Here is a 72089-nt window from a genome sequence, read left to right on the forward strand (position 1 = left end):
TGAACATATTTTATCGGTGTGTAAAATCCGAGAGTCAAATAAAGCAAAGGTTGCCAAAGGCAGTGATGCTGGCACAGAACAAGACAACACAGAGGAAGGGATAAAAAGACTGCTGGCTATGATCCATTTTTCTGGTTGCTTTTTACTGGCAACAGCCTTGGGGCAGTAGGAACTTGGTGTTTGATCATTCCACATTATCTCAAGCACTAGTTTAAAACTCGGTCGAACGTCTATGCAACAGATTGATAGACAAGATCACGGAGAAAAAAAGTACAGAAATGGGCAAGTACTAATTAAAACTTGCATAAGAACATCGTGATTTGATTTTTGTTCAAGAATGTGATGAGAGTTGTTTCTGGAGTGTTTTATATTCCTTTAATAATTAAACGTCTAAAGAAGTCAAATTCAGCAACATATCACTTTTAATTCTTAAAACAGGGAACTGGGGTGTTGACGATTCATACATCACTGTAAGACAACGGTAATTAACAATGAGTTTTACTTGTCACCAACTGGTGTTAGAAAAAGACAAAAACAATGCAAGCGTTCAAAAACAACAGTTGCAATTCATTGGTCCAACTGAGACATTTTGTCACCTTCTATTGTTACTTTGAGCTGTGATGTATGAGCAGACCATTTAATGGTACTTCCTCCAACGATCGTGCTCTGCAATACAAGGGCGTGGTTATATATCTGTACTCAATTTTCTATTGCAAGAATAGGTCGATTTTTTTCACTTCGTCTCTGGTGCAACAAAAAGAGCCAAACAATTAATGGAGCAGCACGATTGTGTTTGGAATTTGCAGATGACGCTGGCTGTCTTGTATCCAGATGTAAGTATTTTGGGGTGGGGGGAAAACAGTCTGCCATTTAAAAATAAATAAATTTAGAGTACACAATTCATTTTTCCCAATTAAGGGGCAATTTAGCATGGCCAATCCACCTACCATGCACATCTTTGGGTTGTGGGGTTAAAACCCAAGCAAACACGGGGAGAATGTGCAAACTCCACACGGACAGTGACCCAGAGCTGGAATTGAACCTGGGACCTCGGCGCCATGAGGCAGCAGAGCTAACCACTGCATCACCATGCTGCCCCAGTCTGCCATTTAAAATCTGGCCTCTGAAACAGAAATCAGGTTCGAAAAGATCTACTGAGGGAACGTTTGTTGGCACCAAATTGGATGTGATTAAACTAAATTCTGCCACCCTATACGACCTCCACATCTCCCCAACACCCCCACCCCCCGCCTGCCCCCCAGCCAATAGCGGCTGTGAATGTTCTTATAGTTCATTAAAGTTCTAAAGAGTTTAAAAAAATTAAAAAAAATTTTATTGGGGTTGTCACAAAATATCAACAACAGAATGAAAAAGGAACCCAATAGAATTAAATACAGGACGAAGTAAAACAACCCTCGTGCCCCCCCCCCCCACACCGTACATAAATAATAAATTAACACCCCGAATTAACACAAAGCAAACATAGCAAATATACACATCCCCTCAGATACCCAGGGTAAATAAGCAGAAATAAAATAGACCCCCCCCCCCCCACCCACCCCCGCGCCCTGGTTGCTGCTGCTGCTGACCATTGTCTACCGTTCTGCCAGGAAGTCCAAGAACGGTTGCCACCGCCTAAAGAACCCTTGTACCGATCCCCTTAAGGCAAATTTCACCCTCTCAAATTTAATAAACCCCGCCATATCGTTGATCCAGGATTCCACGCTTGGGGGGCCTCGCATCCCTCCACTGAAGAAGAATCCTTCGCCGGGCTACCAGGGACGCAAAGGCCAGAATACCGGCCTCTTTTTCCTCCCGCACTCCCGGCTCCCCTGCAACGCCAAATATTGCGAGCCCCCAGCCCAGCTTGACCCTGGATCCGACCACCCCCGACACCGTCCTCGCTATGCCCTTCCAAAATTCCTCCAGCGCTGGGCATGCCCAGAACATATGGGTGTGATTTGCTGGGCTCCCTGAGCACCTAACACGCCTGTCCTCACCCCCAAAGAACCGGCTCATCCTTGTCCCGGTCATGTGTGTCCTGTGCAGCACCTTAAACTGTATGAGGCTGAGCCTCGCGCACGAAGAGGAAGAGTTCACCCTCCCTAGGGCATTTGCCCACATCCCCTCTTCGATCTCCTCTCCCAACTCCTCCTCCCACTTACCTTTCAACTCCACCACCGAGGCCTCCTCCTCCTCCTGCATCACCTGGTAAGTTTCCGAGACCTTCCCCACTCCAACCCACCCCACCCCCCCGAGAGCACCCCGACCTGTGTGTGGCAGCAGCCGCAGGAATTCCACCACTTACCACATGGCAAACGCCCTTACCTGTAAATATCTAAAGGTGTTCCCCGGGGGGAGCCCATACTTCTCCTCCAGCTCACCCAGGCTCGCGAACAGGTCCCCCAACCTTCTTATCCCTGCCCTGTGCCACCCCGAAAACCCTCCGTCTATTCTCCCTGGGACAAACCGGTGGTTCCCCCGTAGTACCCACAGATGTTGGGCAGTGCCAGCACCCCCCCACCCCCACTCTGCTCCAGGAACACCCTTCTCACCCTCTGAGTCCCTCGCGCCTACACAAACCCCGTTATGCTCCTGTTGACTCGCCTAAAGGCCTTCGGGATAAACATGGGGAGGCACTGGAACAGGAACAAAAACCTTGGGAGCACCGTCATCTTAACTGACTGCACCCTACCCGCCAGGGATAGCGGCAGCGCGCCCCACCTCTTGAACTTCTCCTCCATTTGCTCCACCAGCCTCGTGTAATTAAGTCTGTGCAGGGCCCCCCAGCTCCTGGCCACCTGGACCCCCAAATACCTGAAGCTCCTCTCCGGCTTTTTAGTGGGAGCTCGCCAATCCCCCTCTCCTGGTCCCCTGGGTGAACCACGAACAACTCTCTTTTCCCCATGTTGAGCTTGTACCCTGAGAAATCCCCGAACTCCCTGAGGATCCTCATTACCTCCGGCATTCCCCCACCGGGTCCGCCACATATAGCAGCAAGTCATCCGCATAGAGCGACACCCTATGCTCCTCCCCACCCCGTACCAACCCTCTCCAGTTCTTCGACTCCCTCAGTGCCATAGCCAGGGGTTCAATCGCCAGTGCGAAGAGCAGGGGGGACAGGGGACACCCCTGCCTCATCCCTCGATGCAACCGAAAGTACTCAGACCTCCTCTTGTTTGTGGCCACACTCGCCATCCTGACCTTGTACAACAGCCTAACCCACCTAACAAGCCCCTCCCCAAACCCGAACCTCTTCAGCACCTCCCACAAGTACCCCCACTCTACCCTATCGAAGGCCTTCTCAGCGTCCATCGCCACCACTATCTCCGCCTCCCCCTCCCTCGCCGGCATCATAATAACGTTCAGGAGCCTCCGCACATTCGCGTTCAACTGCCTCCCCTTCACGAACCCCGTCTGGTCTTCATGGATCACCTGTAAGACCCACATTGCAGGGGATCCATGTCCCGCTTCAGGATCAAGGAGATCAGTGCCCGGGACATCGTCGGGGGTAAAGCCACCCCCACCCTTGCCTCATTAAAGGTCCTAACTAACAGCGGGCCCAACAGGTCCACATATTTCTTGTAGAATTCGACCGGGAAACCATCCGGCCCCGGTGCCTTCCCCGCCTGCATGCTCCCTATCCCTTTGGCCAGCTCCTCCAGCCCAATCGGGGCCCCCAATCCCGCCCCCAGTCCCTCCACCACCTTCGGAAACCTCAATTGGTCCAGAAAGCGGCCCATCCCTCCCTCCTCCAGTGGGGGCTCGGACCGATACAATTCCTCATAAAAGTCCCTGAAGACCCCATTGATGCCAACCCCACTCTGCACCACAATCCCTCCCCTATCCTTAACTCCCCCGATCTCCCTCGCTGCGTCCCGCTTCCGACGCTGATGCGCCAGCATCCGACTTGCCTTTTCCCCATACTCGGAAATTGCCCCCTGGGCGCCTCCACTGCACCTCCGCCTTCCTGGTGGTTAACAGGTCGAATTTGGCCTGGAGGCTACGCCTCTTCCTCAACAGGCCCTCCTCAGGTACCTCCGCATACCTCCTGTCTACCCTCACCATCTCCCCCACCAGCCTCTCCCGCTCCCTCTGCTCTCTCCTCGTGGGCCCTAATGGAGATCAGCTCTCCCCTAACCACCGCCTTCAGCGCCTCCCATACCATCCCCACTTGGACCTCCCCGTTATCGTAGGCCTCCAGGTATCTCTCTATACTTCCTCGGACCCGCTCACTCACCTCCTCGTCCGCCAACAGCCCCACCTCCAAGTGCCACAACAGGCGCTGGTCCCTCTCCTCCCCCAGCTCTAGGTCTACCCAATGCGGGGCGTGATCCGAAATGGCTATCGCCGAGTACTCAGTATCCTCTACTCTCGCTATCAGCGCCCTACTCATAATAAAAAAGTCGATCCGGGAATAAGCCTTATGGACATGCGAGAAGAATGAAAATTCCCTAGCCCCCGGCCTTGCAAATCTCCAAGGGTCCACCCCTCCCATCTGGTCCATAAACCACCTTAGCCGCCGCCGGCTTCCTACCTGTCCTAGACCTGGAGCGATCCAGTGCCGGATCCAACACCGTGTTAAAGTCGCCCCCCCCATTATCAGGCCCCCCACTTCCAAGTCCGGGATCCGACGCAACATGCGCCGCATAAAACCCGCATCGTCCCAGTTCGGGGCGTACACATTGACCAGCACCACCCTCTCCCCTTGCAGCTTACCACTTACCGTTACGTACCTGCCGCCATTGTCTGTCACAATGCTCGACGCCTCAAACGACACCCTCATTCCCACCAAGATCGCCACCCCCCCCCATTTTTGGCATCCAGCCCCGAATGAAACACCTGACCTACCCACCCCTTCCTCAATCTTACCTGGTCTACCACCTTCAGGTGTGTCTCCTGGAGCATGACCACGTCCCCCCTCAGCAGCGCGAACACCCGGGCCCGCTTGACCGGCCCGTTCAGTCCCCTTACATTCCAGGCTATCAGCCGGATCAGGGGGCTACCCGCCCCCCTTCCCCGCCGACTAGCCATATCATCTCCTTGGCCAGCCACGCGCCCGCACCCCACTCCTGGCCCGTTCCCCACGGCGGCAGACCCCCGTCCCAACCCCCTCTACTCGCTCCAGCTCCCCCTTGACCATAGCAGCAGGAACCCGGTTCCCCCCCACCCACCTCCCCACCTAGGACCCCTCCGAGCTGCTTTACTCCCCCCATTGCACTCCCGCAAGTCAGCTGACTCCTGCTGACCTTGGCTACTCCCGCCTCTCCTTCGACCCCTCCCATTGTGGGACATACCCTCCTCCTCCATTACCCATCAGCAGGCTCTCCGCCTCCCCCTTCCATCCCAAGCGCGGGAAACAACCCTCGCTTCCCCGCCCCGGCCCCGCCCCCTCCAGCGTGGGAGAAAGCCCGCGCTTTCCACCTGCCCGGCCCTGCCACCTCTGACGCCACTCCTTTTATCGGCCCAGTCCCCTCACCCCCGACTCGGGCCTCACCCTCCCCCATGGGGCCCCATTCCCCCCTACCGGCCATCCACCCCTACTCCATTTACTTACCCCCCTCCACGAGCTCACCTGACAGACCCAACCAAAACAGTGCCCAACCCACCCTAACCGAACCAAAAAGAAATAAGAGCAAAGAACCTCCCCTCAAAGTGTAACATCCCGACCACCCATCCCGACCCTCAGTTTGTGTCCAGCTTCTCGGCCTGGACAAAGGCCCAGGCCTCCTCTGGAGACTCAAAATAATGGTGCCGGTCCTTGTAGGTGACCCACAGTCGCGCCGGCTGCAGCATGCAAACTTCACCCCCTTCCTGTGCAGCACCGCCTTCGCCCGATTGTACCCGGCCCTCTTCTTCGCCATCTCCGCACTCCAGTCCTGGTATATTCGAACCTCCGCATTCTCCCACCTGCTGCTCCTCTCTTTCTTGGCCCACCTGAGCACGCACTCCCGATCAGCGAACCGATGAAACCGCACCAGCACAGCCTGCGGCGGCCCGTTAGCCTTGGGCCTCCTCGCCAGCACTCAATGGGCCCCTTCCAGCTCTAGGGGCCCATGGAAGGACCCCGCTCCCATCAGCAAGTTTAACATGGTGACCACATAGGCCCCCACGTCCGACCCCTCCGGGAGGCCCAGAATCCGCAAATTCTTCCGCCTCGACCTATTCTCCATCTCCTCGAACTGTTCCTGCCATTTCTTGTGGAGCGCCTCGTGCACCTCCACCTTTACCGCAAGGCCTAAGATCTCTTCCTCGTTGTCGGAGATCTTTTGTCGGACCTCGCGGATCGCCACCCCCTGGGCCGTCTGGGTCTCCGGCAGCTTGTTGATAAAAGCCTTCATCGGCTCCGGCAGGTCCGCTTTGATCTCCCTGAAGCAGCGCTGGATAGCCTCCTGCAGCTCCTGTGCCCACTGCATCCACGCTGCCTGGTCCCCGCCCACTGCCATTTTGCTCTCCTTCCCTCGCACCTTCTTTGGCTTCATCACCACCTTTTTAGTCGCCCCGCTCCTGGTCCAAGCCGTACACTGTAGGGGGAACTATTGCAATCTCCTTCCCACACCAGGAAACGTCGTAAAAATGCCGTTGGGGGCCCTGAAAAGAGCCCAAAAGTCCGTTTTTAGCGGGAGCTGCCGAATGTGCGACTTAGCTCCGCATAGCTGCAACCGAAGTCCTAGCCGCAACTGGAAGTCCAAAAGTTCCAAAGGGTTGATGGGTGGAATTCTCCGCCCCCCCCCGCCGGGTCGGAGAATCGGCAGGGGGCGGCGTGAATACCGCCCCCGCTGGCTGCCGAATTCTCTGGCGCCAGAGATTTGGCGGGGACGGGAATCGCGTCACGCCGGTCGGCGGCCGCTAGCAGCGGCCCCCCCCCCCGGCGATTCTCCGGCCCGCAATGGGCCGAGTGATCGCCGCTTTTTTTGCCGGTCCCGCCGGCCTAAATTAGAGTAGGTACTTATCGGCGGGACCTGGCGGCGCGGGCGGCCTCTGGGGTTCTCCGTGGGGCGCGGGGGGATCTGGCCCCGGTAGTTGCCCCCACGGTGGCCTGGCCCGCGATCGGGTCCCACCGATCCGCGGGCGGGCCTGTACCGTGGGGGCATTCTATTCCTCCGCGTCGGCTGGTGTGGTCCTCTGCCATGGCCGATGCGGAGATGATCCCCCCAGCGCATGCGCTGGGATGACGGCAGCACACGCTGGCGCTCCCGCGCATGCGGCAACTCGCACCGGCCGGCGGAGACCCTTCGGCGCTGGTTGGCGTGGCGCCAAGCCCCTTCCCCGCCGACCAGCGGGGCGCAAACCACTCAGGCGCCGACCTAGCCCCTGAAGGTGCGGAGGATTCCGCATCTTTGGGGTGGCCCGACGCCGGAGTGGTTCACGCCACTCCTCGCCGCCGGGACCCCCCGCCCCGCCGGGTAGGGGAGAATCCCGCCCGATATTCTCAACTGAATTAAAATTAGAATCGAATCAAATTTCATTTGAAAAACAAAAGGAAAACCAAAATTTGGAATAAAATTCAAGATGAATAAAATGGTGCAATTGTATTCCATATGAACAATGAGTAGGCCATTCAGCCCCTCGGGCCTGCATAAGATTATGACTGATCTGATCGTAACCTCAAATCTGCATCTCACCTACCACTCCCGTGCTTATCAAGAATCTATCCACCATGGAAGCATTTCAAGCTGGGTCCCTGCTTCCGTGTTCCCATTTATCATCATCCCTCTCATGCCGCACCTTCACTACCCTGTTAGCAATGAGCTAGAGAACACTTTGCTGCACATCAGTGGGGTGATGAACAGCCAAGGCTATGATATCATTCATCCTGTTCCAGGTGTATTGATATGTGTGCAAGACATTGTTGTGTTGGATGCTGCAAGCAGTTGGCCACTTTGTCCGTGAATTAAGACATCATCGTAAAGGTCTGTGACATTATGCTACTTAACCCTGAGCGGGACTCCTCCAATCTCTCTGCAAGCATTCACAGTGCAGCTGGAATGCCTGTCTGTACATTGCACAATCTCTTCATCGAGAGTCCCAAAGTAGATGGACATCCAGCTGAGGAGCTTGAATTGTCCTGCAGCTTCCAGCGCAGACTCTCTTCTGCTGATCCTCTCTCCACTATGTTGCTCACTTATAATATGCGAGTCCCCAAGTGAAAATCCATTGCTTGTGTGAATATCTGAGCTGGTGCATGGTCTATATGAGTGCTGTAATGATGCATCGAAAGAAAGCAAGTTCCTCTGAAGGGTTATCACCGTCTTCCCGTACCATCTTCTGCAGGACACTTGGTGGTCCTGTGGTGGATTAAAGACATGAATTAGAACTGTCACGGTAAGAATGTTTTAAGTTATTTGTATTCACAAGGATATTCACTCGTGCCTGACATCAAGTCCCTACTGAAGTCCAATCTGAGGCGTTCAACACGATGACCCTGACCTCGACAAGCAATCTAGGTACGACCTCCACAAAGCCATCAGGGTAGCCAAGAGATAATACCAGATTAAGCTAGAGTCACAGACTAACGGCACGGACACTTGTTGGTCATGGCAAGGCTTAAACAATATAATGGGCTACAAAGTAAAGCCGAGTAGAATCTCTGGCAACAGAGCACCCCACCCTGATCAACTCAATGCATTCTTCTTTTTATTAAAAAATTTTTTTGGAATAAATTTAGAGTACCCAATTATTTTTTTCCAATTAAGGGGCTATTTAGCGTGGCCAATCCACCTAAAACGCACATCTTTGGATTGTGGGGGATGAAACCCACGCAGATATTGGGAGAATGTGCAAACTCCACATGGACAGTGACTCAGGGCCGGGTCCACAGAGCCATAGACAGCAGTGCTAACCACTGCGCCACCGTGCTGCCCAAACTCAATGCATTCTATGTTCGTTTCCAACAGGAAGCCAACAAACCGCTGTCAATTGCCCCAAGAGCCTTGCATACACCCATACCTACCGTCACAGCCTCAGAAGTCAGATCGGCCTTCTTGAAAGTGAACCCACGGAAAGCAATGGGTCCTGACAGAATCCCTGGTCGTGCACTCAGATCCTGCATGGACCAACTGGCGGGTGTGTTCGTGGACATCTTCAACCTCTGTCTACTCCGTTCCAAGGTTCCCACCTGCTTCAGGAAGTCCACTATAATACTGGGGTGAAAGAAGAACGAGGCAACGTGCCTCAATGACTACCGTTCGGTGGCCTTGACATCTATCATTATGAAGTGCTTCGAGAGGTTCATTATGAGACACGTCAACTCCATACTTCCAAACTGCCTTGATCCACTGCAATTTGCGTACTGCCACAACCGGTCCACAGCAGATGCTATCTCCCTGGCCCTTCACTCATTCCTCTAGCATCTCGACAAAAAAGACTCCTACGTCAGACTCCTAATCATTGAATACAGCTCCGCCTTCAGAATCCCAGCCAAGCTCATATCCAAACTCCAAAACCTAGAACTTGGTTCCTCCCTCTGCAACCGGATCCTTAACTTCCTGACCCATAGACAACAATCAGCAAGGATAAACAGCTCTGCAAGGCTGCGTACTTAGCACGCTACTATACTCCTGATACACGACTATGTGGCAAAATTCTGCTCCAACTCCATCTACAAGTTTGCTGATGACACGACCGTAGTGGGTCGGATCTCAAACACCGATGTGTCAGAGTACAGGATGGAGATAGAGAACCTAATGGCACGGTGCACAGACAACAATCTCTCCCTCAATATCAGCAAAACTAAGGAGCTGGTCATCGACTTCAGGAAACAAAGTGTTGTACACGCCCCTGCCTGCATCAATGGTGCTGTGGTGGAAATGGTTGACACTTTCAAATTTAAAAAATAAATAAATTTAGAGTACCCAATTATTTTTATCCAATTAAGGGGCAATTATGCATGGACAATCCACCTACTTTGCACATCTTTTGGGTTGTGGGGGTGAGACCCACGCAGACACGGGATAAATGTGCAAACTCCAAAGGACAGTGACCCTGGCTGGAATCAAACCTGCCGAGGCAGCAGTTACAACCACTGCGCCATCGTGTTGCCCTGTCAGCTTCAAAATCCTAGGTGTACACATCATCAATAGTCTGCCCTGGTCCACCCACGTTGATGCTATGACCAAGAAAGCACAACAGCACCCATACTTCCTCAGGAAACTAAGGAAATTCGGCATGTCCACATTGACTCTCACCAACTTTTACAGATGCACCATAGAAAGCATCCTGTCTGGCTGCATCACTGCTCGGCTCAAGACCGTAAGAAACTACAAGGAGTCGTGAACACAGCCCAAGCCATCACGCAAACACGCCTCCTATCCATTGACTCTGTCTACACTTCTCGCTGTCTTTGGAAAGCAAACTGTATAATCAAAGACCCCTCCCATCTGGGTTATTCTCCCCCAACTTCTTCTATCGACTAGAAGATACAAAAGTCTGTGAACATGCAACAACAGATTCAAAAACAGCTTTTTCCCTGCTGTTACCAGACTCCTGAATGACCCTCTTATGGGCTGAACTGATCTCTCTACACAGAGAATCATAGAATTTACAGTGCAGGAGGCCATTCGCCCATCGGGTCTGCACTGGCCCTTGGAAAGGGCACCCTACTTAAGCCCACATCTCCACCCTATCCCTATAACCCAGTAACCCCACCTAACCTTTTTGGACCCGAAGGGCAATTTAGCCTGGCCAATCCACCTAACCTGCACATCTTTGGAATATGGGAGGAAACCGGAGCACTCGGAGGAAACCCACACAGACATGGGGAGAACGTGCAGAGTCCGCACAGATAGTGACCCAAGCCGGGAATCGAACTTGGGACCCTGGAGCTGTGAAGCAATAGTGCTAACCACTGTGCTGCCCATATCTTCTCTACTGTTGCAGCACTATTCTCTGTATGCTTCACCCGATGTCTATGTTTTGCGTATTATTTATCGTATGTCCAATGATTTTCATGTATGGAACTATCTGCCTGGACTGTATACAAAATAATACTTTTCATTGTTCCTCGGTACACGTGACAGTAAATCTAAATCAAGTTAACCAGACTGAGGGCTGTTTGCTGTGGGGCTGTCTAATATTCAACTATGTCATCCTCTCCGATGGCCATGTGAACCAAAACTCCACTGATGACCAGCGTCTCCTCTTCTGCAGCTGTCAGTTGAGAAATAGCTGGAGGACCCATCTATGGTTCTTTCTGCTTCACCCCCATGTTCTCTGCTTGTTTCTCTTGCAAGGAGGGATTGACGAGACCTATAAGTGAGAGGCATGACACTGCACAAAGATGAGGATGAACGGCAGTAGTAGTTGGACAAGTGGGGAGGTGGGGATGTCAGAAAGTGCATCGACAGAGAGAGATGGAAGCTGATTTGGTATGAGGAGTGATATACTGGAGTGGGCTTGAAAAGGCAGAGTGAGAGTGTTGGAGTGATATGCACATCTTGATGTAGGTGAATATGCTACTGTACTCACCTTTCCTGACCTACTTAGGTCATTAAACTGCTTTCACCATGAATCCACTGATGGCACAACGCTCCTGTTGCTGACTTCATGAAAAACCTCCAATTATCCCTTCCTTTTACCAGCACGTCTCCCATCAATGGGGAAGAGATACTCCCAGGGGATCCTTGCACCCCCCCAGCATCAAGTCCAGGGAGACACCACTAAATTGAATGTGCGTCCTCCAATCTACCAATTCCAAAATTGCTCAAATTGCATGTTTGGAGTGTCCTGTTAAAAACTGGAGTTGAAATCAACTCGTAGGTTGTTATCCCGCCGGCTCACACTAATTTGTCAGGAAATAATATGCTAATCCAGTCATTTAGTTAAAAAAAACCACTGACAGCCATGATGCACAAACCTATAGGTTTCCCACATGCTACTGGGCCCCTCTGTTCCCAGTACATTGGCAACTTCAAATCCAGCCCTTAGTTCCCAGATATGCTGTACTTCATTATTTCTCAACAAAGTGTTAATTTATTGTTTCCATTTGCAAAATATGTTCCAAATGTCAGGCTTTATGAGTTAAAAAAAATAAATTTAGAGTATCCGATTATTTTATTCCAATTAAGGGGCAATTTTGTGTGGCCAATCTACCTAACCTGCACACCGTTGGATTGTGGGGGTGAAACCCATGCAGACGTGGGGAGAATGTGCAAACTCCACACAACGAGTGACCCGGGGCGGGGTTCGAACCCGGTTCCTCAGCGCTGTAGGCAGCAGTGCGAACCACTGCGCTGCCGTGCCGCCTAGCTTTATGCAAATAAAATAGGTTTGTGCAAATAAAAAGTAATACATTATTTGAAAAATAAACACCGGGAGAAAATTAATCCCCAAAACTCTTTTGCTAACTTAAACTCACAATGAAAATAGTCTAAAGTTAGTAGGGTTTCTCCTTGGATTATAAACTAAACTCCAGGTCGAAAGGTAAGTCTAAGATGACAATTAAAATCATTTCTACGAAGGCAGCACGGTGGCGCAGTGGTTAGCATTGATGCCTCACGCACCTAGTTCCCAGGTTTGATCCCGGCTCTGGGTCACTCTCCGTGTGGAGTTTACACATTCTCCCTGTGTTTGCGTGGGTTTCGCCCCCACAACCCAAAGATGTGCACAGTAGGTGGCTTGGCCACTCTAAATTGCCCCTTAATTGGAAAAATGAATTGGGTACACTAAATTTTTTTTTTTTTAAATGTCTACAACAAATTTTTCAGTTGATTGTGTGCAGCAATCTTCATTCACAAGCTGTTGCACCAGAATTTAATGATATCAAGATCTGGCAGTGGAGAAAATTGTCTCTGATGATCAAAAGACAAGTGACTGAGATCTCTTATTTTATAACACTGTGATTTATAACACAAACTCAGTGAAATACAAGCAGGTTAAATACAATTCAAGCCTGGATGAGTCTGTTCAGGTTTACTTACTAATGTGGCTGAATCCCCAAATGTAGCTGATGATAACATAGCCCATCAGGAACATTGAAACTCCACCAATGCCGCCTTTCTTCACATCGATATACTTCTTGTAGTATGAATCATGGCCTGCATGACAGAATACAGCAGAATAGAGTGGAACATCTGCTAAAGGGAAGCTTTACTCAAATACTAATCTATTCTATACCATGAATGTTCAGTGACAGAGTGCTAATGTGTACAATTAAATGACCTGAATCACACTTACATCTGCAGATAGCATGAAAGATAGATTTTGGAGATAGGAGTCGACGTGTAGCCCAGTTAGGAACCTCTGCTAACTTCAAATCCAGCAGGCTCCTCTCGATAAGTGGCACTACAAGACAATCAAAAATTGCTCAATAGGTATACGTAACGCCAAATGACAAGGTGGAAAAGTGAAGGAACACAGGCATAGTAAAATACTTCACCTGAGAGATCACTTTGGCTTACACAACGTGTTTTCGCCACAGACCTAAATAGATTTATTACAGTGCAGACCTGAACCAATAATGGATAATTTCTGAATACTAATCATTCTGTACTGACCTCAAGTTTAATTCTGCCTGAAACTAAGAAAGATCTGTCCCAACAGGCTAATGATAAGAACGCATTTTTGTTACTGGAGACGAGTTTGCAGGTTTGATTCCCCTATCTTTCTTACTCTACTGTTTTAAAAAAAAATGTTTTTATTCAAATTTTTTACATATGTTCAACAACCCCCCCCCTTTACAGAAAAAAGAAAAACAAAGAACACATAAACACATAAATAAACATCTTACAACTACATCACGAATTCCCCCAATATACAAACCCCCATTAAGCAATAATAAACACAGTAGTAAATACAAAGTACCCCCCCCGGGTTGCTGCTGCTGCTGACCACCTCCTAACACTCCGCTAGAAAGTCTAGGAACGGTTGCCACCGCCTGAAGAACCCTTGCACATACCCTCTCAAGGCAAATTTTACCCTTTCCAATTTAATGAATCCTGCCATGTCGCTGACCTAGGCTTCCACGCTTGGGGGCCTCGCATCTTTCCACTGTAGCAAAATCCTCCGCCGGGCTACCAGGGACGCAAAGGCCAGAATACCGGCCTCTTTCGCCTCCTCCACTCGCAGCTCGTCCGATACCCCAAATAGTGCCCCAGCTCGGCTAAACCCAGGTGTTCACCACCCGAGACACCGTCCTCGCAACGCTCCTCCAGAACCCATCCAGCACCGGGCACGCCCAGAACATATGGGCGTGATTTGCTGGGCTCCCCGAGCACCTCCCACACCTGCCTTCCACCCCAAAGAACCTGCTCAGCCTTGCCCCTGTCATAAGCGTTCTGTGAAGAACCTTAAATTTTATCAGGCTAAGCCTGGCGTAAGAGGAGGAAGAATTAACCCTACCCAGGGCATCCGCTCACGTATCCTCGTCTATTTCCTCCCCAAGCTCCTCCTCCAATTTACCCTTTAGCTCCTCCACCGAAGTCTCTTCCTCCTCCTGCATCTCCTGGTAGATCTCCAAGACCTTGCCTTCTCCAACCCACACCCCCGAGAGCACCCTATCCTGGATCCTACGTACTGGAAGCAGCGGGAACTCCCTCACCTGCCGTCGTACAAACGCCCTTACCTGCATGTACCTGAAGGCATTTCCGGGGGAAGCCCAAATTTTTCCTCCAGCGCCCCAAGGCTCGCAAACATCCCATCTATAAATAGGTCCCCCATCCTTCTAATTCCTGCCCTGTGCCAGCTCAGGAACCCTCCATCCATTCTCCCCAGGACGAACCGATGGTTCTCTCGGATCGGGGACCAAACCGAAGCCTCTACCTCACCCCTGTGGCATCTCCACTGCCCCAAATTTTCAAAGTCGCCGCCACCACCGGATACGTGGTGTACCTAGTCGGCGGGAGCGGCAGCGGTGCTGTCACCAGCGCTCCCAGACTCGTGCCCACACAGGACGCCATCTCCAGCCTCTTCCACGCCGCCCCCCTCCCCCTCCATTACCCACTTGTGTATCATCGCCACATTGGCAGCCCAGTAGTACCCACACAGATTAGGCAATGCTACCCCTCCTCTGTCCCTACTCCATTCCAGAAACACCCTTCTCACCCTTGGGGTCTTTTTCGCCCACACGAATCCCATGATGCCCCTGCTGACCCGCTTAAAAAAGGCCTTAGGGATCAGGATGGGGAGGCACTGGAATACAAAAAGGAACTTCGGGAGCACCGTCATTTTCACCGACTGCACCCTACCCGCCAGGGAGAGTGGCAGCATATCCCATCTTTTAAACTCCTCCTCCATCTGCTCCACCAGTCGAGTCAAGTTGAGCTTGTGTAGGGCCCCCCAGATCCTGGCCATCTGGATCCCCAGGTACCGAAAACTCCTTTCCACCCTCTTCAATGGAAGCTCGTCTATCCCCCTTCCCTGGTCCCCTGGGTGTACCACGAAGAGCTCACTCTTCCCCACGTTGAGCTTCTACCCGGAAAAGTCCCCAAACTCCGTGAGGATCCGCATCACCTCCGGCATCCCCCCCACTGGGTCCGCCACATACAGTAACAGGTCATCGGCATACAACGATACCCGGTGTTCCTCCCCCCCACGGACCAGCCTCCTCCAGTTCCTGGACTCCCTCAAAGCCATAGCCAAAGGCTCAATTGCCAATGCAAATAGCAAGGGGGATAGGGGGCACCCCTGCCTCGTCCCCCGGTACAGCCAAAAGTATTCCGACCTCCTCCGAATCGTGGCCACACTCGTCACCGGGGCTTCGTAAAGTAGCCTAACCCAACTAATGAACCCCTCCCCGAACCCAAACCTCCTCAACAATTCCTAAAGGTACCCCCACTCCACCCTATCAAAGGTCTTCTCCGCGTCCATCGCCGCCACGATCTCCACCTCCCCCTCCACTGTAGGCATCATGATTACGTTAAGGAGCCTCCGCATATTGGTATTCAGCTGCCTTCCCTTCACAAAACCCGTCTGGTCCCCGGGACACACACCTCAATTCTGGTAGCCAACACCTTCGCCAAGAGCTTTGCGTCCACGTTGAGGAGCGAGATTGGCCCATACGACCCACACAGTAATGGGTCCTTGTCCCGCTTCAAGATCAGCGAGATCAGCGCCCTGGACATCGTCAGAGGTAGGGCCCCCCCCTCCCTCACCTCATTGAAAGTCCTCACAAGTAGAGGGCCCAGCAGGTCCATGTACTTCCGGTAAAATCCCACCGGGAACCCATCTGGCCCCGGTGCCTTCCCCGCCTGCATACTCCCCAGCCCCTTAGTCAGCTCCTCCAGCCCTACCGGTGCCCCAAGCCCAGCCATCTGCTCCTCCTCCACCCTCGGGAACCTCAGCCGATCCAAAAATCAACGCATCCCCCCCTCCTCCGTCGGGAGCTCAGACCTATACAGACCCTCATAAAAGTCTCTAAATACCCCATTTATTCCCACCGCACTCCGCACCGTGTTCTCCCCTTTATCCCTAACTCCCCCAATCTCCCTTGCTGCCTCCCGCTTCCGAAGCTGGTGTGCCAACATCCGGCTAGCCTTCTCCCCGTACTCATACACCGCCCCTTGCACTTTCCTCCATTGCAACTCTGCCTTCTTGGTGGTCAACAGTTCGAACACGGCCTGGAGGCTTCGTCGCTCCTTGAGTAGTCCCTCCTCGGGGACCGCTGCATACCTCCTATCTACCCTTAAAATCTCCCCCACCAACCTCTCCCTCTCTCTCCTCTCCTTCCTCTCCTTGTGGGCCCTAGTGGAGATTAGCTGTCCCCGAATCACCGCCTTCAGCGCCTCCCAGACCACCCCCACCTGCACCTCCCCATTATCGTTAGCCTCTAGATAGCTTTCAATGCACCCCCGGATCCGCCCGCTCACCTCCTCATCCGCCAGCAAGCCCACATCCAGGCGCCACAGTGGGCGCTGGTCCCTCTCCTCCCCTAGCACCAGCTCCACCCAATGCGGGGCATGGTCTGAGATGGCTATGGCCGAATACTCCGTGTCCTCCACCCTCGGGATGAGTGCCCTGCTCATAACGAGGAAGTCTATCCGGGAGTAGGCTTAATGGACGTGGGAAAAAAAGGAAAATTCCCTGGCCCCCCGGCCTGACAAACCTCCATGGGTCCACTCCTCCCAACTAGTCCATAAACCCCCTCAGCACCTCAGCCGCTGCCGGCCTCTTACCCGTCCTAGACCTGGAGCGGTCCAATGCTGGATCCAGTACCGTGTTAAAGGTCCCCCCCCCCCCCCCGCATTATCAAGCTCCCTGCCTCCAGGTCTAGGATCCGGCCCAACATGCGCCGCATAAATCCGGCATCGTCCCAATTCGGGGCATGTACATTCACTAATACCACCCGCACCCCCTGCAGCTTACCACTCACCATCACATACCTACCTCCATTGTCTGCCACGCTATTCAGCGCCTCACACGACACCCGCTTCCCCACCAAAATCGCCACCCCTCGATTCTTTGCATCCAACCCCGAGTGGAAAACCTGCCCTACCCACCCCTTTCTCAGCCTAACCTGATCTGTCACTCTCAAATGCGTCTCCTAGAGCATAACCACATCTGCCTTCAGTCCCTTCAGGTGCGCGAACAAACGGGCACTCTTGACCGGCCCGTTCAGGCCTCTCACATTCCAAGTTATCAGTTGGATCAGGGGGCTTCCCGCCCCCCCACCTCCTCTCCAACACCGCCCTTCCCCCCGGCCCCACCTCCTTCCTTCCCTAGCGCGGGAAAAAGCCCGCGCTTTCCATCCAACCGGCCCCGCCCTCTCTGGCGCAGCTCCCTTTTGCGGCCTAATCCCAGCTCCCCCACCTCGGGCCTCCCATCTCCCCTCCCCCCAACTGGGCCCCGTCTTTCCAACCACCGACGCCCACACTCTCACAAAACCCCCACTTTGAACCATTTCACCCTACCCCACCCAGCACCCAAGGAAACAGTACAGAACATCCCCCAACACCCCCCCAAGCACAGTAACCACAGTAACCCCCCCGCGACATCCCCTCACAACAGACCCTCAGACCGTGTCCAACTTTTCGGCCGGATAAAGGTCCACACCTCGTCCGGCATCTCAAAGTAATGGTGCCAGTCCTTAAACGTGACCCACAGTCGCGCCGGCTGCAGCATCCCAAATTTCACCCGTTTCCGATGCAGAACCGCCTTGGCCCGATTGTACCCGGCCCTCTTCCTGGCCACCTCCACGCTCCAGTCCTGGTATATACGGACCTCTGCATTCTCCCACCTGCTGCTCTGCTCCTTTTTTGCCCATCTTAGGACACACTCCCTGTCCACCAAGCGGTGGAACCGCACCAATCCCGCCCGCGACGGCTCGTTAGACTTGGGCCTCCTCGCCAGGACTCAGTGGGCACCATCCAGCTCTAGGGGCCTCAGGAAGGCACCCGCGCCCACCAACGTGTTCAGCATCGTGACCACGTATGCTCCAGCATCCGACCCCTCCACTCCCTCCGGGAGACCCAGAATCCGCAGGTTCTTCCTCCTCGACCGATTCTCCATGTCCTCGAACTTCTCCTGCATTTCTTATGCAGCACCTCGTGCGCCTCTACCTTCACCGCCAGGCCCAAGATCTCGTCTTCATTCTCCGAGACCTTCTGCTGCACCTCCCGGATCGCCGCCCTTTGGGCCTTATGGGTCTCGACCAGCTTGTCGATTGAAGCCTTCATAGGCTCCAGCAGCTTTGCTTTCAATTCTGTGAAGCAGCGCTTGAGAAACTCCTGCTGCTCTTGCGACCACTGCGCCCACGCTGCCTGGTCTCCACCCGCCGCCATCTTGGTTTTCCTCCCTTGCACTTTTCGCTGCACCAAAATCACTTTTTCACCGCTCCACTCCTGGTCCAATCCATACAGTGCCGGGGAAATCGTACTGTCACCTTCCCACACTGGGAACCGTCGAACAAATGCCGCTGGGGCCCCTAAAAAGTGCCCACAAAGTCCTTTTCTGGCGGGAGCTACCGAACGTGCGACTTAGCTCAGCATAGCCGCAACTGGAAGTCGCTTACTCTACTGTTAGGGAAAAAGGAAAAAATATCAGCCAAACTTTGGCGAACTATCCAGTGGTAACTGATGGAGAATGAATACAATGTGGTTGAGATTAGGAGTAGGATTGGCTGGTTAACGTCTGCTGACAACACCTCACTGTCAGGTTCACAAATGGAAAAATTATGTTTTTTTGGGGTGCTAGATCATTAAGTAGCTTTAGGCCAATTCCAATTCTAATTCTCTTCCCGCACCTATGGGACTATACCCTACATAAATTAGTATTTGCAGGAGAATGCTGAAACAGAAACAAAAGCTTTAATCATTTTCAGTGTTCAACTGCATTAGAGTAATTGAGTCAATAATGTCTAAAGTCGAGGTTTACAGTCTCAAACTGAATATTGATTAACTGGTAAAATAGTACTAGATTGTTCATGTTTATTAGAAATAAAGTTTGCCCATGAAAGTGAGGGATGTCAATGCGAGCGAGAGGGATAATTATCCTTTTTTTAAAAAACTAAAATGTCAGCACTCCTAGATCAAGGACAGCATGGAACCCAAGGGAAGAATGGCTACTGCATTGTATGTTTGTCCCTGACCATAACACCACCACCACTTATTGCATAACTGTACAAAATGCGATGAGTTGCAGTTGTGTAATCTAATGGCCTTGGAGGAATAATCTGTCTTTCACAGTGAAGCTGTGTACAACAAAAGCTCTCTGGCTCTATGCTTGGAGCTATATCCATCGTTCAGATAAATCATTAAACTGAGGCCTGTCTGTCCCTCTCAGGGGGCCATAAAACATTCCATGGCATCATTTGAAAACGGCAAGAGAGTTATCCTTGGTGTCATGGCTGATTATTATATCTCAACCGGCATCACTAGACAGTTTACCACATTACTGTTTATGGAAGCCTTTTGTGTGCAAAATAGTGGGCAGCACGGTTTCCTCCGGGTGCTCCGGTTTCCTCACACAGTCCAAAGATGTGCAGGTTAGGTGGATTGGCTATGCTAAAGTGCCCTTAGTGCCCCCCCCCGCAAAAAAAAAGGTTAGGTGGGGTTACTGGGATAGAGTGGAAGTGTGGGGTTAAATAGGGTGCTCTTTCCAAGAGCCGGTGCAGACTTGATGGGCCGAATGGCCTCCTTCTGCATTGTAAATTCTATGGAATCTATGGATGCTGTGTTTCCTACATTACAATATAGCGATGATACTTAAGAAGCACTTGATTGTCTGCAATAGGCTTTGGCATGTACTGAGATTGTGAAAGGTGCAACATGAATGCAATTTCGAGATAGAAGATATCACTGTTTATCAGCTTCAGTCATTTCCATCTGTGTCAGTAATGTTCTGCCTTTGTGGTTTTTAAAAATTCTGTCAAAAACATGTTGAGAAAAAATTGGTTGCTGTAAATTCTATTCCAGTTTGATTAAGTCAAACTAGATATTGTTCTCTTTTCTCCAGAAGGTCGCGCCAACTCTATTATTTCATTTTTCAATACACAAAAATCTCTCCAACAAAGCACTATCTCTGGAACAATAGGGCACTCTTCTGGTGATAGGAAGATATTCAGTTCCCTTTAACTAGCAGCTTGGATCTATATAGTGCTCTCCCAATTCTGGAAGTTATCACAGAGTGCTTTGCAATAAGGAGGGAAATGATATAATGGACACCAAGCACAGCAAAAAGAGATAGAAATGGAATGAAAGGCCACTGACATAGAACATAGAACATTACAGCGCAGTACAGGCCCTTCGGCCCTCGATGTTGCGCCGACCTGTGAAACCACTTTAAAGCCCATCTACACTATTCCCTTATCGTCCATATGTCTATCCAATGACCATTTGAATACCCTTAGTGTTGGCGAGTCCACTACTGTTGCAGGCAGGGCATTCCACACCCTTACTACTCTCTGAGTAAAGAACCTACCTCTGACATCTGTCTTATATCTATCTCCCCTCAATTTAAAGCTATGTCCCCTCGTGCTAGACATCCCCATCTGAGAAAAAAGGCTCTCACTGTCCACCCTATCCAATCCTCTGATCATCTTGTATGCCTCAATTAAGTCACCTCTTAACCTTCTTCTCTCTAACGAAAACAGCCTCAAGTCCCTCAGCCTTTCCTCATAAGATCTTCCCTCCATACCAGGCAGCATTCTGGTAAATCTCCTCTGCACCCTTTCCAATGCTTCCACATCCTTCCTATAATGCGGCGACCAGAATTGCACGCAATACTCCAAATACGGCCAGAGTTTTGTACAGCTGCAACATGACCTCATGGCTCCGAAACTCAATCCCTCTACCAATAAAAGCTAACACACCGTACGCCTTAACAACCCTCACAACCTGAGTGGCAACTTTCAGGATCTATGTACATGGACACCAAGATCTCTCTGCTCATCCACACTGCCAAGAATCTTACCATTAGCCCAGTACTCTGTCTTCCTGTTATTCCTTCCAAAATGAATCACCTCACACTTTTCTGCATTAAACTCCATTTGCCACCTCTCAGCCCAGCGCTGCAGCTTATCTATGTCCCTCTGCAACTTGTAACACCCTTCCGCACTGTCCACAATTCCACCGACTTTAGTGGCATCTGCAAATTTACTCACCCATCCTTCAACGCCCTCCTCCAGGTCATTTATAAAAATGACAAACAACATGTTTACAGAGGAGAGATTGAGGAATTTTATGATAGCGGGCATGAAAGGGGATTAGTTGGAGAATTTCAGATGAAAGGAACGTGGTGGATGAACAAGTGACCAATGACGATGGAGTGGTTTGAGAGCGGAGAAGCAAGTGAATAGTACATACAGGGTCATAAAGGAGGAGGAAGCCACTGAGGTTGGGTAGGGAAAGTTTGAAATCAGCATCCTTGGACTCATAGAACCATTGGAACTTGAGCTGGTAAGTCACATGTGTGAGTCTCAGTTGGGTGGGGAGGTGGCCTGTTGCAAGTTGGTTGAGTTGGAATACTTTTGGAGGTGTAGCACAGGGAAGTGTTGGAGATGTCAGGCCTTGATGTGCTAAAGCCATTGAGTAGGTCCCAGGTGAGTTTTCTTTGCTGACAATCAGTTGGTAAAGTTTTGGATGATCCAGGTCTCGGAATAAAACAGTCAATTAGAAATTATGTATAGTTCAATGGAAGAGAGAGCAAGATGGAGCAGGATTAGATCAACATATGAAAGGTGATTCAGCTGCTTGGAAGAATGGGAAGTAGGATGTAGCCAAACAAGAGCAGAGGGTCAAGGATAGACTAGTGAAGGAGAACCCAAAGAGAACCGCTTGGGCAGAGGGAAAGCTAGTCCTCAAGGAGAAATAATGCCATCATTTTAGATTACATAAAACAGAATTACCCTCATCCTATCACAAATAGAAATTAAACATATATTAGGTCATAAACAATTTGGTCCTTTGTAATTCAATTTTATAAATTCTTCCAATGTGTATATGCTAAGGATCGATAAATTCATGGGATCAATTGAACTTTAATCATTTTCATCCCTTTTTTAATGATAATGAGAATAGATTGTAAGCAATGAGGTTTCACAAAAAAATACAATGCAATGGATACTCGTTTGCAGCAACCAAACCGACTATCAAGTGGTTTGTAATCATTGTGTGAACACTTAACGTGAGTTTACTGGATTTAATAGGAGTCCGAAATCTAGATGCAGGTGAGGGCACGAATGGTTTTGGCTGAGGCACTACTCTACAATTTAGAACAAGTTGCTATTCAGTGATCCATGAGGAAAGAGCATATTGATGAGAAGAGGGTGAATATAGGAACAAGAGTAGGCCATTCAGCCCCTCTAGCCTGTCCCACCATTTATTGAGGTCATAACTCTGTGGCCTAACTCCATAAAACTGCCTTTGGCCCATAATATCTTTGCTGAACAAAAATCTATCTCGGATTTCAATTTTTATTTATTTATTTATTTAATTAACTTAAAGTGGCCAATTGTTTTTTTTCCAATTAAGTAACGATTTACCTTGGCCAATCCACCTAGTCTGCACATCTTTGGGTTGGGGGGGTCAGACCCACGCAGACATTGCTCGGATTTAGATTTAACACCTGTTCTAGCTCAAAGGCAAAACCATCTACGAACGAATAGCCACTAACACTCTGGTTAATGTTTAGCTGTTTAGCACAGCTGTTTAGCACAGGGCTAAATCGCTGGCTTTGAAAGCAGACCAAGGCAGGCCAGCAGCACGGTTCGATTCCCGTAACAGCCTCCCCGAACAGGTGCTGGAATGTGGCGACTAGGGGATTTTCACAGTAACTTCATTTGAAGCCTACTTGTGACAATAAGCGATTTTCATTTCAGTTCAAATGAAGGGTGGGAATTAAGGTATAAATATCAGAGGGATTGTTGGTGCTCATGGAACAGTAAGAACTGATGGCATCACAAACGTAGGTGAGAAAATTGGTAGGAACTGTTTGTTTCTGCAGGCTTTCGACGAAAGTAAGAAATTGAAAAAGAATTCAGGTTCTCCAAGAAACAATGCATCCTCCTGGTGAATTTTCTGAAAGAACTCTGGAAATCATTTTCAAACTGCTGCGCGCCATTCAGATCCAATGCAGAAACAAGGGTGGCAGCCGATACCAAGACAAAGAAAGATTCATGGGATAGGATTGACCCAAAAGAAGGGAAATAAAAGTGAATGGACTGGGTGTCTGCGTGCCATGTGCAATCATTGCACCATGTTGTCGAGAGTTATTTACTACCTGTTCTTGTTTATGTTTCAGAATTATTGAATTTTTCCTTTGTGAACTGACAGCCACATTGCTAACATAAAATATTGGACATCGAAATAAAGCGGAGTAGGTTTGCGTCCTGTCGATGGTACACTATAACATCACAGACATATATATCTATATATATAATTTCTCAGGCACACTGGGCGGAATTCTCCCCCCCCCCCCACCCGGACGCCACGCGGGTCCCGTCACGCCGCCCCGATTCTCCCACCCCCCCCAAACTGGCGTGGCACGAATCACGGCTGGCCGCTGGGAGAATCACCGCTTGCCGTTGGTAATGGGCAAGCAGCGATTCTCCGGCCCGGATGGGCCGGTCGCCCTGTCCAACACGACGGGTTCCCCCCGGCGCCGTCCACACCTGGTCGCTGCCGGCGGGAATAGCGCGGGAACACTGGGCGGCCTGTGGGGGGGGGTGAGGGGGGTTCCTGCACCGGGGGGGGGGGGGGGGGGGGCGCTCAAAAGGGGTCTGGCCCGTGATCGGTGCCCACCGATTGGCGGGCCGGCCTCTCTGAAGGAGGACCTCCTTTCCTCCGCTGTCCCGCAAGATCCATCCGACATCTTCTTGCGGGGCGGCCGCGGGGAGGACGGCAACCGCACGCTGGTCGCGTCATTTACGCGGCACCGCTTTTACGCGGCGCCAAGACCCGGCGCGCGTAAATGACACGGCGCCGCTCCTAGCCCCCCGGGGGCGGGAGAATAGGGGGCTGGGATCGGCCTCCGACACCGGAGTGAAACACTCCGGTTTTCACTCCAGCGTCGGGACTTAGTCTCCCGATGGGAGAATTGCGCCCACTTTCTCTACTGTCCCTTGCCTTTTGTACACACACAGGCAAATTGACTATCTCGTTTCATTAGATTACTCAATGATTGAGGGTACAATATACATAAAAACACTGGTGACGATCTGGGAACATGAATTGATTATAACCTCAAAATTAGCCTTTTTCGTGCTGTTAAAATTGAAGAAAAACTTTCATTTATTTTGAGTTTCTCAGAAATATCTCAAATGTTTCACACACAATGAATTACATGGAAGGCAATGATTCTTGTTATGTAGGGAAATATAGCTTTCATTTTGTGTGCAGCATGATGCCACAATAGCAAAGAGATGAATGACCAAGGCATCCATTTTTGGCGCTGTCCCACTCAGTACTGCATTGGTGTGTCAAATCCATTTATCATGTACGTGGCTATACTGTTTCCAATTTGTTGAAGAGTTTCATTGTATTTTTTCATTTGCTTGTGTGCGAGTAGCTGATGATATACTACTGATGATGTAGGGGCTGGTTTAGCACAGGGCAAAATCACTGGCTTTGAAAGCAGACCAAGGCAGGCCAGCAGCACGGTTCAATTCCTGTACCAGCCTCCCCAAACAGGTGCCGGAATGTGGCGACTAGGGGCTTTTCACAGTAACTTCATTTGAAGCCTACTTATGACAATACACAATTTTCATTTTCATGTCAACAAGAGACAAACAGCGTTTGAACAGGTTTATCAAGGAAATCAAACATCAGCTATTATTGTCTTGCCTGTAGTAAATTTCAGAAAATGGTGGAAATGTTTCAGTTAAGCTCTGCAATGTGCTCCAATATTTGTTTTAAGCCAGATAGGACAGAATCCACAATAAACTAGCAGATTTGTAGCATGTAGGCAAGATTTTAACACAGAAATTGTTGGAGCGTTTGTCAGGGTGATTTTCAAGTTCATTTACAGGTAGTGGCAGCCTGCACCTCAGGGATGCTCCATTCGCTTTGAGGGCAGCCTGGGAGGCAATGCAGGGAGCTCGACCGCGACAAACACAAGTCTGGTTGGTGTCAATTACTGCAGACTTATTCATGATTGGCTGCTTCCTTGCGCAAAGAGAACTTGCAGGCCGTTAGCCAGAGGCATCAAACTCAGATACTTTTTGACATAAATAAATTGCATGTTATCATCATCTATTGCAACAATAAGCTGGATAAAATCGATTCCGCCTATACATTCGCACTTCTTTGAAAGCATGAGTAGCCACCAACAAGAGATTAATTGATAATCCACCACATTAAGCTGTGCTGAGTTCCTGATTTCAACTGTACTGTCCAGAGTTGGTCACAGAGTTTAGGAAGTTCCAGGGTACTTACCCTCATGGGATTGCTTCTTGGCTTTTTGCCTAAGATCCAGTGTAGTGTTATATTTTGAATGGGGAGTCCTGATTTTTCTCATTAGTTGGGTGGCTTTGGTCTAACACCAATAGCAGCAGAAGAGTCAATCATGTAAACACAGTGATTACTGAGCCAGAGGGACACTGTCAAGCTGAATGACCTCCTTTTGTTTTTGAACCATTCTGTGATTCCGTCAGAATGTCTGGAACATGGGGTGTAATGATATGCCAGCATACCTCATCTGCTCTGGGAAGCCGGGAGCAGCAAAATCATAGATTAGTTTGAAGAAGCTGTGACTGTTATCCTTGGAGCAAATAAGATTGAAGGAAGATTTGATAGAGTTGGATAAAATCATCCTTGGCATGGATCAGTGCGCTGTATGAGTCTGAGAGCTGGACCCTCAATAAGACTGAGGAGAAGAGGGTTACAGCTTTTGAAAAGTAGCTCCAGTGAAAGGTCCTTCGAATCGGCCGGACAGAGCGAAGACACCAGTGAATTTGTCCATTGAAACATTGAGAATCTGAGCATCTCCTGTGCTTTTACCTGAAGTGAAGAAGTGGAAATGGAGAAAGTCTGACCACTGGAAAAGGTGGGATGAGAGTCTGGTGTTGGCGACAATAGAAGGTGAAACATCAGGAAAGAACAGGCCAAGCTGGAGAAGGACTGGATAGGTGCACAACAACAGAAACAAGGCAGAGGGAGGAATGAGAGTTATCTACAGAATTGCAGTGAACAGAGGGATCTACCGTCCCTCATGGACTATGGCTATTTATGGCTGGTACAAGATTACACCAGATTTGGATAAGGCAGACAAAGCTGTTCCCATTAACTGATGGTACAAGGACTATGGGACATAGATTTAAGATTTTGGGCAAGAGATCAAGGAAAGAGGCGAGGAAGAATTATTTTAGCCAATGAGTGGTAATGACCTGGAACTTGCTACATACGAGGATGGTGTAAGTGGAGACAATCAAGATTTCTAAAGGAAATTGAATGGACTCTTGATGGAAATAAACTTGCACGACTACGAGGATAAAATGGGGGAGTTAGACTGACTGAATTGCTGAAAAGAGAGCAGGCATGGACTTGCTGGGAAGAATGGCTCCTTCTATGCTGTAATGATGAACACTCTTATGGAGGACAAAGGGAAAAGCCAGCACTATGGACCTCCCAAACTTTTCTCCTCACACAACACTGCTGCTGTCACCCTGGTGGAACTACACTCCTGTGAAAGACAGGAGTGGTCATTCACCCAGGAGTTAGTTCAGTAGTTCATATAGACCATAGGTATCTATTTTTATTCTTTCATGGGGTTTGGTAAAGCAAGCATTTGAAAAGATAGTAGTGGGTGGGCCACCATCTTAAACAATTGCAGTACATCTGGTTTAGGTACACCCACAATGCTGTTCGGAAAGGGGTTCCATAATTTTGAATCAGTGACAGTGAAAGAACAGCAATATATTTCCAATTCAAGATGGTGCGCGGCTTGGAGGAGAATTTGTTGTTGTGGTATCCAGGAACAGACCAAAGGATTGGGACCAGAATAAATGACCATTTTGATAGGACTTTGGATGGTGGACGTGTCAGCAGAGATGACAACAAAATGGATGTCACTTCCAAGCTCCTAACTGAAACAGTAAAAGGTGTCAAGTTGTGCGAGGTCTCCAACATTCCTGCAGATCTAGTGCTACCTTTTTGAGACCCTAGGAAGTCCTCTTTGAGAATTGCTTCTCTCAATTGTTTGTAAAAACCTGGTCATCAGGTGCAGTGTATTCTCAGTCGCTGTACATGGCAAGGTCTGGCCCATGCCTCAGTCCTATACCGTGACAATCACAGCCTCCATTTTAACTGGAGATTGAAAATCAACCGTATTTGTAGGGACACGATATTCAAGCCTTTATCTGAAGGGAAAACATATGCAACATTGGCTTCATCCTGATCGCCACATTTATGTCCACCTGCATTGAGCTCTGCATAGAACCTTGGTTAACATCAGTGTCACTACGTGCTACGCTCCATCTGTCGTGTTCTGAAAGATGGATCTGGCCATGTCCCCAGTTGGGACTGCACCATATTCAGGATGAAGGCAATGTTGCATATGTTTTCCCTCTTTTATCTGAAGGTTTGAATATCGTGTCCCTACAAATACGGTCGATTTTCAATCTCCAGTTAAAATGGAGGCTGTGATTGTCACGGTGTAGGACTGAGGCATGGGCCAGACCTTGCCATGTACAGCGACTGAGAATACACTGCACCTGATGACCAGGTTTTTACAAACAATTGAGAAGGAGCATTTCTCAAAGAGGACTTCCTAGTAGAAAAGTGTTGTGCATAAAAACACCTTTGACCACATTTCAAAGAGGCAGTGCTCTCAACAAGACATCTTCAAAACCCTACACAGAAGGAAATGGTGGAACCTATCAGATGGTCCCATGAGTAGACTATTAAAGTCATTTAGTGGAATGTTTCATCATAAGAACTTTTAACCAAGCACTTGAATTCTAGTGTGAAGGGGACCCCCACATCAGATCCTTTATGCAGACCCAGAGTAGCGCAGTGGTTAGCACTGCTGTCTCACAGCGCCGAGGACCCACGTCGATCAGCCCCGGTCACTGTGTGCGTGGAGTTTGCACATTTTCCCTGTGTCAGGATTGGTCTCACCCCCACAACCCAAAGATGTGCAGGGTAGGTGGATTGGTCACTCTAAATTGCCCCTTAAACTGAAAAATTTAAAAGAAAATTACTATGCAGACCAAGAGTCTCAGTGCCTTCACACAGTGTTCTTTAGATGGCTGAAGTAGGGTAGAGTTCATTTGCAAAGAATGCTTGGAAAGAGGTGCGATAGTTTTTTGTCGAGGTTCATCATCAGCAGCTCTGCAATACAGGACTCTATGCTTGATGTCCTGTTCTCAAGGGTACGCACCAAGACAAACATCAACTGGCACCGGAAGGCTATCAACTTGGTGGATGATATTTTTTGGTCTGCTCAAAACCTATTCTAATGCAAGAAGCTATCCATAACTGAGATTTGCAGGTTAACATATTCCAAGGTCCAGGACTATGTGCTGAGCGATGCATTGAAGCTCATGGCAGCCGCCACAAAGGCTCAATGAAGAAAGGCCATATTCCCATACCAGCCTCCCTGAACAGGCACCGGAATGTGGCGACTAGGGGCTTTTCACAGTGTGGTGGTATGTAATAGGGGTCATGTGGGACCTGTGAAGCCGAGATGCTATTGGCTGACAGATCCCGGGTCCTGGTTGGATCTGCCGACTTCTGGCTCTGCCCTGAAGGCGGAGTATAAGAACCCGAGCTTCTCCCCGCAGCTTCATTCTGTTGCTGAGCTGCTGGGGACAAGCATCGCTTAATAAAGCCTGGATCGACTTCTTCACTTCTCGTCTCTCGTAAGTCATTGTGCACAACAATTTATTAAGCGAGCTTAAAAGACTATGGAGCTCCGGATCGCCCCAGAATGCCTGCGGATCAGCCCCCACGCAGCGAACTCGGCAGCAGTATTCAAACACTGGCAAGCATGCTTTGAAGGCTACCTCCGAACGGCCCCCGGCCGGATCACAGAAGACCAGAAAATGCAGGTCCTGCATTCGAGGGTAAGCCCGGAAATTTACCCTCTCATAGAGGATTTCACGACGGCGCTCGCATTGCTGAAGGGCATCTACGTTCGGCCCGTTAACCAGGTCTACGCGCGCCACCAACTCGCGACGAGACGGCAAAGTCCCGGAGAATCGCTAGAGGAATTCTACGCCGCGCTGCTAATTTTGGGACGAGGCTGCAGCTGCCCGCCGGTGAATGCGATCGAACACACGGACCTGCTAATTCGTGATGCATTTATGGTAGGTATGAACTCTCCCCAAATCCGCCAAAGACTTTTGGAAAGGGAGTCGCTAGGACTCTCAGAGGCACGGGCCCTTGCAGCCTCCCTTGATGTGGCCTCGCAAAACGCCCGCGCCTACGGCCCCGACCGCGCGGCAGCCCCTTGGGCTCCGTGGACCCCCGTTGCGATAAACTACCCCCCCCCCTCGCAAGCTTGTGCGGTTAAAGCGCCAGACCATCCCAGGGGGGGCCCGCTGCTATTTCTGCGGACAAGCGAAACACCCCCGACAGCACTGCCCGGCCCGCGCAGCTATTTGTAAAAGCTGCGGCAAAAAGGGCCATTACGCGGCAGTATGCCGGTCCCGGGGGGTCGCCGCAATTCCCGGAGAAGAACGAGCCCAGCACATCCCAAACACCCCCCAACCCCCACAGCGCCCCATGTGCGACCCGCGGGCGCCGTCATTTTGGGTCCCGGGCACCACAAGGGGAGGATGGGCGCCGCCATCTTGTGACCCCCCAGCCACATGCGATTCATGGGGGCGGCCATTTTGTCCAGCCCCGACCACGTGCGATCCATGGGGGCGGCCATTTTGTCCACCCCCCGGCCGCGTGCGATTCATGGACACCACCATCTTGGTTGACAACAAAGGACCCCAGCATCGACGGCTCCACGGGGTCCGAAGAAGACGCCGCGACACTACTACCATGACTGGCTTCGTTGACACTGGATCAATCGCGGCCCCTGACGCTCCAGACGACGACAACAACGGTGCTGGTCAACGGATACGAGGCGCCATGCCTGATCGACTCCGGGAGCACTGAAAGTTTTATTCACCCAGACACGGTAAGACGCTGTTTTCTGACCATCCATCCAAGCACGCAAAAGATTTCCCTAGCTGCAGGATCCCATTCCGTAGAGATCAAAGGGTTCTGCATCGCAAACCTAACGGTGCAAGGGAGGGAGTTTAAGAACTATAGGTTCTACGTCCTTCCCCAACTCTGCGCGCCCACATTACTGGGATTAGATTTCCAGTGTAACCTGCAGAGCCTAACATTCCAATTCGGCGGCCCAATACCCCCACTCACTATCTGCGGCCTCGCAACTCTCAAGGTTGAACCGCCGTCCTTGTTTGCAAACCTCATCCCGGATTGCAAACCCGTCGCCACAAGGAGCAGACGGCACAGCACCCAGGACCGGATATTTATTCGGTCTGAAGTCCAGCGGTTGCTGAAGGGAGGCATAATCCAGGCCAGCAATAGTCCCTGGAGAGCCCAGGTGGTAGTAATAAAGACCGGGGAGAAGCAAAGAATGGTCGTAGACTATAGTCAGACCATCAACAGGTACACGCAGCTAGATGCGTACCCTCTCCCCCGCATATCCGACATGGTCAATCGGATTGCCCAGTATAAGGTCTTTTCCACCGTGGACCTCAAGTCCGCCTAACACCAGCTCCCCATCCGCCCAGGTGACCGCAAGCACACCGCCTTCGAGGCAGACGGGCGTCCATACCACTTCCTAAGGGTCCCATTTGGCGTCACGAACGGGGTCTCGGTCTTCCAACGGGAGATGGACCGAATGGTTGACCAGCACGGGTTGCAGGCCACGTTCCCGTATCTCGACAACGTAACCATCTGCGGCCACGATCAGCAGGACCATGACGCCAACCTCCAAACGTTCCTCCAGACCGCTAACGCCCTGAACCTCACATATAACGAGGAAAAATGTGTTTTTAGCACAAACCGTTTGGCCATCCTGGGATACGTAGTGCGCAATGGAGTAATAGGCCCCGAGCCCGAACGCATGCGCCCCCTTATGGAATTCCCCCTCCCCCACTGCTCCAAATCCCTGAAATGTTGCCTGGGTTTCTTTTCATATTACGCCCAGTGGGTCCCCCAGTACGCAGATAAGGCCCGCCCGCTAATACAGTCCACTACCTTCCCCCTGTCGACAGAGGCTCGCCAGGCCTTCAGCCGCATCAAAGCGGATATCGCAAAGGCCACGATGCGCGTCATCGACGAGTCCCTCCCCTTCCAGGTCGAGAGCGACGCATCCGACGTAGCTCTGGCGGCCACCCTTAACCAAGCGGGCAGACCCGCGGCCTTTTTCTCCCGGACCCTCCACGCCTCAGAAATCCGCCACTCCTCAGTGGAAAAGGAAGCCCAAGCCATAGTGGAAGCTGTGCGACATTGGAGACATTACCTGGCCGGCAGGAGATTCACTCTCCTCACCGACCAACGGTCGGTAGCCTTCAAGTTCGATAATGCACAGCGGGGCAAAATTAAGAATGACAAGATCCTAAGGTGGAGGATCGAGCTCTCCACCTTCAACTATGAGATCTTGTATCGTCCCGGAAAGCTGAACGAGCCGTCCGATGCCCTATCCCGCGGCACATGTGCCAACGCACAAATAGACCGCCTCCAAGCCCTCCACGAGGACCTCTGCCACCCGGGGGTCACTTGATTCTACCATTTCGTAAAGTCCCACAACATCCCCTACTCTGTGGAGGAGGTCCGTACAGTCACCAGGAACTGCCACATCTGCGCAGAGTGCAAACCGCACTTTTACAGGCCGGATAGAGCGCACCTGATCAAGGCTTCCCGCCCCTTTGAACGCCTCAGTTTGGATTTCAAAGGGCCCCTCCCCTCCACCGACCGCAACGCATACTTCTTGAACATGGTGGACGAGTACTCTCGTTTCCCCTTCGCCATCCCCTGCCCCGACATGACAGCGGCCAGTCATTAAAGCCCTTGGCACCATAGTCACACTGTTCGGTTGCCCCGCGTATATCCATAGCGACAGGGGGTCCTCCTTCATGAGTGACGAGCTGCGCCAGTTCCTGCTCAGCAAGGGCATAGCCTCGAGCAGGACGACCAGCTACAACCCCCGGGGGAACGGGCAAGTAGAGAGGGAGAACGGCATGGTCTGGAAAACCGTCCTACTGGCCCTACGGTCCAGGGATCTCCCAGTTTCCTGGTGGCAGGAGGTCCTCCCGGACGCTCTCCACTCCATCCGGTCGCTGCTGTGTACCACCACTAACCAAACTCCTCATGAGCGCCTCCTTGTCTTCCCCAGGAAGTCCTCCTCCGGAACGTCGCTGCCAACCTGGCTGGCAGCCCCAGGACCCACCCATCTTGCTCCGGAAACATGTGCGGGCGCACAAATCGGACCCGTTGGTCGAGAGGGTTCACCTTCTCCACGCGAACCCGCAGTACGCCTACGTGGCGTACCCCGACGGCCGACAGGACACGGTCTCCCTGCGGGACCTGGCGCCCACCGGAAACACACACACACCAAACGCTCCTGACACCGATCATCCCCTCCCTGCCACCGCCCCCTTCCCGGGGGTATCGGTCCTCCTCCCGTGCCCGCCCAGGAGTAAAACAGGAACAAACAGCGAAATGCTCCCGGAGACGACAACGCCCGAGCAAGCACCTGCACCACCACCGGGGCTGAGGCGATCGACGAGGAAGACCAGACCGCCCGCTCGACTCGGGGAATCCGCGTGACACCAAGAATGTTGTTGTACCAAAAAAAACTTTTTTTGCTCATATTGTAAATAGTTCTCACAAACATGTACATAGCCCAGTGTAGGGCTAAAGCTGTAGTAACACTGTCCGAAATTTGTTCCAGGGCCAGCCTTGTAAACCCCTACCACCATGCGAACCACCACCCCGCCGGGTTCCTTTTTAACAAGGGGTGAATGTGGTGGTATGTATTATGGGTCATGTGCGACCTGTGAAGCCGAGATGCTATTGACTGACAGATCCCGGGTCCTGGTTGGATCTGCCGACTTCTGGCTCCGCCCTGAAGGCGGAGTATAAGAACCCGAGCTCTTCCCCGCAGCTTCATTCTGTTGCTGAGCTGCTGGGGACAAGCATCGCTTAATAAAGCCTGGATCGACTTCTTCACTTCTCGTCTGTCATTGTGCGCTACACACAGTAACTTCATTTGAAGCCTACTTGTGACAATAAGCGATTTTCATTTCATATTTCTAAGGTTCTCTCATTGAACCGAGCCCCTGGAACCAGTGTAAACCCTCTTGGGCTATGTATATCAGGAAATGTTCAATGTAAGAATTATCAATTTGGAAGGCAGATGCTATGTTTCGCTCAATTGCAAGTGGATTTGAGGTCTTGGTGCAAATGCAGAGCTTTGCTGAAACCACACCTGGAGTACTCTGTTCAATTTCGATCTCCATACTTGAGAGGAAGGATAAATTCTCCCCCCAACGCAGGTTGTCAATGCTCAGTTGTTGAATAAATTCAAAGCTGAAATTGGTAAATTTTTGGGGACCAATGATATGGATGGAGATCGAGCAGGAAAGTGAGAGGTGAGGCAGCCATGATCTTACTCAAATGGTGGATCAGGCTAAAGGGGCTTTATGGCCAAGTTCATACCATGTGGAATGCTTATCAATGTGGAATGTAAATGTAATCTGCAACTCGTGTGGCATGAAACAGGCTGGAGCGGCATTGCACCTTTTTGAGCCAAATCTTAATTGCACAGTGCTGTACTTTTGACAGTTAGAAATCAGGAGATTGCTGGGAAGAAAATGGCCACTCATCTCAAAGGGAAGGAAACGTTTTCAAACCACGCCCCAAATAAAAGGGTAGTGACGAACAGCACTGATAACTCCCGCTGTTTTCTGCTCTGGGTTTATTTATCTGCAGCTCAAGGGATGGTCTCCAGGAGCCATGTAAGACTGGTGTCCATGGCAACCAGCAGCTGAGCAAAGGCACTACCTCATTTACAGCGAACATGATGAGATTCCCGCCCCATCTACCGCGACCACAAACTCCCTTTTGTCGCTGATTTCAAAATTAATTAACGAGCAGTTAATAAATTCCCTTCACGATATCCTTCTGACCTTTTCCTTTACCCATGGTTGTCCCGCTAGCCCGCGAAGTAGCATGGGAGTGAGGTCACGAGGCGACGGGACGAGCAAGAGCATCATGGGATTGAGGCTAACTGGCCCCGGGAGAGCAGTGCCTCGGGATTGAGGTCGGCTGGCCGCCTGAAAGCAGTGCCTCTTGGGATTGAACTCAACTGGATGAATAAAAACTCAAACAAATGCTTAAAGGCAGAGATTAATTCTCATATTTAAAAAAAAAACATGTTCAATGCTGCAATTAAAAAAAAATTTTCATCATCAGCCTGCATGTGACTGCTATTTTCCATTTCCATTTAAAAAAATTTAGAGTGCCCAATTATTTTTTTTCCAATTATGGGGCAATTTAGCATGGTCAATCCACTGGTCATCCACCTAACCTGCACATCTTTTGGGTTATGGGGGTGAAACCCACGCAGACACGGGGAGAATGTGCGCACGCCACATGGACAGTTACCCGGGCCGGGATCGAGCCTGGGTCCTCATTGCCGTAGGCAGCAGTGCTAACCACTGTGCCGCCCACTATTTTCCATTTCCAGCAATCATTCAGTGAGACTGACAATTCCTGCCAACTGTGTTTTCTGGCCTCCACACACACTAAGGTGATTTGAAACAACCCAAACTCACCACTTGCACCCTGCAGCAGTCAGGCCAGGGTTGTCAATCCTTCAGGATTGTCCAGGAGTCTGCATAGAAATGAATGATTAATCTCCTGGGGACTCTTGTCAACGACCCAGGATCAACCATGGGATCAGTGGGGAAAAAGTGCTTGCTTTTCTTCCATTTTCTTTGAACAATTTTGTTTGTTGCAAAAAAAAGTATTGGAGACAGTGAAAAAGGCTGTTCAAGTTGGCATTGTGGGTGGTGATTGGAGGTTATACAATGGCACGTCCAGAAATACATTAGCCAGAGTTGCCAATCCCAGGTTAGGTAGAAGAGAATTTTATCGCATTGGTCAGACCTAGTTTTTGAGGCTTGGTCCAGCTCTTCCCTTTAATTCTAATACCATTACTGAATATTATATTGTCTTTTTTTTTCTTTTTTAAATTTCGAGTATCCAATTACTTTTTTCCAATCAAGAGGCAATTTAACATGCCCAATATTCCTACCCTACACATCTTTGGATTGTGGGGGGTGAGACCCGCGCAGACACGGGGAGAATGTGCAAACTCCCACGGGACCTGGGATCGAACCCGGGTCCTCGGTGCCCCTGAATTTTATATTTTCATGGATCAATCTCTCTTGCTTACAGAGGAGCCAAGAACAAAACATGGTTGTCAGGTCATTTGGGGTTAGGGGCCAGGGTGCACACATAGTATTATGCAATCTGCTCTTACAATGAAGGTTAATTGGTCCCTGAGAGGGTTGAGTAAATTGGGCCGATGCGTAGCATTTAGATGAACACTTGAAATGCCACAGCACACAAGGCTATGGACCAATGCTGGAAAATGGGACTAGAAGAGATAAGTGTTTGATGGCCAGTGGCGACATGATGGGCCAATGGGCCTCTTTTTCTGCTGTAAAACTATGACTGAAACATACTCAACTCTGAAGGGGTTGCTATGACACCCTGGGTTAGTGAGTGGTCGATTCCAGCCCCAGAGGCCCCTGCACAAGTAAATTAACCAATAATTTGTATAAAAACTCCCAAAATCTTTGGCCCTTGGCTGTCCAATAATTTACAGTCACCAGGGTTGTAAGTTGAAACACAATTACTGTTTATTTATAACAGAGATAAAGATGAAATGTGCAGTGATTACAACAGAATTTTGGCAAGATCACCTACTACCCCCCTTTAGCTGTCCCATCCTCAACCCACACACACACACAAGACAAACAAACGCAGAGGGTGGAAAGGGGTAAAAATAGTCAGGATTAAGGTCAAAAGGAAAAGAGTCCTGGCTTTCAATATTGAATTGTTTGCCGCAGGCTTTCCTCCCAGCACGCTGAGTGATCGAAGCCACTGTGGTAGTCACCACTGTTGTATTATCTTGTATATACTGCACTGCATACGAGGGTATTATGGTAAGGCCCCTGTACTACAGGTACGGGGGTAGATCCCTGCATGCTGGCTCTGCCCAGTAGGCGGAGTATAAATGTGTGTGCTCCCCGAACGGCAGCCATTTCAGCAGCAGCTATAGGAGGCCACACATCTCTGTGTAATAAAGCCTCGATTACTCTCTACTCTCGTCTCGTAATTGATAGTGCATCATGCACTATCAATTACGACGAGACAAGGGTAGAGAGTAATCGAGGCATTATTACACAGCTGTGTGGCCTCCTATAGCTGCTGCCGAAATGGCTGCCGTTCGGAGAGCACACACATTTGTACTCCGTCTACTGGGCGGAGCCAGCAGGCAGGAATCTACCCCCGTACCTGTAGTACAGGGGCCTTACCATAATACCCTCATATGCAGTGCAGTATATACAATATAATACAACAGTGGTGACTACCACATTCACCCCTTTTAAAAATGAATCCAGCGGGGGGGGGGGGGGGGGGTGGTGGAAAACTATTTACATACAGGTTGTCATTAAAATTTCAGAGAAGGTTACAAATTTAGACGGTCGGGCGCCTTGATCCGTCGTTGAGAGCGCCGCAGTGCTGGTGGCGAGTCAGGCGTCGGCTCGGTCGTCGGTGACTCCGGGAGCGTGTCGACATCCTCTTCATCCCCGGGTGGTACCAAGGGGAGGACGGATTGTCCTGGAGCGGGGGCTGTGGTGGGGTGCGCTGGGAAAGGGAGGGTGGTGCCGGGGCAGAGGGGGAGGTGTGTGGGGACCCAACTGGTGCCAGGTCCCTGACGGAGATTGTGTCTTGGCGGCCGTAGGGGTATGCTACGTAGGCGGACTGCGGGTTTGCGTGGAGTAGCTGTACCCTCTCAACCAATGGGTCCGCCTTGTGGAGCCGCACGTGCTTGTGGAAGAGAACGGGTCCTAGAGCTTCCAGCTACGTTGGGAGCGAAACCCCGGAGGTGGACTTCCTGGGGAAGGCAAAGAGACGTTCATGGGGAGTCTCTTTAGTCGCAGTGCAGAAGAGCGACCGAATGGAGTGAAGGGCGTCGGGGAGGACCTCCTGCCAGCGGGAGGTCGGGAGATTTCAGGACCGTAGGGCCAGCTGAACGGCCTTCCAGACAGTCCCATTCTCCCGCTCCACCTGCCCGTTTCCCCGGGGGTTGTAGCTGGTCGTCCTGCTCGAGGCAATGCCCTGTTGAGCAGGTACTGACGCAGCTCATCGCTCATAAATGAAGATCCCCGGACTTCCGGGTGTGGCGATGACCAGCTGAGTCGCACGTTTCGGCAGCTCCCGGTGGAACGGACTTTTGGGCTCTTAATAAGAGCCCCAACGGCAATTTTAACGGCTAAAAGTACTGTGCGGTGAACCAGAAGGGAATCCCCCCTGGATACGGATGAAAAAAGGAGAGGAAGGTGGCCGGATTGCGGTGGATCCTTTAGAGCAGCGGCAAGGAAGGCAAGCAAAAACCAAGATGGCGTCGGAAGGTGGCAGTTTAATTTGGGGCCCTGAACAACACGAGTTTTTGAAACGCTGCGTGGAAGAACTCAAAAAGGAAATGAAGAAGGAGCTGTTGGCCCCGATATTACAGGCGAACGAAGGGCTAAAGGAGGAGCAAAAGACCCAGGAGCGAGAGCTTCGGGTCGTGAAGGCAAAGGCTGCCGAGAATGAGGACGACATACAGGGCCTGGTGGTGAAGACGGAGATGCACGAGGCACACCATAAATGATGTGTGGAAAGGCTGGAGGCGCTGGAGAACAACGCGAGGAGGAACAACCTAAGGATTCTTGGTCTTCCTGAAGGTGCGGAGGGAGCGGGCGTCGGGGCATATGTGAGCACGATGCTGCACTCGTTAATGGGAGCGGAGGCCCCGGCGGGTCCGCTGGAGGTGGAGGGAGCATACCGAGTGATGGCGCGAGGACCAAGAGCAGGAGAAATTCCTAGAGCCATAGTGGTGAGATTCCTCCATTTTAAGGACGAAGAGATGGTCCTTAGATGGGCAAAGAAAACTCGGAGCAGTAAGTGGGAGAACGCGGTGATCCGCGTATACCAAGACTGGAGTGCGGAGGTGGCGAGAAGGAGGGCGAGCTTTAATCGGGCCAAGGCGGTGCTTCACAAAAAGAAGATAAAATTCGGAATGCTGCAACCGGCAAGACTGTGGGTCACATATCAAGGGAGGCACCACTACTTTGAGACGGCGGATGAGGCGTGGACTTTTATCGTGGAAGAAAAATTGGAATGAGCGGGTTATTTAAAAAAAAGAACGTTTGAAACAAAGTGGTGGGGCGAGTATGGGGGGCGAAGAGGGGGTAAAAAGGGGGGAAAGAGGAGTTTTATGTTATTAATCCTGCGATGTGGTAACTTTTCTCTCTTCCACAGGAGGTGGTGGGGGGAGAAAAGGAGGTGGAGGAGATGGGGCGTTGACCATTGGGGGCGGGGCCAAGGGGGAAGCGCGGGCTCGGTTCCCGCGCTATGATAATCATGGCGGGAATAGGGAAGCAGGAAGGAGGGGGCGTCACACGGTGCGAGCCGAGGTCACGGGGGGAAGCCGAGGTCGGCCAGAGTTTGCTGACTTCTGGGAGCAACATGGGGGGTGTAACTACGCTAGTGGGGGATCTAGCGGGGGGGGGTGGGAGGGGGGAACTATTGGGCTGCTGCTGCTGGGGAGAGGGGGGAGCTGGTATGGGGTGGGATGGGCGGGGGGGCACCGCCTGGGGGGGACACAGCTGCGTGGGAACCGGGTGAGGAGCTGGAAAAAGGGGATGGCTAATCGACAAGTGGGGGGGGGGGGGGGGGGGTAAAAAGCCCCCCAACCCGGCTGATCACGTGGAACGTGAGAGGGCTGAACGGGCCGATAAAGAGGGCACGGGTACTCGCACACCTTAAGAAACTTAAGGCAGACGTGGTTATGTTACAGGAAACGCACTTGAAACTGATAGACCAGGTGAGACTACGCAAAGGTTGGGTGAGGCAGGTGTTCCATTCGGGGCTAGATGCGAAAAACAGGGGGGTGGCTATATTAGTGGGGAAGTGGGTAATGTTTGAGGCAAAGATTATAGTGGCGGATAGCGGGGACAGATACGTGATGGTGAGTGGCAAACTACAGGGGGAGACGGTGGTTTTGGTAAACGTATATGCCCCGAACTGGGATGATGCCAATTTTATGAGGCGTATGCTAGGACACATCCCGGACCTAGAGGTGGGAAAGTTGGTAATGGGGGGAGATTTCAATACGGTGTTGGAACCAGGGCTGGACAGGTCGAGGTCCAGGACTGGAAGGAGGCCGGCAGCAGCCAAGGTGCTTAAAGATTTTATGGAGCAGATGGGAGGAGTAGACCCGTGGAGATTTAGCAGACCTAGGAGTAAGGAGTTTTCGTTTTTCTCCTATGTCCACAAAGTCTATTCGCGAATAGACTTTTTTGTTTTGGGAAGGGCGTTGATCCCGAAGGTGAGGGGAACGGAGTATACGGCTATAGCCATTTCAGATCACGCTCCACATTGGGTGGACTTGGAGATAGGGGAGGAAACAGAAGGGCGCCCACCCTGGAGAATGGACATGGGACTAATGGCAGATGAGGGGGTGTGTCTAAGGGTGAGGGGGTGCATTGAAATGTACTTGGAACTCAATGATAATGGGGAGGTCCAGGTGGGAGTGGTCTGGGAGGCGCTGAAGGCAGTGGTTAGAGGGGAGCTGATATCAATAAGGGCACATAAAGGAAAGCAGGAGAGTAGGGAACGGGAGCGGTTGCTGCAAGAACTTCTGAGGGTGGACAGGCAATATGCGGAGGCACCGGAGGAGGGACTGTACAGGGAAAGGCAAAGGCTACACGTAGAATTTGACCTGCTGACAACGGGTACTGCAGAGGCACAGTGGAGGAAGGCACAGGGTGTACAGTACGAATATGGGGAGAAGGCGAGCAGGTTGCTGGCCCACCAATTGAGGAAAAGGGGAGCAGCGAGGGAAATAGGGGGAGTGAGGGATGAGGAAGGAGAGATGGAGCGGGGAGCGGAGAGAGTGAATGGAGTGTTCAAGGAATTTTATAAAAAATTATACGAAGCTCAACCCCCGGATGGGAGGGAGAGAATGATGGGCTTTCTGGACCGGCTGGAATTTCCCAAGGTGGAGGAGCAGGAAAGGGTGGGACTGGGAGCACAGATTGAAATAGAGGAAGTAGTGAAAGGAATTAGGAGCATGCAGGCGGGGAAGGCTCCGGGACCGGATGGATTCCCAGTTGAATTTTACAGGAAATATGTGGACTTGCTCGCCCCGCTACTGATAAGGACCTTTAATGAGGCAAAGGAAAGGGGACAGCTGCCCCCGACTATGTCTAAGGCAACGATATCGCTTCTCCTAAAGAAGGAAAAGGACCCGCTGCAATGCGGGTCCTCTCGACCTATTTCCCTCCTAAATGTAGACGCTAAGATTCTGGCCAAGGTAATGGCAATGAGGATAGAGGATTGTGTCCCGAGGGTGGTCCATGAGGACCAAACTGGGTTTGTGAAGGGGAGACAGCTGAATACGAATATACGGAGGCTGCTAGGGGTAATGATGATGCCCCCACCAGAGGGGGAAGCGGAGAAAGTGGTGGCGATGGATGCCGAGAAAGCATTTGATAGAGTGGAGTGGGATTACCTGTGGGAGGTGCTGAGGAGATTTGGTTTTGGAGATGAATATGTTGGATGGGTGCAGCTGTTGTATAGGGCCCCAGTGGCGAGTGTGGTCACGAATGGACGGGGATCTGCATACTTTCGACTCCATAGAGGGACAAGGCAGGGATGCCCTCTGTCCCCATTATTGTTTGCACTGGCGATTGAGCCCCTGGCAATAGCATTGAGGGGTTCCAAGAAGTGGAGGGGAGTACTTAGAGGAGGAGAAGAACACCGGGTATCTCTGTATGCGGATGATTTGTTGTTATATGTAGCGGACCCGGCGGAGGGGATGCCAGAGATAATGCGGACACTTCGGGAGTTTGGAGAATTCTCAGGATATAAACTGAACATGGGGAAAAGTGAGTTGTTTGTGGTGCATCCAGGGGAGCAGAGCAGAGAAATAGAGGACTTTCCGCTGAGGAAGGTAACAAGGGACTTTCGTTACTTGGGGATCCAGATAGCCAAGAATTGGGGTACATTGCATAGGTTAAATTTAACGCGATTGGTGGAACAAATGGAGGAGGACTTCAAGAGATGGGACATGGTATCCCTGTCACTGGCAGGGAGGGTGCAGGCGGTTAAGATGGTGGTCCTCCCGAGATTTCTCTTTGTGTTTCAGTGCCTCCCGGTGGTGATCACGAAGGCTTTTTTCAATAGGATCGAAAAGAGTATCATCAGTTTTGTGTGGGCCGGGAAGACCCCGAGAGTGAGGAAGGGATTCTTACAGCGTAGTAGGGATAGGGGGGGACTGGCACTACCGAGCCTAAGTGAGTACTACTGGGCCGCCAATATCTCAATGGTGAGTAAGTGGATGGGAGAAGAGGAGGGAGCGGCGTGGAAGAGATTGGAGAGGGCGTCCTGTAGGGGGACTAGCCTACAAGCTATGGTGACGGCCCCATTGCCGTTCTCACCGAAGAAATACACCACAAGCCCGGTGGTGGTGGCGACTTTGAAAATTTGGGGACAGTGGAGACGGCATAGGGGAAAGATGGGAGCCTTGGTGGGGTCCCCGATAAGAAATAACCATAGATTTGCCCCGGGGAGAATGGATGGGGGATTTGGAATATGGCAAAGAGCAGGAGTAACGCAACTGAAAGATCTGTTTGTGGATGGGAAGTTCGCAAGTCTGGGAGCGCTGACCGAGAAATATGGGTTGCCCCAAGGGAATGCATTCCGGTATATGCAACTGAGGGCTTTTGCGAGGCAACAGGTGAGGGAATTCCCGCAGCTCCCGACGAATGAGGTGCAGGACAGAGTGATCTCAAAGACATGGGTGGGGGACGGTAAGGTGTCAGATATATATAGGGAAATGAGGGACGAGGGGGAGATTATGGTAGATGAGCTGAAAGGGAAATGGGAAGAAGAGCTGGGGGAGGAGATTGAGGAGGGGCTGTGGGCGGATGCCCTAAGTAGGGTAAACTCATCGTCCTCGTGTGCCAGGCTAAGCCTGATTCAACTTAAGGTGTTACACAGGGCGCATATGACTGGAGCACGGCTCAGTAAATTTTTTGGGGTAGAGGATAGGTGTGCGAGATGCTCAAGAAGCCCAGTGAATTACACCCACATGTTCTGGTCATGTCCGGCACTACAGGGGTTCTGGGTGGGGGTGACAAAGGTGCTTTCGAAAGTAGTGGGGGTCCAGGTCGAACCAAGCTGGGGGTTTGCGATATTTGGGGTTGCACAAGAGCCGGGAGTACAGGAGGCGAGAGAGGCCGATGTTTTGGCCTTTGCGTCCCTAGTAGCCCGGCGCAGGATACTGTTGATGTGGAAGGAAGCCAAGCCCCCGGGTGTGGAGACCTGGATAAATGACATGGCAGGGTTTATAAAGCTGGAACGGATTAAGTTCGTCCTAAGGGGATCGGCTCAAGGGTTCACCAGGCGGTGGCAACCGTTCGTCGAATACCTCACAGAAAGATAGAGGGAATGGAAAAGAAGAAGGTAGCAGCAGCGGCCCAGGGGGGGACGGGGGGAGGGGGGGGGGGGGGAGGAACCAGAAGGACTCTCAGGGTTGTTAATATATATGTATAATATGTATAGGTCGTTGCTATAAATAATTGTATATTGGACTGTTAAATCATATTTTTGGAGAGTGTTTATCTGAGACAAGGCAGTTGCCATTTAGTTTTAGTTTTCGTTTTTGTTATATATTATTTATTCTTTGTTTATAAAACAGGTCATTGTTATTTATACGGTTATATTATTGTGTAAAGGATACACAATGTACTGTGATGGTTGACCAAAAATTTGTTTGCACACAGCACAGACCTGGCAGTCCCTGGTGACAGCCCTGACTTCCTCGATGGAGTACGGCAGATTGCGGGCCTTAATGAAGTGATAAAAGCGGGTGACCCCTGAGTGACAGAGATCGTCGTGCAGGATCCGGAGTCGGTCCACTTGTGCGCTGGCACATGTACCTCGGGACAGGGCATCGGGGGCTCGTTGAGCTTACCGGGACGATACAAAATCTCGTAATTAAAGGTGGAGAGCTCGACCCTCCACCGCAAGATCTTATCATTTTTGATCTTACCCCGCTGTGTGTTGTTAAACATGAAGTCAACTGACCATTGGTCTGTGAGGAGAGTGAATCTCCTGCCGGCCAGGTAATGCCTCCAGTGGCCGTCAGTGGGAAACCGGTGAAGTGGTTGAGTGGACCTTGTCCGCATAGTTAGGGACCCACTGGGCGTAGTACGAAAAGAACCCCAGGCATCGTTTGAGGGCCTTGGGGCAGTGGGGAAGGAGGAGATCCATGAGGGGGCGCATGCGATCGGGGTCGGGCCGTAGAATTCAGTAGCCGAGGATGGCTAATCGGTTCGTGCTGAACACACACTTTTCCTTGTTGTAGGTTAGGTTGAGGAGTTTGGCGGTGTGGAGAAATTTGGAAAGGTTAGCGTTGTGGTCCTGCAGGTCGTGGTCGCAGGTGGTGATGTTATCCAGGTACGGGAAAGTGGCCCGAAGTCTGTACTGGTCCACCATTTGGTCCATCTCCCGTTGGAAGACCGAGACCCCGTTAGTGACGCCGAAGGGAACCCTAAGGAAATGGTAAAGGCGGCCGTCTGCTTCAAACGCGGTGCACGGGCGGTCCGCCTTGCGAATGGGGAGCTGGTGGTAGGCAGATTTCAGGTCCACTGTCGAGAAGACCTGATACTGTGCAATCTGATTGACCATATCAGATATGCGTGGAAGGGGGTACGCGTCGAGCTGCCTGTACCGATTGATGGTCTGACTGTAGTCAACGACCATCCTGTTTTTCTCCCCCGTTTTCACCACTGCCACTTGGGCTCTCCAGGGGCTGTTGCTGGCCTCGATGATACCTTCCCGCAGCAGCCGCTGGACTTCAGACCTGATGAAGGTCCTGTCCTGGGCGCTGTACTGTCTGCTCCTGGGTTTGCAATCCGGGGTGAGGTTTGCAACCAGAGAAGGTGGGTCGACCTTAATGGTCATGAGGCCGCAAATGGTGAGGGGTGGTAGGGGCCCGCCAAATTTCAGGGTTAGGCTCTGGAGGTTGCACTGGAAGTCCAGGCCGAGCAGCAAGGCAGCGCAGAGGTTGGGGAGGACATAGAGCCAGAAGCCGCTGAACTCTACGCCCTGGATGGTGAGATCCATCTTTGTAAAATCTCTGTGTAATAAATTGATGCACCATCAATTACGACGAGATGAGAGTAGAATGTAATCGAGGCTTTATTACACAGAGATGTGTGGCCTCCTACAGCTGCTGCCGAAATGGCTGCAGTTCGGGGAGCACATACATTTATACTCCGCCTACTGGGTGGAGCCAGCAGGCAGGGATCTACCCCCGTACCTGTAGTACAGGGGCCTTACCGTAATACCCTCATATGCAGTGCAGTATATACAATATTATACAACAGTGATGACTACCACAGTGCATCAATTTATTACACAGAGATTTTACAAAGATGGATCTCCGCATCAAGCCGGATCACATGCAGCTGCATCCTCAAGCAGACAACGCCAAAAAGGACTTCGCACATTGGCTAGCTTGCTTTGAAGCATACATCGGATCTGCGACAGACCCAATCCCAGAAGCACAGAAGCTCCAGATTGTGTACACGCGGCTGAGCTCCAATGTCTTTCCCTCATCCAGGACGCACCTACCAACGCAGAGGCCATGGCGTTACTGAAGGAGAACTACGCTCAGCAGACCAACAAGATCTACGCCAGGCACCACCTGTCCACGCGGCACCAACTTCCCGGTGAGTCTGTGGAAGATTTCTGGTGTGCCCTGCTCGCCCTGGTGAGAGACTGTGATTGTCAGGCCGTTTCGGCCGCTGAACATTCAAACCTGCTAATGAGAGACGCGTTCATTACTGGCATAGGGCCGGCCTACATCCACCAGCGCCTCTTAGAAGGGGCTACGCTTGACCTCGCAGCGACCAAGAAACAAGCGATCTCGCTCACAGTCGCCTCACGCAACATACAGGCGTATGCCCCTGACTGCACGGCCCACGCCTCCTGGGTATCGTAGACCCCACCAGCGGCCACCCCATTGTGGACCCCATCAGCAACCACCCCCAGCCAACCCCATGCCTGCGCCGCGCGGCAGCCAACCAACCCCGGGGGACCCAAGTGCTACTTCTGCAGACAGACAAAACACCCTCGGCAGCGCTGCCCGTTGTGGAGCGCGCTCTGCAAGGCCTGCGGCAAGAAAGGACATTTCGCTGCAGTATGCCAGGCCCACTGTTATTGAAAATATGGAAAGATCTGTCATTTGAAACATGGAAGTCTGGCAATATCTGGTCTGAGAGAAACATGAGAGAATACAGGGAAATATCCCACAAAGGGTTAACAGCAGCTGCAATGAGCAGGATTGTAAAATGCAGATATCCTTGGTCAAGCAGGCTTAGCAAACACACAAGATTTTGAATGAAGCCAAAAACAATGGCTCACACTTTCATTGAAAGTAACTATCTTAGTAAGCAGCTGGAAAGGAAAGGATGAGGTTCAGTTGAATTTGGTGTCAATTCTAAGTGTGAAATGTTGCTAATACCAGGTAAATTAAAGAAAACTGGAGACTATCAGTCTACGAGAAACATAATTTAAAGCTAAAATCAAAGTCACAATTATGAGCTGAGGACACAATTGGAAAATAAAACTATAGAAATGACAGGAACCAAACCAAAATTCACACCTCTTGAAACTAAAGCATTTTTGAATATCACAAAGGACACAATGTAATCAGATCTATGAGATGAGGTTATGTCAAAATGAATACTTAGTTGGACTAGAAGGCTTAGAATCAAAGTGAAATAAGTTACTTTACAATAAAGTCATAAAAACGTAATAACTGTTAGAAAGAGAAAATAAACCTAGAGACCAGAGCAGGAACTACCGGAACCAGAACTCAGAGGGAGAGAGAAAGAAGCAGAGAAGGAACAAGCAGCTCAGTCAGATTACAGTCAGCTCGGCCATGGGAAAGATAAGTCATAGCAGCCGAGCTAAAACAGCTAATACATCTAAGGAAGACTAGATTTTAAAGAGTAGGCAGAGTCAGCTCAGAGATAGCCAGCTCTCACAGCTCAGTACATGTGAAAGATACGATGCAGCAACCAAGCTCATCAGTGAATACATCTAAAGAAGACCAGGTTTTAAAAAGAAGATTGATTGTCAAGTTGGGCCTGAAGGTCCCTTGAACCAACCAGAAGGATCCAGAAGCAAGATCTTTTCCCTTTCTGTAAAGAATGTATTTGCAGCTTTAAAAGAAAAAATATAATAATAAAATAACTTAATTTAACCTGAAACAGTGGTTATTCCAAAGTCTACTTTACTTACTTAGCAATGCGGGACCCAGGATCGATGCTACTAAGTGGTAAGTAGATGAAATCTTCGATGAAGGCATGGGTTATACCGGGGGATAACTTGAAAACATAGTTTGACCTGAATAGCACCCACTGAAGCCTGCATCGGAGTCGGGGAGTGAGAAACCTGTTCACCATTTAGAATGTCGGCCCTTTTTGGTATAGGGGGACTTCTAAGAATAGTGGTGAGTTTTCAAAAACATGGCGCCCAACGTTTAATTAAAACCATGTTGCTTTATTTTCTACATGGCTCCTGACGTGGTAACACCGTGTTAATTACGCCCAGCCAGTTGTTTTGATTTCTCCATGGCATCCAGCGTGGAGGCCTAGAATATTAGAAGTTTCTAGGCAAAGCGAGGCTAGCATATTAGAAGTTTCTAGTTGAGCAGAATGGGGGCTAGAATATTAGAAGTTTCTAGTTCCCAAGAAACGGTTGGAATATTAGAAGTTTCTAACCGGCACAGAAGGCTAGAATATGAGAAGTTTCTGGTCTATGTGTGAGTCAGACTTTACCTGCCGAGTTTAGTCTGGAAAGTCATGTGTGATTGACTTTTGTAAGGATATTCTGTGGATCGAGGGGACTGAAACTCAGGTTGGGTGTGAAAATCAGTAGACTAGAAGATACTGACCCTGAGAAAAAGTCTGCAAGACATCTTGGTGACAGCACTAAAAATCTTGCATCCATTACTGGTAAAAGGAGGCCAAAAAATAAATCATCCTTAGAGTAAGGCAGATTGTGAGGAGACATCCTAGAGAAATGGTGATGCCTAGAATCTTTAGAGACCAATAACCAATCAACCCTTAACTAAAACGGGAAGATAGTGCCTTAGTTAGCCTTGGATAGGGCCCAGAAAGGGTACTTATCCTTAATTTCAGGTTGCAACTGAAAGGGACAACCAGGAACAGAACTTAGAATTCTGAAAAATGGCAATTAGAATAATCCTCTTGCTCTGAAACACGGTCAAGAGAGTTGAAGCAATGGAACAAGAGTGGAAGAAATTAACAGAGGCAAAAAACTCCTGCATAAGTGAGACTTATCAGCACGGAGGGGGTCTCGATATTTGTTAAAAGTAACTAAAACCCTACAGAATAGAGGTCCAAGATCTCAGTGGATAAATGTGTGTGTGTTTAATAAGGATTTGTGAAATCCTACAAAGTAGAGATCCAAGATCTGAGTGGATGAATGAGCGTGTGTATGTTTAATAAGGAGTTGTGAATTTCCTTTGGTGTTTGTATTTTTAAAACATGTTGTATTTTGCAAAACCGAGTTTCACATAAATTACAAGTTGTAAATGGTAGGTAGAAATGTGATCAGTATTATGAGGTAAATCAGTATGTTCAGAGCTAAATTTGTCTCAGAATAAACAGATAAAGAGTTTGTACTGGGCAGCAGTCAGCTGCTTGCAGGCTTTGAAACTGAGCATTGAAATTGACACTGCATAGCTCCGCAGGGTCCTAGTGCCCGACGATCGCAGAAAGTCACTAGCAGAATGTTAAATACATTGAAGATGGAGCTTTAGAGAATAAAGATATTGGACCAACAGTTAAATTAAGAGAATTATTTGCAGTATAAGGAAATGAGAATCTGATGGCAGGAAAAGATTTGATAAAAATAGATGCAGGTAGTAAAATTAAGATATCAAAACCAATTGATAACACAGAGGAAGTGTGGGTGAAGCTACTAACTAAGGCTGAAATGAAATGAAATGAAAATGAAAATTGCTTATGGTCACAAGTAGGCTTCAATGAAGTTATTGTGAAAAGCCCCTAGTTGCCACATTCCGGCGCCTGTTTGGGGAGGCTGTTACGGGAAAATGCAGGGAAAATAATCAGTGAAGCTGTAAAATGTAAAGGTAAGATCGTTCAGAATTTGAGTAAACATACAGTTGAATTAGAGAAGCATGGTGTCTGGAGCAAAAAAAATTGTATCACAATTAAAACACATGACCCAATTGGTGGGAAGACAGTGAATTAAAACCCGTTAGCAGCATTGATTGGACAGGTGATAAAGTTAAAATGTCATGTTTGGAACTTCCCTTCATAAAAATCCGGTCGTAATCAAAATAAAGTAATTAAAGTAAATGCAGTAGCAATATCAGGAATGTATCAGGATTAGGTTTCGACCAGATTGGATCACTGAGTGAGCAAAAGAGGATGAGTTTGCGATTCTTCGAATCTCACTCAGGGGTGTAATGACAGAAGGAGGAGACTTAACAGGCTTTAATTGTATGAAGGACATAAAGGATAAGGAAAATACACCAGTTCAAAAAGAAAAAGGAAAGAAATGGTGGCAAAAGAAATCCGGAAGTCCTGGAGAGGGCACTTCTGGAGTTTCCAAACGAAGATAGAAAGTACAAATTAAAGAATAGGGCCCTCTCCACCCTTGACCTGTTCATTTGATTTTTCAGATGGAAAAAAATAAATAACAGACAAACCAGTTCACAAGAAGGAAGAGAACTGCACTCCAGAGAAGAATGTTTTAGACAGGATTGGGGGGAAACTAATGATACAATTGGCTACATATTTGAGGAAATTGAATGACAGAGCCCGGAGGAAAACTTTAGGGGTTAGAAACAAATCAAAATATCAAATTATTACTGAACTGTGAAACCTCCAGTCAGACATCTCTAACTGGACATCAGCTGATGGATGATCTGCAGTCTCCACGGGGTATGTACTACGTGGTGGAGTTATTAAGGGTCTCGGCAGACAGCAGCGACTGACGAGGAACCCCAATATGATAAATGACAATAGCTTAAGAATTTTTGTAGCTTGATGCCACGGCGGGAAAATTATTACCAATGCAGCAAACAATATTGCATTGAAGAGCTGTAATAGTTATTAAAGAAGCAATGTCATGTAAATTGGGAGGCACTGTTATGTATGTATGATAATGGGGGTATGTGTGCCGTTCGAGAACTTGATCAGCATTTCTAAACTTGTGAATGTTTTAATAGAGGGGGAATAGTTGTAGTTTAGTGTGTTTTCTTGATTTAACTACATAGAACATCACAAATAATATTGATGTTTGCACGCCATATTTAGTATATAATGACTATTGGTCCCAAAGCCACGAAGAGATGTGTCGATATTGTACTTTATTTTTAGTATTGGAATTGTGATAACAGTTGCACATATGTGAAGTTGTAACACACGGTCTATTTGGGTGGTTAGGTGATGAGCAATGTGTTAAGATAAGACTTAATTTTTTTTAAAAACTGTGTATTTAACAATAGGGAGAATTTATTTCGAAAAAGACAAGTGATAGTTCGATGTGGTTTTGCAAATACTGTTGGCATATTATATTGCAAATGCTGTAATGGAAAATATACACTTCCATGTTGTAATGGAAATGATGACAGACGAAAGGGATTTGAAGGAAATTTGTCAGAAAGATATTCTCTCATGTACACCAGGGGCTGGCAGACATACATGTTTCAGGACAATGTTAAACATTAAGGTGGGGAAGTCAGGGATAGAAGCAGGATCGATTGAACCTTTTAAATTAATGAAGCAAGGGGATCAGTGGGTTGTACATGATATCATAATTTACCATTCCGATGAGAAACGGTAAGCAATTTGGATGACAGAAAAATGGGACACTTAACAGCCAGTGATGGACAAAATACATTTTTAGTTACTGGTGGACTGAGTTGTGTGCTGTTTCTAAGGGACATGAGGAAGCTTCTACAGTGCTGCTACCCCAAGGAAGTAAAATGCTTTGGAGGTAGTGGAATACATGGATATAGCTATCATGTTACCTTCCTGAGCGGCTGCAGCAATGGTTCACGGTAATTGGACTTGAGGAAAGAACGAAAAAAGTCACTGGTCAGTGATATGGATACATTTACGAATTGATTTTGGGGCACAATTTAAAATCACAAAACATGTACATACAAATGAGAAAGATCGGGGATAAATGTTAGTCAGTACAATTATTGGGGGGATAATTGACCAAATGATATAGTTATGTTTCAAATGTCAAGATGGGGTGTTATTGAAAATATGGAAAGATGTGTCATTTGAAACATGGAAGTCTGGCAATATCTGGTCTGAAAGAAACATGAGAGAATACAGGGAAAGATCCCACAAAGGGTTAACAGCAGCTGCAAAGAGCAGGATTGTGAAATGCAGATATCCTTGGTCAAGCAGGCTTAGCAAACACACAGGATTTTGAATGAAGCCAAAAACAATGGCTCACACCTTCATTGAAAGTAACTATCTTAGTAAGCAGCTGGAAAAGAAAGGATGAGGTTCAGTTGAATTTGGTGACAATTCTAAGTGTGAAATTTTGCTAATACCAGGTAAATTAAAGAAAACTGGAGACTATCAGTCTACGAGAAACATAATTTAAAGCTAAAATCAAAGTCAAAATTATGAGCTGAGGACACAATTGGAAAATAAAACTATAGAAATGGCAGGAACCAAACCAAAATTCACACCTCTTGAAACTAAAGCATTTTTGAATATCACAAAGGACACAATGTAATCAGATCTATGAGATGAGGTTATGTCAAAATGAATACTTAGTTGGACTAGAAGGTTTAGATCAAAGATACTTTTTACAATCAAAGTGAAATAAGTTACTTTACAATAAAGTCATAAAAACGTAATAACTGTTAGAAAGAGAATATAAACCTAGAGACCAGAGCAGGAACTACCAGAACCAGAACTCAGAGGGAGAGAGAGAGAAGCAGAGAAGGAACAAGCAGCTCGGGGTCAGATTACAGTCAGCTCGGCCATGGGAAATATAAGATATAGCAGCCGAGCTAAAACAGCTCATACATCTAAGAAAGACTAGAATTTAGAGTAGGCAGAATCAGCTCAGAGTCAGCTCAGAGATAGCCAGCTATCACAGCTCGGTACATGGGAAAGATAGGACACAGCAACCAAGCTCATCAGCGAATACATCGAAAGAAGACCAGATTTTAAAAAGAAGATTGATTGTCAAGTTGGGCCTGAAGGTCCCTTCAACCAACCAGAAGGATCCAGTAGCAAAATCTTTTTCCTTTCTGTAAAGAAAGTATTTGCAGCTTTTAAAAGAAAAAATATAATAATAAAATAACTTAATTTAACCTGAAACAGTGGTTATTCCAAAGTCTACTTTACTTATTTAGCAATGCGGGACCCAGGATCGATGCTACTAAGTGGGAAGTAGATGAAATCTTCGTTGAAGGTATGGGTTATACCGGGGGATAACTTGAAAACATAGTTTGACCTGAATAGCACCCACTGAAGCCTGCATCGGAGTCGGGGAGTGAGAAACCTGTTCACCATTTAGAATGTCGGCCCTTTTTGGTATAGGCGGACTTCTAAGAATGGTGGTGACTTTTCAAAAACACCGCTCAATCGCCGCTATTGTCCCTGCACCCCCGCGTGCAGCCACTGCGCGCCGCCATTGTCCTCGCCTCAGACCACATGCGGCCCGTGGGCGCCACCATCTTGCTCCTCTCACAACACGTGCCCGGCGTGCTCCCCTCACAACACGTGCGGTGGTGGGCGCCGCCATCTTGCTTGCCTCAAACCAATGGGCGGCGCCATCTTGCCTGCCCCAGGACACGTGCGGCCCGAGGGCGCCGCCATCTTGCCTGCCTCAGGACACGTACGGCCCATGGGTGCCGCCATCATCCCCGCCTCAGGACCCCTGCCTGTCGGGCCCCTCATCGGGCCACTCATCGCCTGCAACCTCCGCCGACCAGCCGCGTCTCGCCTTTGTCACGATCGACCAGTCCCGACCGCACAACCTTGCGACCGCGTCGACAAAGGTGAAGGTCGACAGTCATGAGATATCCTGCCTGCTGGACTCCGGGAGCACTGAGAGCTTCATCCACCCCAATACGGTAAGGCGCTGCTCCCTCGCAGTACACCCCATGAACGAAAGAATCTCCCTGGCCTCTGGATCCCACTCCGTGACGATCCGGGGGTACTGCATCGCCATCCTCACCATCCAGGGCTTAGAGTTCAGCGGCTTCCGGCTCTACGTCCTCCCCAACCTCTGCGCTGCCTTGAAACTTGGCCTGGACTTCCAGTGCAACCTCCAGAGCCTAACCCTGAAATTTGGCGGGCCCCTACCACCCCTTACTGTATGCGGCCTCACGACCCTTAAGGTCGACCCGCCTTCTCTGTTTGCAAACCTCACCCCGGATTGCAAATCTGTCGCCACCAGGAGCAGACGGTACAGTGCCCAGGACAGGACCTTCATCAGGTCTGAAGTCCAGCGGCTGCTGCGGGAAGGTATCATCGAGGCCAGCAACAGCCCCTGGAGAGCCCAAGTGGCAGTGGTGAAAACGGGAGAGAAAGACAGGATGGTCGTTGACTACAATCAGACCATCAATCGTTACATGCAGCTCGACGTGTAAACCCTTCCACGTATATCTGATATGGCCAATTAGATTGCATAGTACCGGGTCTTCTTGACAGTAGACCTGAAATCTGCCTACCACCAGCTCCCCATTCACAAGGCGGACCGCCCGTACACCGCGTTTGAAGTGAACGGCCGCCTTTACCATTTCCTTAGGGTTCCCTTCGGCGTCACTAACGGGGTCTCGGTCTTCCAACGGGAGATGGGCCGAATGGTTGAACGGTACGGACTGCGGGCCACTTTCCCGTACCTGGATAACATCACCATCTGCGGCCACGACCAGCAGGACCATGACGTTAACCTTTCCAAATTTCTCCACACCGCCAAATTCCTCAACCTAACCTACAACAAGGAGAAGTGTGTGTTCAGCACGAACCGATTAGCCATCCTAGGCTATGTGGTTCAGAACGGAGTTCTAGGGCCCGACCCCGATCACATGTGCCCCCTCATGGATCTCCCCCTTTCCCACTGCCCCAAGGCCCTCAAACAATGCCTGGGGTTCTTTTTGTGCTACGCCCAGTGGGTCCCTAACTATGTGGACAAGACCCGCCCACTCATCCACTCCACCGTTTTCCCACTGACGGCCGAGGCTCACCAGGCCTTCAACCGTATCAAGGCCGACATCGCCAAAGCCGCGATGCACGCGGTCGATGAGAAGCTCCCCTTCCAAGTCGAGAGCGATGCATCAGACGTCGCTCTGGCCGCCACCCTCAACCAGGCAGGCAGGTCCGTGGCATTCTTTTCCCGCACCCTCCATGCCTCCGAAATTTGGCACTCCTCCGTCGAAAAGGAGGCCCAAGCTATGTTTGAAGCTGTGCGGCACTGAAGGCATTACCTGGCCGGCAGGAGATTCACTCTCCTCACAGACCAACTGTCGGGTGCCTTCATGTTTAACAACACACAGCGGGGTAAGATCAAAAATGCTAAGATCTTGCGGTGGACGATCGAGCTCTCCACCTTTAAGTACGAGATTTTGTATCGCCCCGGTAAGCTCAACGAGCCCCCGATGCCCTGTCCCGAGGTACATGTGCCAGCGCACAAGTGGACCGACTCCGGATCCTGCACGACGATCTCTGTCACCCAGGGGTCACCCGCTTTTATCACTTCATTAAGGCCCGCAATCTGCCCTACTCCATCGAGGAAGTCAGGGCTGTCACCAGAGACTGCCAGGTCTGCGCGGAGTGGAAACCGCACTTCTACCGGCCAGACTGTGCGCGCCTAGTGAAGGCCTCCCGCCCCTTTCAACGCCTCAACGTGGACTTCAAAGGGCTCCTCCCCTCCACCGACCGCAACACCTATTTTCTCAATGTGCTCGACGAATATTTCAGGTTCCTCTTTGCCATCCCATACCTCGATATGACGTCTGCCACCGTCATCAAAGCCCCCAACACCATCTTCGCTCTGTTCGGTTTCCCCGCCTATGTCCACAGCGACCGGGGATCCTCATTTATGAGCGATGAGCTGCGCCAGTACCTGCTCAACAGGGGCATTGCCTCGAGCAGGACGACCAGCTACAACCCCCGGGGAAACGGGCAGGTGGAGCGGGAGAATGGGACAGTCTGGAAGGATGTCCAGCTGGCCCTATGGTCCAGAAATCTCCCAGCCTCCCGCTGGCAGGATGTCCTCCCCGACGCACTTCACTCCATTCGGTCGCTCCTCTGCACTGCGACTAAAGAGACTCCCCATGAACGTCTCTTTGCCTTCCCCAGGAAGTCCACCTTCGGGGTTTTGCTCCCAACGTTGCTGGAAACTCCAGGACCCGTTCTCCTCCGCAAGCACGTGCGGCTCCACAAGGCGGACCCGTTGGTTGAGAGGGTACAGCTACTCCAAGTAAACCCGTAGTACGCCTACGTAGCGCACCCTGACGGCCGTCAAGACAGTCTCCCTCAGGGACCTGGCACCAGTTAGGTTCCCCCCCTCCCCCGCCCCGGCACCACCCTCCCTTCCCCCAGCGCACCCCTCCACAGCCCCCGCTCCAGGGCAATGCATCCTCCCCTTGGTCCCACCCGGGGATGAAGAGGATGTCGACATGCTCCCGGAGTCACCGACGACCGAGCCGATGCCTGACTCGCCACCAGTACTGCAGGCCTCTCAACGACGGATCAAGGCACCCGACCGTCTAAATTTGTTACCTTCTCTGATATTTTAATGACACTCTGTATGTAAATAGTATTCCACCACCCCGGCTGGACTCATTTTTAACAGGGGGTGAATGTGGTAGTCACCAGTGTTGTGTTATATTGTATATACTGCACTGCATATGAGGGTATTATGGTAAGGCCCCTGTACAGGTACGGGGGTAGATCCCTGCCTGCTGGCTCCGCCCAGTAGACGGAGTATAAATGTGTGTGCTCTCCGAACTGCAGCCATTTCGGCAGCAGCTGTAGGAGGCAACACATCTCTGTGCAAGAAAGCCTCGATTACTATCCACTCTCGTCTCGTTGTAATTGATAGTACACCAGCCACCGGTGTACCATTGGTGATGGTCTTGCATAAACATTCATTCAGTACTCAGAGGCACTAAGATTTCTTCTGGAGAGACACTGTAACCTTTATTAAACTGGGCCTTCAACTTAAAGGTCCACCGTTGAGGCTATGTCTCTTTAAGACTCTTAAACCCGTATCAAACCCAGCTTCCAGCCCAAGTTTTAAAAAAAAATTTGTATTTATTCAAAATTTTTCAATAATTTTTACAAACCACTACAAAAAGAAAAACAACGAAAAGAAAACTTAGCAATAAAACAGGAAACAACTTAACTATTTAACAATTTAACAAAACAAGGTGGGGTATCTGCCCTTTACAAACAAAATCCATCCACCGCCCAAACCACGCCCCCACCTCCCCCTCCCCCCCCCCCCCCTCTCTCCGCCTCCCCCTCTGGTTTGCTGCTGCTGCTGACCTTCACCTAACGGTCCGCGAGAAAGTCAAGGAACGGTTGCCACCGCCTGGAGAACCCCTGCAAGGACCCTCGCAAGGCAAACTTTATCCTCTCCAACCTGGGAAATCCCGCCATGTCACTGACCCAAGCCTCCACGCTTGGGGGTTTCGCGTCCCTCCACATTAACAAGAGCCTTCTCCGGACTATCAAGGAGGCAAAGGCCAGAACTCCGGCCTCTCTCAACTCCTGCACTCCCGGATCATCTGATACCCCAAATATCGCTATCCCCCAGCTCGGTTTTACCCGAGTATCCAAGACCTTGGACATAGCCTTTGCGAAGCTCTTCCAAAATCCTGTCAGTGCCGGGCATGCCCAGAACATATGGACATGATTTGCTGGGCTCCCTGAGCACCTCACACACCTGTCCTCCACCCCAAGGAACATCTCGCCACTGTCATATGCGCCCGGTGAACCACCTTAAACGAAATCAGGCTATGCCTGGCGCAAGATGAGGAGGCAATGATCCTGCCCAGGGCGTCAGCCCACAGGCCCTCATCCAGCTGCTCACCCAGCTCCCCCTCCCACTTGCCCTTCAGCTCCTCCACCGAGGCCTCCTCCGCCTCCTGCAGCACCTGATATAGTTCCGATACCTTGCCATCCCCTACCCACACGCCCGAGACCACCCTGTCCTGTATCCTCCGGGCAGGCAGCAGCGGGAATTCCCCCACCTGCTTTTTCCCGAACGCCCGAACTTGCAAGTACCTAAAGGTATTCCCCGGGGGTAGCCCAAATTTCTCCTCCAGCGCCTTCAGACTAGCAAAATTCCCATCAATGAACAAGTCCCGCATCCTTTTGATACCCACCCTGTGCCAACTTAGGAACCCCCTGTCTATTCTACCCGGAACGAACCTGTGATTGTTCCATATCGGGGCCCAGAATGAAGCCCCTGCCTCCCCCCTGTGCCATCTCCACTGCCCCCAGATCCTCAATGTCGCCGCCATCACCGGGCCCGTGGTATACCGCGTCGGCGGAAGTGGCAACGGCGCTGTTATCAGTGCCCCCAAGCTAGTATCTTTACAAGACGCCGCTTCAACCATTTCCACGCCGCCCCCTCTCACTCCACTACCCATTTCTGAATCATGGATATATTCGCTGCCCAGTAATAGCTGCAAATGTTCGGCAGCGCCACCCCCCCCCCCCCCCCCCCACCCCCCGTCTGCGCTCCAAGAACAGTCTCTTAACACGCAGGGCCTTGTTTGCCCACACAAATCCCGTAATAATCCTATTTACCCGCTTGAAAAAGGACTTGGGGATGAGACTGGGAAGGCACTGGAAGACGAACAAAAACCTGGGGAGGACCGTCACCTTTACGGACCGCACCCTGCCCGCAGCATGTCCCACTTCTTAAAGTCCTCCTCCATCTGATCCACCAGCCGTGCTAAATTGAGCTTGTGTAGGACCCCCCCCAGCTCTTAGCCACCTGAATGCCCAAGGTAGCGAAAGCTCCTCTCCACCATCTTAAGCGGTAGCTCTCCCAGTCTCTTTTCCTGGCCCCTCGCATGTATCACAAAAAGCTCTGTTGCTAACTTTTGCCTCAGTTTAATTGCTCTGTTTTATCACCTTTGCTCTTGAGTCGCCAGGTATCTTTATGATACCGCCACGTGGTTCAAGTCCGAGTAATGATCAATAATCCAATACACCGCTTAGTAAGATTTAAATTAAAGCACATTTATTATACACAGTAATCACTACTCATGTACAAATTCTATTTCTAAGCTACTTCTACGACTAACAGGCCAATACTTAACTTGGAACTGGCCCACCAGGTCAGGGAAACGAATGGCCTTTCGTTCAGGTTCTGAGCCTGCGGGATTCGAAGTTGGTACAGATTGGTAGCTAGGAGCGCCTATCTCGTAGCGAGCGTTGAAGTAAGACTTACTGGATATCAGCGATGGCTGAACCGGTCACTGTCAAGGGTTGGTTCGTGTTGCTGAGTGACCCGGTCAAGAAGAGAAGAGAAGCAGAGGGCAGAGAGCCGATTTGAACTTGGGCTTGATTCTTATAGTCCCCAGGGGCTTCCCGCCTTTCGGGGCGGACCCTGTACCTGGTCCCAAGTGATTGGACTTTGTCCCAATCACTTGGTGCGATTTTCTCCAATGCTGGAGCGGTTCCCTGATCGATGGGCGGTCCTGAGGTGGTCGTTCACCTCCCTTTGTGTAGGCTTCTGCTGGCGCCGAAGAGTCTGGTTTTGCTTTATGTTTCTAAATGTTGCTCATTGTTCCTGGGGATTGCTCATTAATATGCAGATGGCTGGTGTTTTGTTATGTTGATGGTTGCCGGTATCGATCTTGTCTGGCCTTTCCAGAAGTAAATACACACTCAACCTGCAGCTGCTCGTTTGTGTCCTATTGGCTGACTTTCCCATCAGCCTTTGCCGTTCGCCATTTTCAATCTGGAGTTAGCCATTCTAAATCGGGAGTTAGCCATTTTAACTGGCTACATTCCCTCCTTGTGATCCAAACGCGAAGCGTGAAGGATCACATAACTATGTGGCTTTCCATTCCCTAACCTGGGGGGGACACTTCCTCATGGCCTCTGCACTGACCACAGCTATGCAAAAATGTTTTAATAATTCTAAGGGCGCTATGTCAAACAGGGACATGCATTACAAAACAATAAACTGAGAACCTCTAACTATTCTTAATACACTACACTCACTTAAACATTTCATCCTAACTTCCTCAACCATACAAACAAAATCATAGCATTTTATACATCAGTCTTCCTGGCTTGGCAGTCAAGCTCAGGATCGTACAATTTACTCATGAACAGTTCTTTACATTTCTTTATTTACAATAAACGCAAGTCAATGCACTTTATTATAGATTGCGGTGGTCGGGGGTCTGGTCGTATCCGAACATAGGGGATCTGATCCTATATACCGGGGTTCGAGCGCGGTAGGCTCTTCTTCTCCATTTCCGTAGACGCATAGTCTGCACAATGCAGCAGAGTATCGCTAATGCTAGTAATGTTTCGATTACATAGGACAGAGAGTACCAGGTTATAAACCTAGCACACCAAGATGATGTGGTGTCGCTGGTGACTGGGTTCTGGGTACTGCGGGGAAGTGAAACATTAACGGCTGGGTGGCTTGAAGTCATGGGGTTCGCGTTCACGCGCAACCAAAAGTCCATAATCATGAGGGTGATCCATATGAAGGAAGTCCTCATGGTTCTTCTCTTTCCTTTTCTTTCTTCTCTTCTCCGGTCCTGGAGCTTCTGGAGTTCTGTGGAAACAAGCAGAGTGTCTGTAACTACCTTTGTTTAATATCCCGTACGATAGTGTGTCTGTCCTGTAGTGCCAATTACTCCCTTTATAATTGGTCACCATGTGTGACTCCCTCATTTTTTTTTCAGAAATCGAATTTTAGGACAAGACACACTTCCCAATAATGAACCAGTGCGGGCCGTCTCGCAGACTGTGCAATTTACCATCCAAATGTTTCAGGGTGTAAATAGCATGTGGTTGGCAACCTAAAGGTTACCTAAACAAAACAAAACTTTTTGAACTGAAAGTGCCAAAATGAGGTGCGTATGGGCCGCGACGGGTAAGAGTTGGATGGAATCCCCGGGTAGGACGGCTACCAATGCCGTGTCTCTCCTACCCGAGCATAGTTGACCAGAGAGGGGTTCCCAGGCAGGGCGGGTCCCAAGCCGTTTCTCCACTGCGTGAGCAACCGACAAGAACGGGCAAAAAATGTAGTCATCGTGGTGGGGCTGCCGTAGTGGTTCTACCTTCAAACCAGAAGGGCAGTTACGAACGGGTTCCTTAACCAGTCTCTGCAGCCAAGCTAGTTCCGCTGAACTAGTGTCCGGCAATAGTGAGTCTCCGTAGGGCAAGTCCTCAGAGGTTTCAGCTGAATAGGCCTGGGGCCGTGAAAAAAATTTCTGGTCAGACATACAATATTTTACAAACTTACAAACAACATAAAACATTCTGCAGGTTCCATGAGAAAGGACAACACTTCTCCCAAGCGGTTCCTTTTAAAACATCATCTGGACACCTCAGTTCTCGGTTGCGAACAGGGTCGCAAAGGGGTTCTCGGTTTGGGAGTCAAACCCAAGGTCGTCCTCTTCGCCCGGGTGCCAAACTCTTCAGTGTATCAGGGCTGAAAGGGCTGCATGGTGTGAGGTGGGGTCGCTCTCGTCGTTGCGGACGAGTCGGAACGAGTTATCTCGGTGCCAATAATTGGTGTCTAGCTGTGTGGGGACAGAATCGGGGTCGTCAGTGTAGTTCGGTGGTCAGTGGTGGGTTTGTTCAGGAAAGTGATCATGAAGGGATCACTTGGATCGTAGTCGGAATCGCTGAGTGTGGGCCCTGTTGCATGGGGATAGTAGGGTGGCGTGCTGTGGCTATCGTCCGAGTCACAGTCGCTGTCTCTGCTGCTGCAGTCTGTGGGCGTTCCGGGGCGGAGTGTCGGAGTGTATATGTCAGGGGTAGAGTCGAGGTTGAGTCCGTGGCTGGGCTGGACGTGTTGGGGGAGGGTAGGGTTACGTTGGCTGTGGGCGGGGCGTGGTGTGCTGCGTCGAGCATGACGTGGTGTGTGTGGTTCGACTGTGTTCCATATGCCTTCAGCTGGTTTATATGAAACCATGTAGTCTTACCATTGGGGTACTTTATTTTATAAACGGAAGGGCTTACTTTATCTGCAATGGAATACGGACACGAGTATTTTGGTGACAGGAATGTGCTGGGGTTATATACAGAGAGCATCACTTGCTGTCCGATACTATACTCAGTCGCATACACTGTCTTGTCGAACCAAGCCTTGCTCTGCTTCTTTCTTGTGCCCAATTTTACTGCGGCTGCTAGCTGAGCCGTTTTAACATTGTCAACTAATTGCTCCATGGCTTTCTCGTGTGTGAGGGCCGTCACTTCGGGGCTGGTCAAGTCTAAACCTAATAAATATTCTGTGCCTTTCATGGGGCGTCCGGCCATGAAATGAAAAAAATGAAATGAAAATCGTTTATTGTCACAAGTAGGCTTCAAATGAAGTTACTGTGAAAAGCCCCTAGTCGCCACATTCCGGCGCCTGTTTGGGGAGGCTGTTACGGGAATTGAACCGTGCTGCTGGTCTGCCTTGGTCTGCTTTCAAAGCCAGCGATGAGAGTGTGTGGGGTGTAACCTGTAGAAGTGGAAACTGTATTACGCAAAAACATCAGCGTAAAAGGGAGGACTGAGTCCCAAGTGGTGTTGTTCTGCTGGACCATTTTTCTGAGGGTGGTTTTTGGGGTCCGATTCATGCGCTCCACGATACCACTTGACTGTGGGTGGTATGCTATGTGGAATTTTTGGGTGATGCCAAATATCGTGAGGACATTCTGCATGACACGTCCCGTAAAATGGGAGCCTTGGTCTGATTCAACGCTGCGGGGGAGTCCCCATCTTGTAAAGATGTGGTGGGTCAAAATCCTGGCTGTGGTTTTTGCAGTGTTTGTGTGGCTGGGAATGCTTCCACCCATTTTGTAAATGTGCCAATTACTACAAGTACATATTTATAGCCATTCCTGCAAGGGGGCCATGGTCCTATAAAATCAATCTGGAGGTTAGTCCAGGGGCCGTTAACAGGTCGGGTGTGGCTGAGTTGAGCCTTTTTGGCATATCTGTCCAGGTTATTCTGGGCACAGATAAGACAATTTTCTATGTAATGGTTTACATCTTCCTTTAAATTCGGCCACCAACAAAGCTGCTTGAGATGGGCTGTAGTGGGATCGATTCCCTGATGTCCATGGCCGTCATGGAACAAGCAAATCAGTCGATTCCTGTCCTGTTCAGGAACGACATAAAGGGTGTCTTTTAACACCACACCGTTATGTGTGGTCAGTGCATTTCTAAACCTCTCGTAGGATGCGGGATACTTTCCTTTTACAATCTCCCTGAGATTGCTGTCCTGCTTCTGGGCCTCTAGTAGATCCTCGATCTTTGTCTGTGAGACCTGAACTACACTCACTGGCGCGCTTTCGGGGGGTGTCCAAAAATACCCATGTCTGGAACCTGCTTTAGCCAGTGCGTCGGCTTTCACATTTCCAGGGGGGGAGGAACGATGGTGACTGCGGACTTTGATGATCCCAATAGTCCTGTTCTGGGCTCTTTCTAAAATATGGCGGAGCAATGGGGCTGAGGGGAGGGGTTTTCCATCTGACGGAAACAAATCCTCTTGCTTTCCACAGGGGCAGAAATTCCGTGAGGCTGTTGCAGACATAGAGGCTGTCCGAGTATACGTCTGCTGGGCTGGGGAAGGAATCTGGGTGTTCAACTATATATGCGATGGCCGCGAGCTCTGCTGCCTGCGCACCTAAGTGTCCGGGTAGTTTTAACGATATTTCCTCAAGGGCGCGTCCCTGCGCGTCCTCGACATAGATACCGCAACCTGTTATGCGCTTCCCATCCAAGACTGTGGAAGATCCATCCACATAGATCTTTATGGGCTCACACGTGTCTGTGTGCTGGGGGCTCTGGGTTGAACTATCTATCTTTCTGGGGGGTGTTTTAGCGATAAAGGGGCCTGTGTTGTGGTGTGGAGAGATCATTTCGCATTCATGGGGGGTTCCGGGGTACTGTAAGTTGTCGGCTAAATAGGTGTGTGTCTTTGTCCTTTTAACAGTGATGTCCCGTCCCTGCAAGAGAAGGGTCCATCTCGCTGCTCTAATCTGGCTTACTGTACCGTCCTTGAGTCGTCCGTCCAGTAAATGTTGGGTGGGGGTGTGTTCGGTGAGAATTGTGATGGGGTTTAGTCCGGTAATGTACGAAAAATACTGGACTGCCCAAAATACTGCGAGCAGGTGCCTCTCACAGGCTGAAAATCCCTGCTCCACAGCATCTAAAAGTCTGGAGGCATAAGCTACGGGCCTTAACTGGTCGTGCTGTTCCTGGAGGAGCACAGCTGAAAGGGTGCGGTCTGTGGTCGCTACCTCTATAGCGTAAGGGGAAAGCGGGTCTGGAACCTGTAGTGCGGGGGCTGCGATGAGTGCCTGTTTTAAAGAGTCCACAGCATCCGTATGCTGCGGAAGCCATTCCCAGGGAGCTCCTTTCTTTAGGAGGTCTGAGAGGGGTGCTGCCTTGCTGGCGAAACCGTCAATGTGGTTTCGGCAGTAGCCAACCAGTCCTAAAAACGACCGGAGGGCTGAAACGTTCTGGGGAAGGGGCAATTTAGCGATCGAGTCAATTCTTTTATGCTCGATCTCGCGTTTACCATGTGTGAAGTTGAAAGCCAGGACGTTGGAAGTTGAAAGCCAGGACAGACAGAGTTGTCATCTCTGGTTGGTTGCCGGTGCCACGTGATAGCGAGGCTAGGAATAGGGAGAGAGTGCAGTTGAACACGTGGCTGCAGAAATGGTGTAGGAGGGAGGGCTTCAGGTATTTGGATAATTGGAGCGCATTCTGGGGAAGGTGGGACCTGTACAAGCAGGACGGGTTGCATCTGAACCAGAGGGGCACCAATATCCTGGGAGGGAGGTTTGCTAGTACTCTTCGGGAGGGTTTAAACTAATTTGGCAGGGGAATGGGAAACGGATTTGTAGTCCAGCAACTAAGGTAGCCGATATTCAGGACGCCAAAGCATGTAATGAGGCAGTGGGGAAGGGAACGCTGACAAAGGAGAGTATTTGCAGGAACGGAGATGGGTTGAAGTGTGTATACTTCAACGCAAGAAGCATCAGGAATATGGTGGGTGAACTTAAGGCATGGATCGGTACTTGGGACTACGATGTGGTGGCCATCACGGAAACTTGGATAGAAGAGGGGCAGAAATGGTTGTTGGAGGTCCCTGGTTATAGATGTTTCAATAAGATTAGGGAGGGTGGTAAAAGAGGTGGGGGGGTGGCATTATTAATTAGAGATAGTATAACAGCTGCAGAAAGGCAGTTCAAGGAGTATCACCCTATTGAGGTAGTATGGGTTGAAGTCAGAAATAGGAAAGGAGCAGTCACCTTGTTAGGAGTTTTCTATAGGCCCCCCAATAGTAGCAGAGATGTGGAGGAACAGATTGGGAAACAGATTTTGGAAAGGTGCAGAAGTCATAGGGTAGTAGTCATGGGCGACTTTAACTTCCCAAATATTGAGTGGAAACTCTTTAGATCAAATAGTTTGGATGGGGTGGTGTTTGTGCAGTGTGTCCAGGAAGCTTTTCTAACACAGTATGTAGATTGTCCGACCAGAGGAGGGGCAATATTGGATTTAGTACTGGGTAATGAACCAGGGCAAGTGATAGATTTGTTAGTGGGGGAGCATTTTGGAGATAGTGACCACAATTCTGTGACTTTCACTTTAGTAATAGGTACGTGCAACAGGGCAAGGTTTACAATTGGGGGAAGGGTAAATACGATGTTGTCAGACAAGAATTGAAGTGCATAAGTTGGGAACATAGGCTGGCAGGGAAGGACACAAGTGAAATGTGGAACTTGTTCAAGGTATGTCCCTGTCAGGCAGGGAAGAGATGGTCGAGTGAGGGAACCATGGTTGACAAGAGAGGTTGAATGTCTTGTTAAGAGAAAAAAGGTGACTTATGTAAGGCTGAGGAAACAAGGTTCAGACAGGGCATTGGAGGGATACAAGATAGCTAGGAGGGAACTGAAGAAAGGGATTAGGAGAGCTAAGAGAGGGCATGAACAATCTTTGGCGGGTAGGATCAAGGAAAACCCCAAGGCCTTTTACACATATGTGAGAAATATGAGAATGACTAGAGCGAGGGTAGGTCCGATCAAGGACAGGAGCGGGAGATTGTGTATTGAGTCTGAAGAGATAGGAGAGGTCTTGAATGAGTACTTTTCTTCTGTATTTACAAATGAGAGGGGCGATATTGTTGGAGAGGACAGTGTGAAACAGATTGGTAAGCTCGAGGAAATACTTGTTAGGAAGGAAGATGTGTTGGGCATTTTGAAAAACTTGAGGATAGACAAGTCCCCCGGGCCTGACGGGATATATCCAAGGATTCTATGGGAAGCAAGAGATGAAATTGCAGAGCCGTTGGCAATTATCTTTTCGTCCTCACTGTCAACAGGGGTGGTACCAGGGGATTGGAGAGTGGCGAATGTCGTGCCCCTGTTCAAAAAAGGAACTAGGGATAACCCTGGGAATTATAGGCCAGTTAGTCTTACTTCGGTGGTAGGCAAAGTAATGGAAAGGGTACTGAAGGATAGGATTTCTGAGCATCTGGAAAGACACTGCTTGATTAGGGATAGTCAGCACGGATTTGTGAGGGGTAGGTCTTGCCTTACAAATCTTATTGAATTCTTTGAGGAGGTGACCAAGCATGTGGATGAAGGTAAAGCAGTGGATGTAGTGTACATGGATTTTAGTAAGTCATTTGATAAAGTTCCCCATGGTAGGCTTCTGCACAAAGTAAGGAGGCATGGGATAGTGGGAAATTTGGCCAGTTGGATAACGAACTGGCTAACCGATAGAAGTCAGAGAGTGGTGGTGGATGGCAAATATTCAGCCTGGATCCCAGTTACCAGTGGTGTACCGCAGGGATCAGTTCTGGGTCCTCTGCTGTTTGTGATTTTCATTAATGACTTGGATGAGGGAGTTGAAGGGTGGGTCAGTAAATTTGCAGACGATACGAAGATTGGTGGAGTTGTGGATAGTAAGGAGGGCTGTTGTCGGCTGCAAAGAGACATAGATAGGATGCAGAGCTGGGCTGAGAAGTGGCAGATGGAGTTTAACCCTGAAAAGTGTGAGGTTGTCCATTTTGGAAGGACAAATATGAATGCGGAATACAGGGTTAACGGTAGAGTTCTTGGCATTGTGGAGGAGCAGAGAGACCTTGGGGTCTATGTTCATACATCTTTGAAAGTTGCCACTCAAGTGGATAGAGCTGTGAAGAAGGCCTATGGTGTGCTCGCGTTCGTTAACAGAGGGATTGAATTTAAGAGCCGTGAGGTGATGATGCAGCTGTACAAAACTTTGGTAAGGCCACATTTGGAGTGCTGTGTACAGTTCTGGTCGCCTCATTTTAGGAAGGATGTGGAAGCTCTGGAAAAGGTGCAAAGAAGATTTACCAGGATGTTGCCTGGAATGGAGAGTAGGTCTTACGAGGAAAGGTTGAGGGTGCTAGGCCTTTTCTCATTAGAGCGGAGAAGGATGAGGGGCGACTTGATAGAGGTTTATCAGATGATCAGGGGAATAGATAGAGTAGACAGTCAGAGACTTTTTCCCCAGGTGGAACACACCATTACAAGGGGACATAAATTTAAGGTGAAAGGTGGAAGATATAGGAGGGATATCAGAGGTAGGTTCTTTACCCAGAGAGTAGTGGGGGCATGGAATGCACTGCCTGTGGAAGTAGTTGAGTCGGAAACATTAGGGACCTTCAAGCAGCTGTTGGATAGGTACATGGATTACGGGAAAATGATATAGTGTAGATTTATTTGTTCTTAAGGGCAGCACGGTAGCATTGTGGATAGCACAATTGCTTCACAGATCCATGGTCCCAGGTTCGATTCCGGCTTTGGTCATTGTCTGTGCGGAGTCTGCACGTCCTCCCCGTGTCTGCGTGGGTTTCCTCCGGGTGCTCCGGTTTCCTCCCACAGTCCAAAGATGTGTGGGTTAGGTGAATTGGCCAATGATGAATTGCCCTTAATGTCCAAATTGCCCTTGGTGTTGGATGGAGGTGTTGAGTTTGGGTAGGGTGCTCTTTCCAAGAGCTGGTGCAGACTCAAAGGGCCGAATGGCCTCCTTCTGCACTGTAAATTCAATGATAATCCATGATTAATCTAGGACAAAGGTTCGGCACAACATCGTGGGCCGAAGGGCCTGTTCTGTGCTGTATTTTCTATGTTCTATGTTCTATGTTCTATGATAATTGTTCCCAAATATATCACATTTTCTTCCAAAATCTGGGCCTTTTTGGGGTTGACTTTACAACTGATTGAGTGTAATAGTTCCAGGAGTTGGGACAGAAGCTCAATGTGCTCTTCCTTGGTGTCTGTCTGCAGTAGTAGGTCGTCTACATACTGTACCAGACATTCGGGGCGAGAGAATTTGGCTAAACCATTTGCCAGCTGTCGGTGGAAAATAGAGGGGGAGTTGTGGAATCCTTGTGGCAGGCATGTCCACGTGTACTGCTGTGCTTTAAAGGTGAAGGCAAATTTGTACTGGCACGCCTTTGCCAATGGAATGGACCAGAATCCATTACTGACGTCCAAAACCGTAAAGAATCGGAAATTGAGTCCCTGCTTGAGCATGGTCTCGGGACTTGTTGCTACGGTGGGGGCTGCTGCGGGGGTGATTTTGTTGAGTTCCCGGTAATCAATGGTCAGTCGCCATGATCCATCGGGCTTTCTCACTGGCCAAATCGCGGCATTATTAGTGGAGGCTACTGATCTAAGTACGCCCTGCTCTAATAAGCTTTCTATTACCTTGGAGATTTCTCCCTCTGCCTCTTGGGGAAATCCGTACTGTTTTGGGGGTTTAGGGTCAGGTCCTGTTACTTGTACGGAGCCAGTCATCCGTCCACAGTCGTGCTTGTGGGTCGCGAATGCTGCCTTATTCTTTTGCAGAACTGCCCTAACCTGCTTGTCCGTACTAAGCTTGGTCGGGTTGAACCAAAATTTGCCTATGGCGCTAAGTTTGTTCATGTACTCTCCTATGTTGAGCGTTGCGGGGGCTCTTGCAGATTTTGCCATCTTCCAGACACACTGGTTGACTGGATTGAATGAAAGGTGGTGGGAATTCATGAAATCGATTCCCAGAATGTGTTCTGCTGTGTGGGGCAGGTCAACTAAAACTATGGGGTGCTTGGTGGTGATGTTACCGATTTGAATGGGTGCAGGGGCTGTGATGTGTCCCTGCTGTGAGTGGCCTGTAAAGCCGCTGAGGGTGATAGTGGCTGTAGTGGGCCACGTGTCTTTTTTAAACAGGGTGGAGGAATTTATTGTGGTGCGGGACCCTCCTGTGTCCCACAGAAATTCGATGGGCTGTCCCTGAATTTTTGCTGCAACTACCGGTCGTCCGGACCTATCCCAAAGGGTGTTGCAGACCCAACTGGGGGAGCCCGTACACCGTCAGTCCGTTCCGGTCAAGTCTGTCTGATCTGAACGGGCGCTAACGCTATGAATGGGCTCTGTCTTTTTCTTAATCAGAGTGCCCGTCTGCTGGGCTCGCTGTGGCGTTTTAGGGGCATTGCACTCTTTTGCGAAGTGTCCCAACTGTCCGCAGTTGTAACACTCTTGTGACTTTGGTGGGGGGCTGTTCTTTCCCTCATTCACCCATGCGGGGTTCTGATGTGTTGTTTTTACTGCCTGCATATCTGTGCCGGCCTGCTTTTCCTCGGTATTCTTAACTGAGGGTTTACTTTGAACAGATTGCTCCCAAGCGCGGGACAATCTTTTCACTACCCATTTCTCGCTATGGACCTCCTCTGAGGGATCATAACTCGGCAGGCTTTCTGTCCTGTTTCTGTGGCATGGGCGATAAGGGTGCGGGTCCATTTGGCCATGTTGTCTGGGGACAAATCGGCGCGGTCTAAGTCTCCAAAGACTGCTGAAAAGTGAATCCACAGGCGTCCAGCAAACGCTGTGGGGTGCTCGGATTTCTTTTGCCTACATTTGTTGAGGCCATCTACGGGGTCACCCCGGTTATACCCGATCGCATCCAGGATCGCGGTATGTATTTCTACAAGGGTGCCTCCTCCTACATTCTGTGGGTATGGAAGGGCTGCTGCTACTGACGGGTCTAAACTTAAAACCATGAGCTTTACATGCTCTCGCTCATCCAGGCCGTACATGTTCGCCTGATGTTTTACTGTGGCAAAGAAATGGTGGGGGTCTGAGGTGGGGAGGAACGGTGTGATCTTATCGCACGCGTCCCGTGATTGGGTCACTGTTAAGGGGATTTAGTATAGAAAGTCCGTGTCGTCTACTATGGCTGTGTGGCGGGTGGTTACTGGGTTCATTGGAGCGTGAACTATCTGCTGTGTGGGGGGTTGGGGCGCTTTTCTCTTTTGTGTCTTTCCCTACGCACATGTTCCCTGAACATATCTCTGCGCTGTTTCATTCAATTCTTCCCAATCAGGGCCGTCTTCCTGATCTAATCTTTCTCCAAAGGTTTCCTGAAAATCTTTTTGAACAGAAAGCAGTGATTGCAGCTCTGTAATCTGCTTCCGGCACTTTGCGTGATCTAATGTGCTTTGTCTTTGTTCTGTGGTGGCAGCATGGAGTGCTCTTAATGCTGCCTTGAAGTCACGACACTGTTTTTGTAATGCCTCTACCTGTTTTTCGGTTTCTTCTCGTACCAGGACTGCACGATGCGTGTCCTGATAGGCCTTTTCGTATTGAGACTGGAAGCTGCTTAAGTGCGCCAGACAAGACTGGTGAGCCCTTTTGGCGTCACCCACCTCTCCATCTTTTGCTGCCAATTTCCTTCTCAAGTCTAAATTCTCCTTCTCTACCTCGCTTACATCGACCTTACTCATCCGATGTATGCCCTCAACTTCATTCCGGAGCGTCCTAACGACCTCCTCTGTGCCTCGCAATTGTGCCAAGCAGGACACGATTGCCAACGGCTTGCGAGCCTTCCCTAAGCTCTTTTTGTGGATCTCGCTCAGGTTCTCCCACCAAGTATGTCCTATACTCCCGCGACCTGATTCCTCGTTATCACAGAATTCATTCCAAAGAGGCCATTCTTTCCCTTTGAGATATTTCCTGATCTCTTCCTCCCAAATGGGACATTGTCCCACTCTACTGCTGCTGGTTGCTGCGACCACAAATTCCTCGGGGTTCATTAGGCGCTGCATTGCCTGCATTGCCATCTTTCCTATCCGAATGCTTCTTTTAAATTTGGACAGGGGAGCTAAGGCGGTGCTGTAAATACAGGTACGGCTTTCGCTACTTTCTGAAATACAAACTTCCGACAGTTTTGACGCAACAGTTTTACCTTATAGCCCTGATAGTTACGCATGCATACACACACTTCCGAATTATGACTATTGATCAGAACTGCTTGAACACTTGTGGTTTTCTGTTTCCAATTGGATCTCTAATTCAAATTCTGGGTTTTCCCGGAGTGGTTTTCCACTTCTAGATCGGGTCCCGTCAGGATGTCGCCAAATAAATGTTGCTAACTTTTGCCTCAGTTTAATTGCTCTGTTTTATCACCTTTGCTCTTGAGTCGCCAGGTATCTTTATGATACCGCCACGTGGTTCATGTCCGAGTAATGATCAATAATCCAATACAATGCTTAGTAAGATTTAAATCAAAGCACATTTATTATGCACAGTAATCACTACTCATGTACAAATTCTACGTCTAAGCTACTTCTACGATTAACAGGCCAATACTTAACTCGGAACTGGCCCACCAGGTCAGGGAAACGAATGGCCTTTCGTTCAGGTTCTGAGCCTGCGGGATTCGACGTTGGTACAGATTGGTAGCTAGGAGCGCGTATCTCGTAGCGAGCATTGAAGTAAGACTTACTGGATATCAGCGGTGGCTGGACTGGTCACTGTCAAGGGTTGGTTCGCGTTGCTGAGTGACCCGGTCAAGAAGAGAAGAGAAGCAGAGGGCAGAGAGCCGATTTGAACTTGGGCTTGATTCTTATAGTCCCCAGGGGCTTCCCGCCTTTCGGGGCGGACCCTGTACCTGGTTCCAAGTGATTGGACTTTGTCCCAATCACTTGGTGCGATTTTCTCCAATGCTGGAGCGGTTCCCTGATCAATGGGCGGTCCTGAGGTGGTCGTTCACCTCCCTTTGTGTAGGCTTCTGCTGGCGCCAAAGAGTCTGGTTTGGCTTTATGTTTATCATATCATAGAATTTACAGTGCAGAAGGAGGCCATTCGGCCCATCGAGTCTGCACCGGCTCTTGGAAAGAGCACCGTACCCAAGGTCAACACCTCCACCCTATCCCCATAACCCACTAACCCCACCCAACACTAAGGGCAATTTTGGACACTAAGGGCAATTTATCATGGCCAATCCACCTAACCTGCACATCTTCTAAATGTTGCTCATTGTTCCTGGGGATTGCTCATTACATAAGAACTAGGAACAGGAGTAGGCCATCTGGCCCCTCGGGCCTGCTCCGCCATTTAATGAGATCATGGCTGATCTTTGTGGACTCAGCTCCTCCGGCCCATACACCATATCCCCGAATCCCTTTATTCTTTAGAAAGATATCTATCTTTTTCTTAAAAACATTTAAAGTAGGAGCCTCAACTGCTTCACTGGGCAAGGAATTCCAGAGATTCACAACCCTTTGGGTGAAGAAGTTCCTCCTACACTCCGTCCTAAATCTACTTCCCCTTATTTTGAGGCTATGCCCCCGAGTTCTGCTTTCCCCGACCAGTGGAAACAACCTGCCCGCATCTATCCTATTTATTCCCTTCATAATTTTATATGTTTCAATAAGATCCCCCCCGCATCCTTCTAAACTTCAATGAGTACAGTCCCAGTCTACTCAACCTCTCGTCATAATCTAATCCCCTCAACTCTGGGATCAACCTAGTGAATCTCCTCTGCACTCCCTCCAGTGCCAATATGTCCTTTCTCAGGTAAGGAGACCAAAACTGAACACAATACTCCAGATGCGGCCTCACCAACACCCTATACAATTGCAGCATAACCTCCCTAGTCTTGAACTCCATCCCTCTAGCAATGAAAGACAAAACTCGATTCGCCTTCTTAATCACCTGTTGCACCTACACACCAACTTTTTGCGACTCGTGCACCAGCACACCCAGGTCCCTCTGCAAAGCAGCATGTTTCAACATCTTACTGTTTAAATAATAATCCATTCTGCTGTTATTCCTCCCAAAATGGATAGCCTCACACTTGGCAA

The 72089-nt window shown here is 49.8% G+C and overlaps 1 protein-coding gene across 1 annotated transcript; it reads right to left on the minus strand.

Annotated features, from left to right (window-relative positions):
* Positions 1-404: 404 nt before the first annotated feature.
* On the minus strand, positions 405-34652 carry atp5mf (ATP synthase membrane subunit f). Its single transcript, XM_072480907.1, has 4 exons — positions 34523-34652; positions 13174-13281; positions 12918-13034; positions 405-666 (listed from the first exon to the last, which is right to left on the minus strand). The coding sequence occupies exons 1-4, from the start codon at positions 34536-34538 to the stop codon at positions 638-640; spliced, it is 270 nt and encodes an 89-aa protein (XP_072337008.1). The 5' UTR covers positions 34539-34652; the 3' UTR covers positions 405-637.
* Between the last annotated feature and the right edge of the window lie 37437 nt (positions 34653-72089).

The sequence above is a fragment of the Scyliorhinus torazame genome, chromosome 17 (assembly GCF_047496885.1).
Source record: "Scyliorhinus torazame isolate Kashiwa2021f chromosome 17, sScyTor2.1, whole genome shotgun sequence".
NCBI lineage: Eukaryota > Metazoa > Chordata > Chondrichthyes > Carcharhiniformes > Scyliorhinidae > Scyliorhinus > Scyliorhinus torazame.

Coding starts and splice junctions, on each gene's coding strand:
- atp5mf (XM_072480907.1), bottom strand. Junction 13,035..13,173: donor CTTTCATGCTATCTGCAGAT/GTAAGTGTGATT, acceptor TCTGTCATGCAG/GCCATGATTCATACTACAAG. Junction 667..12,917: donor TTGGGGATTCAGCCACATTA/GTAAGTAAACCT, acceptor CTTGTATTGCAG/AGCACGATCGTTGGAGGAAG.